Source organism: Ruditapes philippinarum, unplaced genomic scaffold (assembly GCF_026571515.1).
Source record: "Ruditapes philippinarum isolate M1 unplaced genomic scaffold, ASM2657151v2 ctg2668_1_1_1_1, whole genome shotgun sequence".
In the NCBI taxonomy this organism is placed as follows: Eukaryota; Metazoa; Mollusca; class Bivalvia; order Venerida; family Veneridae; genus Ruditapes; species Ruditapes philippinarum.
Window position 1 is genome coordinate 1 of NW_026862639.1, and position 59,647 is coordinate 59,647.

The 59,647-nt window shown below is 30.9% G+C and overlaps 2 protein-coding genes across 5 annotated transcripts; one reads left to right on the forward strand and one right to left on the reverse strand.

The window, feature by feature from the left end:
• The first annotated feature begins 14,902 nt into the window (after nt 1–14,902).
• Nucleotides 14,903–41,969, forward strand: LOC132719682 (sodium- and chloride-dependent transporter XTRP3-like). Of its 3 annotated transcripts, none has more exons than XR_009624257.1 (10): nt 14,903–15,338; nt 20,396–20,868; nt 25,244–25,354; nt 27,323–27,564; nt 28,873–29,062; nt 30,577–30,787; nt 32,654–32,813; nt 34,830–34,992; nt 35,770–38,828; nt 38,947–41,969. XR_009624257.1 is itself a non-coding variant. In XM_060703496.1 (9 exons), the coding sequence occupies exons 1-9, from the start codon at nt 15,140–15,142 to the stop codon at nt 36,091–36,093; spliced, it is 2,073 nt and encodes a 690-aa protein (XP_060559479.1). In that variant the 5' UTR covers nt 14,903–15,139; the 3' UTR covers nt 36,094–41,969. The 3 variants fall into 3 exon arrangements, 1 of the variants encoding a protein (XP_060559479.1); XR_009624258.1 differs by having other exon boundaries at nt 35,770–38,797; XM_060703496.1 differs by having other exon boundaries at nt 35,770–41,969.
• A 2,039-nt stretch (nt 41,970–44,008) lies between these two features.
• LOC132719683 (coiled-coil domain-containing protein 113-like) lies at nt 44,009–50,827 on the reverse strand. Of its 2 annotated transcripts, XM_060703497.1 has the most exons (9): nt 50,673–50,827; nt 48,648–48,948; nt 48,183–48,338; nt 47,849–47,929; nt 47,268–47,423; nt 46,763–46,870; nt 46,262–46,417; nt 45,526–45,664; nt 44,009–44,349 (listed from the first exon to the last, which is right to left on the reverse strand). In XM_060703497.1, the coding sequence occupies exons 1-9, from the start codon at nt 50,780–50,782 to the stop codon at nt 44,297–44,299; spliced, it is 1,260 nt and encodes a 419-aa protein (XP_060559480.1). In that variant the 5' UTR covers nt 50,783–50,827; the 3' UTR covers nt 44,009–44,296. The 2 variants fall into 2 exon arrangements, with proteins under 2 accessions (XP_060559480.1, XP_060559481.1); XM_060703498.1 differs by lacking the exon at nt 45,526–45,664.
• Between the last annotated feature and the right edge of the window lie 8,820 nt (nt 50,828–59,647).

Sequence of the window (59,647 nt, forward strand, 5' to 3'; positions counted from 1 at the left end):
ATTTTTTAACCTTTTAAATGTGATCTTATTTTAAAGAGAAATTTAACTTACATTAATATGTGTCTCATTATATTTACTTACATATAACCTTTATCAAAAAATGTATTTACTACATGATGTTATGTTGACGTACCTGTGTTAATTAAGAAGTTCATATTGTATAGTTACAAAGATGGACCTGTGTTGAGTTGTTTATATTGTAAAGTTACAAAGATGGACCTGTGTTGAGTTGTTTATATTGTAAAGTTACAAAGATGGACCTGTGTTGAGGTGTTTATATTGTAAAGTTACAAAGATGGACCTGTGTTGAGGTGTTTATATTGTGTAGTTACAAAGATGGACCTGTGTTGAGTTGTTTATATTGTAAAGTTACAATGATGGACCTGTATTGAGGTGTTTATATTGTAAAGTTACAAAGATGGACCTGTGTTGAGTTGTTTATATTGTAAAGTTACAAAGATGGACCTGTGTTGAGGTGTTTATACATGTTTGTATTGTGTAGTTACAAAGATGGACCTGTGTTGAGTTGTTTATATTGTAAAGTTACAATGATGGACCTGTATTGAGGTGTTTATATTGTAAAGTTACAAAGATGGACCTGTGTTGAGTTGTTTATATTGTAAAGTTACAAAGATGGACCTGTGTTGACAACTCAATGTCTGTTTACAAAGATAGACATGTATTGTATATTCCATGGACAGTGGCAAATAATTATATGACATGTCAACCATGATATAGTTTTTCCCACACTTTTCTACATATTGTAAATTATTTGAACTATTTTAAGATAAATACATATCACAAATATAATTATTTATTACTCATTTGACTTGCAAAGATTTTTGTATTCTTTTTAAAGATCTTTTTACTGCTGTTTTCTTCCTTGTCTTACATAGATAAACCTCATCTGATTTTCCTTTTACTTTCACATAGAGTTGAAATAGACAAGAGATGTGAATTATTATTCCTAGAACAAACAATTCTCAGGTGTTTTATTCTGTATTTAAAGTGATGGTGGGTGATAGTATATTCATAGCTGGATTTGTTTTTGTCCCCCGCCTTTTTTCTTTCGCCTTTTCAAAGAAAAAAGGGGGATATAGAAATTGGCTCTGTCCGTCTGTCCGTCCATCACACTTTTGTGTCCGGTCTATAACTTTGTCATTTATTAAAGGAATCTGAAATAACTAGGGACAAATGTTTGTTATAATAAGACGATGTGTCATGCACAACAACCAGACCCTTACCTCCAGGGTCAAGGTCGCACTTGCTCATTCAAGGTCAACATTGTCTATTTGAGGGTAAATGTCGTGTCTGGTCCATAACTTTTTAGCTCTCCTGTAACAAAGTGACATGGTGAGCTTTTGTGATCGCTTTTCGTCCGGCGTCCGTCCGGCCAGCGTCTGTCCGTTCGTAAACTTTTACTTTAAATGACATGTCCTCATAAACCACAAAGCTAATTTCATCCAAACTTCACAGGAATTTCCTTTGGTGGTCACCTTTAAAAATTGTTCAAAGAATTTAATTCCACGCAGAACTCTGGTTGCCATGGCAACTGAAAGAAAAAACTTTAAATATCTTCTTTTAAAGAACCCAAAGAGCTAGAGCTAAAATATTTAGCATGAAACATCTTCTAGTGAGTGTCTACCAAGTTTGTTCAAATGAAAGCCCTGGGGTCAAAATTGGCCCCGCCCCAGGGGGTCATTGATTCTCCCTATATGCATATAGTAAAACTTAAAAAATCTTCTTTTAAAGAACCCAAAAAGCTAAATCTAAGATATTTAGCATGAGACATCTTCTAGTGAGTGTCTACCAAGTTTGTTCAAATAAAAGCCCTGGGGTCAAAATTGGCCCCGCCCAAGGGGGTCATTGATTTTCTCTATATGCATAGCGGTGGGGAGAAAAGGTCATTGTTTTTCATTATATGTGTGTAGTAAAAACTTAACATCATGAAACATCTAATGGGTGTCTTCCAAGTTTGTTCAAATAAAAGCCCTGTGGTTTAAACTGGTGCCGCTCCGAGGGCCTATATATAGGTGAGCGACCTCAGGGCCATCATGGCCCTCTTGTTTATTTTTGAAGGGATTCATTGATTTTCCCTATATGCATATAGTAAAAACTTAAAAATCTTCTTTTAAAGAACTCAAAGAGCTAGAGCTAAGATATTTAGCATGAGACATGTTCTAATGGATGTCTACCAAGTTTGTTCAAATAAGAGCCCTGGGGGTCAAAATTGGCCCCGCCCCGTCATTGATTCCTTATATGTGTATAGCAACAACTTAAAAAATCTTCTTGAAAAAAAACCAAATGGCTAGAGTTTAGATACTAAGCATGAAACATCTTCTAGTGAGTATCTACAAAGTTTGTTCAAATAAAAGCCCTGGCCCTGCCCCAGGGGTGTCAGTGTTTTTAACTATATGTGTAAAGAAAAAACTTTAAAAAATCTTCTTTTAAAAAACCCAACGAACTAGACCTCAGATGTTTAGCATGAAACATCTTCTTATGGGTGTCTACCAAGTTTGTTCAAATAAAAGCCCTGGGGTTTAAACTGGCCCCGCTTTTGGGGCCTATATACAGGTGAGCGACTTCAGGGCCATCATGGCCCTCTTGTTGTACTTCTTACTTTGATTTTTTTTCATATAAATAAAAGTAAAAATAAGTAGAGATTTACAAGATTAAATTATTTGTCATGTTGTTTCAGTTACTAGGGCGGTCAATGAATATGTTCAGTTAAGGTTTGTTATATTATACTAATAATTGTTTTGTTACAACATATGTTATATGTTGTAATTTGGTATAATTATATAGAGGATATTGAATGAGTGTAGGTTTAATACTAAATTTATTGAACGAGTTGAATAAAATAATATTGTTTTATTCAACGATTTAGTATTGAATCTACACAAATATAATATTCTATTTATCACATATATAAAATAATAATGGTAAACTGTTAAAAGGAGTAGTTTTTCATAGACGCGCCTTTAGTCTTACGCTAACATTAGCGCGCTTTAATGCTATCTTTATATATAGAGCAAATGATGTCACGTCAAAGTGTTATTACACTAGTGTAATATCGTTTTTATTAAATGGCTTTATTACACTCCTGTGCTGTGGTTTATGTGATAAATTTTGATATTGGTATGTTGTAACAATGATTAAACAAGTGTCTTTTTGTGTGTTGTAACAATATAAAAATGTCTTATTCTTCTCATCTTAATACAAGATGACAGGTGCTTCACCTATTACATACTAATCAAACTTAAATGCTTCACAAGATGATGTTAGAATATTATAAAAATTGCTTATGTTTGATGTCTTTATATTGTAACAACCTTTTTATGTTTGTACTGTAAAATCAGTTTTATTAATTGGGCATAATATTTTGTGGATAGGTCAATCCACAAATTTGGGTTCCAACAAAATTCTATTTTGTCTGTTGTAGAATTATTTATATTACATTATATGCAGTGTCCTTTTTTTTTTCAAAAACAGACATTTTCAAATTTAAAAACCTGTGAAAAATGTCCTTTTGACAAAAGCACAAAATTTTATGACCATGAAATTGAGTGAATTTACAGTAGTTTTAGTTTATTTTAGATTGTTTAGGTTGATTGTCAAGTTTCTGGCACTAGTCTTGATTTAAATGAATCCCGAGTCAACTTCCTGTAACTAGCCATTATTTGTGTTATACAGGAACACATGTATATGTTTCCAGTAAGGTTGAAGTCCATGATTCCATGGCAGATACAGTACTTGTTAGGCTTGTGTTCCTCTCGTCTTATGTATATATTATATATATAATATATATATATATATTTATATAGATGTATATATATATATATATATAATTCTGTGCTTTTCTAAACCATTTAAGTTTATTTATCTTTTGTTTAATATTAAATAATTACATATGACATAGGTGCTATGTTTTCTATGATAAGATTTTATTGTTATAATATTATTATAATAAATCTGGTCTGTTCCTTATTTTCATGCTCCACCAATTCATCAAAGATGTAGCTCTTGTAATGGGACATAACTATGTTTATATTGCTTGAATGTTAATTATTGTATATGAGACCATTTGTCTTGCCAATAATGTTAAAATTATCATTCAATAATCTCTTGGAAAATCAAGAACAGACTAACTATCCAGCACTCATTTATTATATACATGTATAACAACTGTGTCAAATAAATACATTCCCAGTCTGCTGAATTAATGTTGCTAAGATTGGGAACAAAACATTGTTAAATAAAACTTTAAAAAAGGGATTATAAGAACTAAGACCTAATTGTAATAATATATATCGTGTTATGTTTCCCTTTTGTTTAGATTTCTAGTTATGTAACTGTCAACTTAAGTAACTGTTAACCTTACACCTTAATAGTAATATTTTGTTTGTATTTTTTAGATTTAGAAAATTTACTTTTATTCTGCTAACACAAAAAGTTGCATGACTCTGATGTAACTGTTATTTATACAAGTTCATAAATATAAATAAGTTTAAGTTGTAGACATATCAGGTTAGTTCGTTATTTGTATTTTGTTATTGTTAGAAAATTGAAGACATGTAGAAGCTTAATGTAGTCTTGATATTTATGCCCCCACAAAGTGGGGGCATATAGCATTGCACTTGTTTGTCCGTCGGTCGGTCCGTCTGTCCGTCCGTACGTCCCGAAATCTTGTGAACGCAACTCCTGTTAAACCGGATGGCAGATTTTGCTTAAACTTTCAGGGATGAACAAACTTAATGTGTAGATGGTAAGGAAGGAATTTTTGCTGCGACCAAATTTAACAGAATTATGGCCCTTTGTTGATTTTTAGTTTTCAACTTGTGGCACATGTAGTCCAAAAAATATTTGACCTAGAGTCATACGATTGACAGAAAAGTGGCGTGTGGGGGCATCCGTGTCCTATGGACACATTTCTAGTTTTTTCTTGATTTAGAACTGACAATTTATACCTGTGTCTAGTGTTTTATTTTTGTATTTTAATGTTTTACTTGATAATGTGATTCAGAATACATGTGTTTTATAAGACATATTTTATGCTTGAATTTTAAAATAATGCCTTTTCCTTAACTTGCTGTATTTGGAAATATGTTATTGATATAATTAAAATATGTGTTGTTATAAAATACATGTATACAGTTTTGTTATCATTCTAATCATGGAAATGTTTATGCCCATTGTTCCATTGAGCAAGAAACTTTACACTCATTGTTTAGTATTGTCTGGTTCCAGTTTTGTTGAGTAAGAAACTTTACTCTCATTGCTAAGTACTGTTGGTTCCAGTTTTGTTGAGTAAGAAACTTTACTCTCATTGCTTAGTGCTGTCTGGTTCCAGTTTTGTTGAGTAAGAAACTTTACACTGATTGCTTAGTGCTGTCTGGTTCCAGTTTTGTTGAGTAAGAAACTTTACTCTCATTGCTTAGTGCTGTCTGGTTCCAGTTTTGTTGAGTAAGAAACTTTACTCTCATTGCTAAGTACTGTTGGTTCCAGTTTTGTTGAGTAGAAACTTTACTCTCATTGCTTTAGTGCTGTCTGGTTCCAGTTTTGTTGAGTAAGAAACTTTACACTGATTGCTTAGTGCTGTCTGGTTCCAGTTTTGTTGAGTAAGAAACTTTACTCTCATTGCTTAGTGCTGTCTGGTTCCAGTTTTGTTGAGTAAGAAACTTTACTCTCATTGCTTAGTACTGACTGGTTCCAGTTTTGTTGAGTAAGAAACTTTACTCTCATTGCTAAGTACTGTTGGTTCCAGTTTTATTGAGTAAGAAAATTTACTCTCATTGTTTAGTACTGACTGGTTCCAGTTTTGTTGAGTAAGAAACTTTACACTGATTGCTTAGTACTGGTTGGTTCCAGTTTTGTTGAGTAAGAAACTTTACTCTCATTGCTTAGTGCTGTCTGGTTCCAGTTTTGTTGAGTAAGAAACTTTACTCTCATTGCTTAGTGCTGACTGGTTCCAGTTTTGTTGAGTAAGAATCTTTACTCTCATTGTTTAGTACTGACTGGTTCCAGTTTTGTTGAGTTAGAAACTTTACTCTCATTGCTTAGTACTGTCTGGTTCCAGTTTTGTTGAGTAAGAAACTTTACTCTCATTGCTTAGTGCTGACTGGTTCCAGTTTTGTTGAGTAAGAATCTTTACTCTCATTGTTTAGTACTGACTGGTTCCAGTTTTGTTGAGTAAGAATCTTTACTCTCATTGTTTAGTACTGACTGGTTCCAGTTTTGTTGAGTTAGAAACTTTACTCTCATTGCTTAGTGCTGACTGGTTCCAGTTTTGTTGAGTAAGAAACTTCACACTAATTGCTTAGTACTGTTTGGTACCAGTTTTGTTGAGTAAGAAACTTTACTCTCATTGCCTAGTACTGACTGGTTCCAGTTTTGTTGAGTAAGAAACTTTACACTGATTGCTTAGTACTGGTTGGTTCCAGTTTTGTTGAGTAAGAAACTTTACTCTTATTGCTTAGTGCTGTCTGGTTCCAGTTTTGTTGAGTAAGAAACTTTATTCTCATTGCTTAGTACTGACTGGTACCAGTTTGTTGAGTAAGAAACTTTATTCTCATTGCTTAGTACTGACTGTGTACCAGTTTTGTTGAGTAAGAAAACTTTACTCTCATTGCTTAGTGCTGACTGGTTCCAGTTTTGTTGAGTAAGAAACTTTACTCTCATCGTTTAGTACTGACTGGTTCCAGTTTTGTTGAGTAAGAAACTTTACTCTCATTGCTTAGTACTGTCTGGTTCCAGTTTTTGTTGAGTAAGAAACTTTATTCTCATTGCTTAGTACTGACTGGTACCAGTTTTGTTGAGTAAGAAACTTTACTCTCATTGCTTAGTGCTGACTGGTTCCAGTTTTGTTGAGTAAGAAACTTTACTCTCATCGTTTAGTACTGACAGGTTCCAGTTTTGTTGAGTAAGAAACTTTACTCTCATTGCTTAGTACTGTCTGGTTCCAGTTTTTGTTGAGTAAGAAACTTTATTCTCATTGCTTAGTACTGACTGGTACCAGTTTTGTTCAGTAAGAAACTTTACTCTCATTGCTTAGTGCTGACTGGTTCCAGTTTTGTTGAGTAAGAAACTTTACTCTCATCGTTTAGTACTGACTGGTTCCAGTTTTGTTGAGTAAGAAAACTTTACTCTCATTGCTTAGTACTGTCTGGTTCCAGTTTTGTTGAGTAAGAAACTTTACACTGATTGCTTAGTACTGACTGGTTCCAGTTTTGTTGAGTAAGAATCTTTACTCCTCATTGCTTAGTACTAACTGGTTCCAGTTTTGTTGAGTACTAAAGCCAAATCTCTCTACTCTACATTGTGCTGTAGCTATACTGCTCTACGCGCTATACCAGTACTTTGTGTGAGTAGAGTACCAGCCTTTACCACTACGATATTAGCAATGAAGTAAACTGATGTTAACCTGCGAACCATTAGGATCTCCTCAGGGTGGATATTCCATAAGCCTCCTGAATAACTTTACACCGTCTAATATGCGTTCCGCGAAGAGTACTTACGTCCTAAGGAATATCCACAGTAATATTGCTTGAAGAAGATGGTCAGAACCAAAAAGAATATATACTTGTAAAGCGGGATAATACATTTCGTCTATCTAGATAAAAACTCGAGACTGGTTCCAAGTATCTAGTTTTGATTGACTAAGCGTTAGAGAAGGATCGTTTCATCAATCATTGCGATTCTTAGCTATCAACAAGACATGGGAACTCCAGTCACACGCTTTTGTTGAGTAAGCTAAGAGAACTACTTTACTGTAGACAATGTTTATTATACTGTCTGGTTCCAGTTTTGATTTGAGTAAGAAACTTTACTCTCATTGCTTAGTACTGTCTGTTCCAGTTTTGTTGAGTAAGAAACTTTACACTGATTGCTTAGTACGCGGTTGGTTCCAGTTTTGTTGAATAACTTCAGTCATTGCTTAGTACTGTCTGGTTCCAGTTTTGTTGAGTATGAAAAACTTTGCACTCATTGCTTAGTACTAACTGATTCCAGTTTTGTTGAGTTATAAACTTTACTCTCATTGCTCAGTACTGACTGGTTCCAGTTTTGTTGAGTAAGAATCTTTACTCTCCCATTGTTTAGTACTGTCTGGTTCCAGTTTTTGTTGAGTAAGAAAACTTTACTCTCATTGCTTAGTACTGTCTGGTTCCAGTTTTGTTGAAGTAAGAAACTTTACACTGATTGCTTAGTACTGGTTTGGTTCCAGTTTTGTTGAATAACTTTCAGTCATTGCTTAGTACTGTCTGGTTCCAGTTTTGTTGAGTAAGAAACTTTACTCTCATTGCTTAGTACTAACTGATTCCAGTTTTGTTGAGTTAGAAACTTTATTCTCATTGCTTAGTACTGTCTGGTTCCAGTTTTGTTGAGTAAAATCTTTGCACTCATTGCTTAGTACTAACTGATTCCAGTTTTGTTGAGTAAGAAACTTTACTCTCATCGTTTAGTACTGACTGGTTCCAGTTTTGTTGAGTAAGAAACTTTACACTGATTGCTTAGTACTGGTTGGTTCCAGTTTTGTTGAGTAAGAAACTTTACTCTCATTGCTTAGTACTGTCTGGTTCCAGTTTTGTTGAGTAAGAAACTTTACACTGATTGCTTAGTACTGGTTGGTTCCAGTTTTGTTGAATAACTTTCAGTCATTGCTTAGTACTGTCTGGTTCCAGTTTTGTTGAGTAAAAAACTTTGCACTCATTGCTTAGTACTAACTGATTCCAGTTTTGTTGAGTTAGAAACTTTACTCTCATTGCTTAGTACTGACTGGTTCCAGTTTTGTTGAGTAAGAAACTTTGCACTGATTGCTTAGTACTAACTAGTTCCAGTTTTGTTGAGTAAGAAACTTTACTCTCATTGCTTAGTACTGACTGGTTCCAGTTTTGTTGAGTAAGAAACTTTACTCTCATTGCTTAGTACTGACTGGTTCCAGTTTTGTTGAGTAAGAAAACTTTACTCTCATTGCTTAGTACTGACTGGTTCCAGTTTTGTTGAGTAAGAAACTTTGCACTCATTGTTTAGTACTGACTGGTTCCAGTTTTGTTGAGTAAGAAACTTTGCACTCATTGTTTAGTACTGACTGGTTCCAGTTTTGTTGAGTAAGAAACTTTACTCTCATTGCTTAGTACTGACTGGTTCCAGTTTTGTTGAGTAAGAAACTTTACTCTCATTGCTCAGTACTGACTGGTTCCAGTTTTGTTGAGTAAGAATCTTTACTCTCATTGCTTAGTACTGACTGGTTCCAGTTTTGTTGAGTAAGAAACTTTACTCTCATTGCTTAGTACTGACTGGTTCCAGTTTTGTTGAGTAAGAAACTTTACTCTCATTGCTAAGTACTGATTAGTTGCAGGAACGGATATAAACTTGTGATAGATTTCTACAAGTGGAAAACAATTTAAAAGTCTTAAAAACATTAACAATAAAAACACCAACAATATTACACAAACATTTAAAGGGAGACTCTGGCAAAATTTTCATTTTTTCGTTTTGAATTTTTCATTCATTACTCTGTACATGGCCTCAAAATGAATATACTAGGCAGTCGCAGGAACTATAAAGTATTAAATGATAGTTTTCTAACCTGACCCACAGCGTTAAGAATTTTTAATAGTTGTCAAAACGTTAAAGAACATGTCAAATGAATGACTTAGACTCGTTTCAATCATACAATATCCACCAGTACGTGTATCTGTTATTGTAACTTCCTGAGTTTGTTCAAGTCACAAAAAAACCTACTCCTCCTAAATTTTGTTCATTATAATTATATTAGATATTTTTACGATTCAAACCAAAAAAAAAATATTTAGAATTTAATACAGAAATTCATGCTGTGCTTTTAAAAATTCCATTTTAGCGTGATTTGAGTTCATAATATCATTTTAATATTTTTTGCCATTAATTTGTATGAGTATCCCTTTAATGTTGTAGTTTAATACATTGCTAAAATACTCAATTCCATTAGCATTTTATATTTCTATAAAAATGAAAACATAATACCAAATTGTACAACCATACGTCCAGAACTGACCCTTTTTTTTACAAAAGAAATGTTTTGAAATAAAACCATGTTGGAAACAAATGATATAAAAGCAATAAACTTATCCATGCACATGGAATATGCTCTAAACACAACACCCTTAAATATATAAATGTACATATATAAGTGTTTGTTGAATACAAGTAGCGCCTGCAACTATTCTAGCTGCTTGATTAAGAACGGACTCTATTGCCTTATTTAGTTCTTCAGTTAAGTTATCCTAAACTACATCAGCATATTCAAGAAGTTGGCGGACGAAAGAATAATACATGCGTTCTAAACTTATTCGTGATAAAAGAAGTTTAAAACTTCTGAGTAACACAGTTCTTTTCCAAGCCTTAGAAATAGATGAATGTGGTTTTTCCTAACGGGTATCATGAGATATGTTTATGTGAAGGTTAGTGAAGATATAAGTCACTTATGATGTCATTGATATAGACAGGAAACAAAAGAGGACCAAGAGTTGAACCTTGAGGGACACCTGCGGAGATAGAAACCCATGCTGAGGATACATTTCGGTACTGGACTCTTTGTCGCCTGGAAGACAAATAGGGGGAGAACCATCGAAGAAGCGATCCATTTACATCCAATGAAGTTTGTAGTGAAGACCTTGTACCATACTCGATGAACAGCCTTCGAGATGTCACAAAATACAGCCCTAATCTCTTTACCCTGATCGAGAGCTTGACAAATATCATTGTATAGGTAAACTAGTTGATTCAATGTTGAGTCACCTCTTATAAAATCTGATTGGTGAGGAGTCAGCAAATTATTAGTGACAAGATGATTGTACAGATACTTAAGGACAGATCTTTCCATACAGCTTACCAATGAAATAGAGCGGCAAATTTGGGAATTGATGGATCAGATTTCATTAGCAAGTTTCCAGGGTGTATAGCAAAGGTAGAAGAGCATAAAAGTTTGTTAAAATAGGCGGTGAGTAGACCGGCTAAAACATGTGCAAGTTTTCGAAGTAATTTAGGGCTAACAAAGTCTTGGCCACATGCTTTTGAGGGATTTATTTAAGATAGCGAGTCAGTCACATCATGTTGCTTAATGCAGATGTTCGATAGAACCGGTGTGATTGTCACTCACGCCCGTTTAACTCACAACGAGTGAAAAATGTCCATCGGTAAAAATGTTGTGAGCAACTTCCGTTCCTCGTTGTGAGCACCCATCTTTGACGTGTGACACGATAAACAAGGTGACTTTTTCATAATTTTTGAAGATTACAGACGTTTATGTAAAAATATCGGAATGCAGTTAGCTAGCGATGTGTTTTCCGAGTATGCACATGTAAAGATATTGTCTGTTGGTGGACAATTTGATGGAAATACCGTGCGACGCAGTCACTCGGGGTAGCTGGAAAAACTGGAGACAATTTCTCTTTGGACCTAATTTAACATTGAAAACGTCGATTCTGGTGACGTTTTGTGCATTCTTACCTAAAACAGATGCCCACAAGTCTTCAGCGTAAATTATTATCTGAAAGTCTTCATAGAAACGAAGATATACCCTTTTTGCTTTAATCCTCGTTGTGAGCACCATAACCTCGTTGTGAGCAAGACAAGCGCAGTGCGTGTATGGTTTTAATATGTAATTCAGATGGTGAAAATATAATTTTCAATCTACCACAGCAATTAAAACGTTTTTGCACAGCAGCATTTCTTTGCAAGACGTCGTGCATACCCCAAAGGGAGGCATATTAGTTTTGAACTGTCCGTCTGTCAGTCCGAGCAAATATTTGATATTTATGAGCTTCATTCCGTAGTTAAATAAAGAACAAAAACTCATAAGATTCAAATTAAGAGCTATTTTTTGAGCTAATTTTGCTAATTGACGTTGGTCCAGGTGGTGTTTATGAGCTGATTTGCCTCATAAATATCAAAAGTTGGTACGTCCGTCAATCTGTCCGAAAACTTTTACATTGGCCTTAACTTCCTTATTAGTAAACGGATTTGATTCATATTTGAACACAACATCCCTTAGCACCTTCCTACGGACCTGTATTTTTTTTACCTTGACCCCTGAATGGCCTTTACCTTGAAGGTCAAATTGTCCAAAAACATTTAAGATTGGCCATAATGTCCTGGCATAATGTTTTGGCACAACACATCTTTGGACAAGGCCTTTCAACTATCCTATATTATTTTGACATTGACCCCTGAATGACCTTCACCTTGAAGGTCAAATTGTCCAAAAACTTAAAAAATTGGTCATAACTTCCTTATTAGTAAACGGATTCTACTCATATTTTGAAAAAAAACACCCCTAGGCAAGATCTTCAAACTGATCAGTATTTTTTTTTATCTTGTACCGTGAATGACCTTCTAGAACATCCAAAAACTTTAACATTGGTCATCACTTCTTTATAAGTAAGTTGATTTAATTCATATTAGGACACAATGCCCCTTTGGACAAGACCTTCCAACTGACCTATATTTATTTCACCTTGACATTGAATTACCTTCACATTGAAGATCTACTTGTCCAAAAACAAATAATCTATCTGGTCCATAAATCAAAGGACAAATCACCACTTCAGGGGCATTGTCAACTTACCGTGATAGTTCTTGTTTTACATAACTTGGTCAGTCTTCAGCTCAGGATAAACACGTGTATGTGTGTATCACACAGACTGTGAAATTGTTGAAATATTCATAAACTCCCGTGATGTTCACTCGAGCCTAACTAGAGTATACGAAATAAAATACCTGATTTACCTACACTGATTAGTTCTTCTGTTAATCTGATGACTTGTGAATATGAAGAATAATTTTCAAAAAAAATTTTAAAAAGAAAAAGAAGAACTATTGCAAAGAAAAACTATTGTACAAAAACATTTGATTGCTTTTGGTAGATTGAAAATTGTATTCTTGCCATTTGAATTACATATTAAAACCAGACAAGCACTGCGCTTGTCTTGCTCACAACGAGGTTATGGTGCTCACAACGAGGATTAAAGCAAAAAGGGTATACATATCTACGTTTCTATGAAGACTTTCAGATAATAATTTACGCTGAAGACTTGTGGGCATCTGTTTTAGGTTAGAATGCACAAAACGTCACCAGAATCGACGTTTTCGATGTTAAATAAGGTCCAAAGAGAAGTTGTCTCCAGTTTTCCAGCTACCCCGAGTGACTGCGTCGCACGGTATTTCCATCAAATTGTCCACCAACAGACAATATCTTTACATGTGCATACTCGGAAAACACATCGCTAGCTAACTGCATTCCGATATTTTTACATAAATGTCTGTAATCTTCAAAAATTATGAAAAAGTCACCTTGTTTATCGTGTCACTCGTCATAGATGGGTGCTCACAACGAGGAACGGAAGTTGCTCACAACATTTTTACCGGTGGACATTTTTCACTCGTTGTGAGTTAAACGGGCGTGGTCACTGTAGGGGGAGGAAGTGATGAATCTTTATCGTCTGCTTATAAAATCGTTCAGAATTTCTACCTTATCTTGATTGGTTGTTGCGATAACATTATTGTAATTTAATGAAGGTATTGATTTTGACGACTGCTTCTTTGTCAGTTTGACTTCCTGTAAAATTTACATTAAAGAAGAATATTCATTGGTAATTTTTAAAAAATTACAAAATGAAATCTAGGAATCTCATTGGTCATTCTGATTTAAAATGTAAAACATTTTAAGATATTTCTATACAAAAATGTTAAAGGATAGTTCTTGCCATTACAAAATAAAAGTAAAGGATAGTTCTAAAATAAAATGTACAGGATAGTTCTTTAACTTTCTAGTTAAATTGTTCAGATATTTAAGTCCTGTTTAACAATATTTCCTCCCACAAAAGATTTTACACAGCATTCAGATCTCTATTTTCTAGTGAACAATTTATTTTAGGGAAGAACTTACTGAGTTTTTTTTTTTACGCAAGATTTGAGTTTTAAATTTTGTCCAAATGAACGAGAAATATATCAAAACTTATCAGGTACCCTGTTCAAAAGTGTCTAGACGTTAGAATATATGATTATTGATGTATTCTAGTGATGTAATGTTTATAATTTTCATATATTTTTGCATGTTAATCTAGTATCTAAAAAAATAATGATTGATGTTAGAAAATATATAAGTTCACTTACCGAAACACGACAAGTTCTGTTAGAAACATATTCATCTTAAAGTGTTCCATTTTTAAGAAGAAATTATAATGCCATTGTTCAAGCTATTCTTACATTTCTTTGCATGGAAAACTAAGAACTAATATATTCAAGTTAGCCGGTTTTACTTCGGACGAGTATTTTTTTAAAGACACTTTTTTGTGTTTTGCTACATTTTTATCATTCTTTATTACTTATATTATATGAGTTTATTTTTTCATTTAGTTTATTTTGACAAACATTAATCTGGATTTTCTAATTAGTGCAGTGACATCGTTTCTAGTTTTTCTAAATCGGTATTGTTTTGTTTGGCTTTTTTGTGAAGTTTGGCTCGTTTTCTGATTAATTTACAAATACAAATGTATCGTTATTCATCCAATTGAATACTTTTTCCTTTATATAGAAACTAAATATATTACAAAATTTACTTTAAAGAAAACAACAACAACAACAGCAAAAACGAAAACAAAAAAAAAACATTTTATTAGCGCCACTTGCAGGGGTTTTGGTATGAGTACGCATTTTTCTATCCGATAACAGATAACGTACGTTACATACCGGTTTACTTTTGACTCTAAATTAAGACCTTTTTAATAAGTCATCGATACCTTCCAATTGTTTTAGCAGCAATCATTTAGATACGTTTGGCATTTAAAAAAACCATTCGACGCCAATAAGATAAACAGACTTTAGTGTAACTAACTTAACATTAAATTTGTATAGCCTGAAATACAACTATTCTCTACAGCGAATATGTTTTATTTGCTAATACAACCGGCCACGTGGAGTATACCTCTATATTCTGTGAGAGTTTAAACACATGAAATAAACCAGTACAGTGCTTTAATCGGATAAAAAATATTTGTAGAACTTATTTAAAAAAGGTCTGTTTTACGTTTTATAAGTGAAAAGTCAAGACAGAGTAAATTAACAACATTAGCTGTTAAATATCGATTATAAAGAAAACATTATGACGAAGGAAAAGTTACACAATGTCGATACTGAGGAACAATTAGAGCCTTTAAACACAGAAACTGGATCTAAAAAACCCTTAAAGAAGCGACAAGCATGGGATTCTAAATGGCAGTATATATTTATGGTGATCAGTTATGCTGTGGGATTAGGAAATGTTTGGAGATTTCCGTATTTAGTCCAGCAACACGGCGGCGGTATGTCTATTTTAATCTACGCTGCTAATTGCAATATGCATGCGTTTCCTTGGAAACGCTTCTAAATAATTATTCACTAGAAATGCTATTGCAAATGGACTGATTTCGTTCTACAGCAACATCAATTTATATTATATTTGTAGTTTGCGCCATCTTTACAAACCTCGCCGTAATACTCTGTTAAAATCGATGGATACTTGTGTGTATGGTGACCGATTTTATAAAATATGCAGAGCTTTTGTGTTTATAAACACGTGTTAAATTACACGTTTTCTCCTTCAAGATTTATAAAATGTTGATTATATCTGTAAAAATGGCGCGTAAATATTGTGTGTTTTTATACATATACGTTAATAAGTCATTGAAGACAAGATAGTGAAATCTAAACATTCTAATAATAATAATAATCAAGTTTAAACGTACGAAGTATAATATTACATTAATTGACACTTAATATTACAACGAGAAATAAGTGCATTTCGTCATATATTTGGCTTCATTTCAAGTTTAATTAAAACCAGATATGCAAAATGTTAACATTTTACGGATTTTGTGTTACTTTAATGTACCGTTTAATGAATGATGTTAATAACATACCTATAACAATAACCATATATCATTAAACATTCTTGGGTGACACTAATTGTGCCTGTTTGTTTTTTTACATTAGGTTAACAAACTTAAAATCAACAACAACAACAAAACACCCACAAAAGTCAAATCAACTATATTTATTAAACATGTACACATGTAAGTAAGCTAATGACTCCAGTTCATGAAAGCAACGTGCATACAATGATACCATTGAATTATTAAACCAATAAAAACTCGTGCAGAACATCACCTTTCTGTAAATAAAACGAGCAATTTATATCTGTACTTAAACGTGATCTTCGCCAATGTCATAGTTGTTATTATTTCCATGCGCATGTATAAATGATCTTTATATTTAGATTGTGTATCATTTTCTACACAGACAACAAAAAGCAGAATATATATTTCCTAGAACTGTGGTACAGCATAGATTGATAAGCCACCGAGATTTTACACCACACCAACACGTGGAATTATTTTCCTAGAGAAAAGTCACAATATATCACGGCTGAAGCATCAGTGTTCCTATCTAAACACGTGCACGCATGTTTGACCTTGATACTGAAATATTGAACATTGGTACAATAAACAACAACTATTAATAAAACTTTGTAATTAATGTTCATACTTTAAAATAAGATTGATTAAAAAAAAGAACAGCATTTTTCACATTTTTCTCTAAATCGGTTTTTTATGTATATAGGTTTGTGTTTATTAGTAAACATTTACAAAATTAAATTCAATTTTATAAACACTAAACAATTTAGTGTTTGAAATTACTTTTATAAAAGACTGATTGAATTTAGCTGATTTACCAAAGTAAATGTGTTATAAGTCATTTGATATACTGCCATTATTTTGGACAAAAATGATTTCAAACACTATAATTATATCAAAAGTGTTAGTGAGCATTTACAAAAAATATTGTTCTGGAATTATTTTGTTCTCTAGAATTTAGCGTATTTTAAATGAATCGTACACATTACTGTTGAGCTAAAAATCAGCTAAATAAGTCTAGTCAATCGAACATTGAGAAAAAATAATTTCAAACACTACATCGGTTAGTGTTTAAAGTAACATTAACCGAATGGCTGTGCTTATAAACAATAATCTCTACAATTATATCAAGAATGGCACAGCCTTTGATTCTATTTTATTTAGTGTTTGAAATTTCTTCTTCTTCTAAATTGTCGATTTATTAAACAGACTAATAGGTAGCTGATTTACTAAACTAAACGTGTTACCATTCCTTTAAAATACTGCAATTCTATTGGACAAAAATGATTTCAAACATAGATTACCGACAAAGGTTAGTTCAAATTGTCACCCAATACCGTTTTTTTTTTGTTCATTTTATTCAATGTGTAAGGTTTAGCATTAAAATAATTATGATACGGTACACGGGGTAGTTAGAGATAATGTCGTTAAAATAGTACATTCATTTGTATGTCTTATATATGGCGGGTATCCCGAGTGAGAAGGGGGAAGGGGGTCATGACCCCTCCTCGGATTTGGCTATTATATTGAAATCTTAGAAAATATGAAATCGAACTTACATTTTTTTTAATAACTTACTCATAACCCCTCTGAAAAACAACAACAACATTAAAATTCATAACGCCCTCTGAAATATGGAATGCCTCTTGTCCCGGATCCGCACATGCTAATATGATTTTAAATCATTGTCCAAAACCTTGTTAAACCCAGACCTATGGTTTCTTCAATCAAAAGAATCCCTGTTATTTTAATAGAAAATAAAAACCGCTCGTAAATTGACACTTGTAAAGGGCAATTATACTTCAGATGAACTACACACGAGTTCTGCTTCCTTTCTTCACGAGGACAATGTCCGCTGATGACAATAAACCAAGCCATGATCAAGTTGATAAAATCTAAACAACCCAGTATCTTCAGTGAATGATGAATGAATGATAAAATAATGTAATTTTCATTATATGTTTTTTGCGCAAATAAAATATTTAAAGAAAGAAATTGAATTATGTTTCTTATACAATGCTAAAGTTTAACCTCATGGCTTTCAGTTCGAACAGCAATGTTGTGTAGTCTTTTTCATAGTACAGTAATGTCGTGCAATTCAGTTAATGTTGTGCAACCTTTTGGCATTGAAGCGGTGTTGTTTAGCCTTTGGACATTTAAGTAATGTTGTGAAGCCCTATTGGTATTAAGTAGTGTTGTGTAGCCTTTTGACATAAACGTGGTGTTGTGTAGCATTTCTTTCAGCGAACACGTGTATTAAACATTTGCATGAACTATGTCAGTTTATAATTTAATGTTAACTTCTTTAAAGTAGTAAACATGTGTTATACTAATATATACTCAAAAAAGTTGTATGTTTGCGGAAATCATCTGAAGTAAATTACCGGTCTAATTGACAAATCGTTTACAATGTTGAACCTTTACTGTAATAAAATTGACATTGTATATGTATGCCAGTGGAACGTTTCTATATGAACGTTATCTCCTACAGGAAATATGTCAGTGCCGAAATGACATGCAAATACGAAATAAAATTATTGTTCTTCTGCACGTGCACAATACATGCACGAATATCGAGAATGGTGGTATTTTAAGGAGTCAAGGATATTCTGAGAACTTACAGTTATTTATGTTTATATTTGTTCACCAGTCAATACAGGCGTTGCATTACTTATTACTGTCATTCAACCGATAAATGAAATAACTTTACTGCATCTGACATCTGCATATATCATCTTTATTACATATAACATTATATCAGCTAGTCTACATATTACATTTACTTATTTTCCAGATATTCCCCCATGTTGATAAATGACACAGCACAAAATTTCATTATATGTCCAGTAAATTATACAAATATTTAAGTCTTAATGGGTTTTTTAAATATCATTATACACCATTTTTATAGAGTAATAAATTCTTAGTATCAACCGTAGTAATTGTCTGTACAAAAAACTTTAAACTGTTATCGAAATCGTTGATTTTTTGTTAATGCTGATTTTAAGTTAAATTATGTCTGAATCTTCACACTGTGCGAATGTGATAAACTGATTAAACGAGATAGCATTTAATGAACAATTTAGTGTCAGTTAAATGAATTAAATATACGGAAGAATTTGAAAATGACACGATCTCATTCAAACACTAAATTTTGTTGTGATACATCAAAAGATATATTCGCATAATTATGCCGCATTGTAAACAAAAATGTAGTCCGGCTTTTATTCGCTCTGTAAACGAAAATGTAGTCCGGCTTTTTATTTGCATTGTAAACAAAATGTAGTCCGGATTTTTATTCGCATGGTAAACGAAAATGTAGTCCGGCTTTTTGTTCGCATTGTTAACGAAAATATAGTCCGTCTTTTTATTTGCATTGTAAACGATATGTAGTCCGGCTTTCACTCGCATTTTAAACGAAAATGTAGTCCGGCTTTTATTCGCTCTGTAATCGAAAATGTTGCCCGGCTTTTTATTTGCATTGTAAACGAAAATGCAGTCCGGGGTTTTTATTCGCATTGTAAACGAAAATATAGTCCGGCTTTTTATTCGCATTGTATTCGGCAATTATAAGCAATATGTCATCATATTACAAAAACTTATCATTTATTGACGTTATTTAGATGTTATCTGATGACTGGGCGAGAAACATGTAATATAGGCCTTATAGGAACAATAGATTTGATGCAATATGTAGGAGTTTAATGCTGTATTTGCATGTAAAAAAAAGAAAAAGATAATAATAAAGTTGGACTGTGCCCAAAAGTTTGTTTTAATGTCAGATCTTTTGTTTTTATTTAATCTGATTGAGTTTGTGAATTGTAACGTAAAATATAGAACACTATTATAGTTATATTGCACGTACAAAGTTGGCAGAAACTGACTATATCTGTCAATATTTACAATAAATAAAAGCGCCTTTATACATTGTATAATGTTTGATACGAACGCATTAATTAATTACACATAATCAGCAAAAATTTTCAAATATGGAAAAGTTAAAACTTTAAAAGCGGAAAAATACAAATAATTTTAGACACTGTTTAAACAACAATGTTTGCATTGTCTTCAATATAAATGGTTTATACGCGACGATAGTTAAAATCCCACCAATTAAATCTCCGCTGAATTTAGTTTCATCATATGTCAATATATATGCCGTCGTTCTGTAAGAACTTTGCATATTTTAATGTTCAGATGTCATTTAACGCTAGCGCCTTATTGCCGTAAAAGATGCTACCAATATTTATACAATGAAGGTACATATACATTGACAACTCCCCCTCCCCAAAAAAGTATTTACTTCTCTCACTCTATATACAATTTGATCATGGTCAGATCTTATATTAATACTAAATCAGCGCAATCAGAGTTTCTTTGTATTCTATAATTATTTATATCGAGATGAACGTTAGAGTTTTTAAAAAAAAAAAAGCAATTTAAAATTATTTTTTTTCTCGTTTCAGGAGCGTTTTTAATACCATACCTGATCATGTTGTTCGCAGAAGGAATGCCTATACTGTATTTAGAGTTTGCTATTGGACAAAAAATGCAGAAAGGGACTGTTATAGTATGGAACGAGATAAACCCGCTGTTAGGCGGAATCGGACTAGCAAGCGCCGTGACGTCATTTAACGTTGCTATATATTATAACGCCATTATCATGTGGTGTTTCTTTTATCTTTTCCACTCATTCCAAAGTCCACTTCCATGGGCTTCCTGTCCAACAGAATTTAACGAGGCTGAAAATAAAACCATTGAGGTGGAAGAATGCGTTAAAGGAGGATCTACGTCATATTTCTGGTACAGGAACGCGCTTGACGTCTCGCCGAGCTTGTCGTCACCTGACGGTATTAAATGGAAGATGTTGCTCTGTCTCATATTTGCCTGGTGTATTGTCTATGCTTGCATATGGAAGGGAATTAAGTCCTCTGGGAAGGTAATTTATGTATTCCTCTAACAGTAACTAAATACATAATACCTTATTTAATGAATTCTAATTAGTATTTGATCTTATAAAGAGGTCAGTTGTTTAGACAAAACGACAGTCTATACTAGAGTTCGTTACTCCGTGTTTTATAAATGTTTGAACATACACAAATGTATTACGTTTCTGTGACTGTTGATACTATAGCTTGCCAGTCCCGCATTGTGCACGTACTTTTCATGTATATATTTGCATAAAGAAATTTATGAAGGTCATCAGTGACGCGCAACTCTTGCATCATTTACCTATGAATGTTTATTTATTCAACAAACACATAAATGCGACAAAACATTTTATCAAGGGCATTCATGAATAGAAGTATAGGATATGACTTGATGTATTATGTTTTTTTTTGTTAAATTACCCGTGTTGAAATCGGATATTTTATAAACCAGTACAACGATCTTAAACATAAAATCAAGTAAAGATTTAAATATTTCATGTCCGTTTTGAAGCCAGGTATAGAATAATTAAAGAATAATGTATCGTATTATTTAGACAATATATCGAATGCCACAGAAAAGAACATTATAGGAGTGCTGTTTCTTAAATAACGATGGTGGTGTCTAATTTAGTATATATTAATCATATACTTATTGCAGAGAAATCTACGTATTAGAACATCTCTTTGATGCCCTACTCTTGAATGTTTACCATTGTACTACTCCTCATTTTATGGTTTCGAACTGCAATCATATTATATCATGATATCTTTATATAAAGGTGGGCTATATATATATTTTTATAAATTATAACAACTTGCGTGTTTGTTAATAAAATCCAGCAAAAACTATAAAAAAAACAAACAACATAATAATGTCTAGCGTTGTCAACTCGGAAGAATGCGGAAGGAAAACTTCTTAAAACTAGAGATTAGATCATTATTTATGGTGCAGAAATACAATTTCCTGCCTATACTCTTTCACCGACTTAACTTTTATGCAAATATAAAATAAAGACTTGTGTTCGTATTGCAAATACTAGAAAATTATCAGAAAATATTAGCAGACATTTCTTTTTGAAGGGTTAAAGACCCATTACGACTTAAACAATATGCTCTTATTTATTCTTCTCAAAACCTTCATTTTTGTGTCCTGTAACAGTTTTCACCAAAAGTTATTCATTGGACATCTTTTGCTTCTTTTGCGTTTTTGGCAAAAAGTACTGAATTTGGAAGTCAATGTGCAACTGTGTTTATAATTTGTTACCTTAATCAGAAAAATGTCTACTTTCTTCACGTTATAAGTCTCTCACAGCTCATCACATCTTTATACTTCGTAATTCTATTTAACCCAAATGTTAAAGTAATTTAATAACAATGTAGAACAATTTGTTCATGTCCAGCCAACATACATGTATCATATAAACATGTATATTAATACATGTATATTTCTTGTTTGTTACCCCTACCACCCCGTACTGAATAAACGGGTAAATAAACACAAGAACATTGTAGGTATGCGTACAGAATGCAATCAAGGTACATGAATAAAAATAAAAAATGTACTATATAAATAGTAAAAAATGTAGGTATATGAATGGAACTACAATGTAGGTATTGTTTAGGTACGTGCATATAAACAGAAAAACAATGTCAGATCATAAACAAAAATACATGTTGGAGACATAAACAGACAAACAGTGAAGGTACATGAAAAATAATATAATGTAGGAACATAAACAGACAAACAGTGAAGGTATATGAAAAATAATATAATGTAGGAACATAAACAGACAAACAGTGAAGGTACATGAAAAATAATATAATGTAGGAACATAAACAGACAAACAGTGAAGGTATATGAAAAATAATATAATGTAGGAACATAAACAGACAAACAGTGAAGGTATATGAAAAATAATATAATGTAGGAACATAAACAGACAAACAGTGAAGGTATATGAAAAATAATATAATGTAGGAACATAAACAGATATACAACGTTCCTGATTTAATGTTAGTTTAACGAGATGATTCAAAACAAATTCAATTGAAAACTATCCCGGATGTAATAATTCAAGTAGATAAATTACAGTTAATTAAACTTCCGTCTAGATTTTAAGATGACTTTCTAGTGCAATATGTAGATTATTAAGTAAAGAATTCCAAGAAAGATAATGTAATGTTAAGAATAAAGTCTTAATAGGATTATTTTAGCTCAACTTTGATTGTTAAGTCATGGCGGCGTTGCCATAGCCGTCCGCAAACTTTAAACTTGACCATAACTATTTAAGTTTTTGTTGTATTGTCTTCATACTTGGCCACAACAATCCTCCGCACAAGACCTTCAAGTAGACGAGACTAACCTTAATTGACATTGACTGTCAATGTCAAATTAATGAAATTCTTTTTTTTCTGTTAGTAGCTATAACTTTGTTGTTTATGAATGGATAAACTTCATATTCAGACACAACATCTTTTAGGTCAGACCCTTCATATATATCAAACTTAAGTAGTTGACTTTGACTACTGTATGACCTTGACTGGTGATCAAATGATTTCATTTTCACTGATTATTGCTATAACTGGCTGTAACTTGGTAATTAATCAATGGATTATTACTTGGACAAAACAACCTTTTGGAAAAGTTTAACTGACCTTACCCTTGAACTATAAATGACCTTGACCGACAAGACCAAAGTATTAAATTTCGGTTAAGTTGTCATAATTTTGTTAATTATGTAAAGATTTGATTCATACGTGGACAAAACAAGACTTGTGACAAAACAGTCATGTGAAATAATTTAGATGTGATCTTGATCTTTAAAAGACATTGACCGTCAAATGATTTAGATATGACCTTGACCTTTAAATGACATTGACCGTAAAATGATTCAAGTTTGGTTATTTTTTTTTTTAATTTGTCATTTATGTATGGAAAGGATTCATACTTGGACAAAACAAAAAAGTTCGACTAGAAAGACCTATTAAAATTAAAAAAGGAAAAGCTTATCTTTTTTTCTTTAATTTTCTTTTTAAGTATTTCTTTAAACCGTTTATTTGTTTGCTTTTGTTTTTTGCTTTTTTGTTTTTGTTTTTTGTTGTTTTTTTTTATGTCACACCGTAGCATAAAAACATCAAATTATTTGCGTATAAGCAATTTTGATATTTTGATATATAAAGTAGGTTAGATCTAAAATCACTTAATATCTCGAGTTAATTTTTTTATTTTGAAATGGATTAAATATTTATACACACAAAAAAAAATGTTTCGTTATATCAAATCTTGGATCAGTGGTTCAGTTAAACAACGTAGCGTGACCTTCAATCAGCTTTGATCTGTAGTTTTAATCTCTGATCAACACGATTTTAACAATCTTATTACAATAGAAACTGTCAGGTCATATTATTATTTTGAAATTAAATCTATTTGTTAAGATACAGTCTCTAATTCTCTTCTTGGAAGGCTTAATTTAATTCCTCGAGACCTGGTTAGTAAATACGAGATTATGTCATGTAATAATTTTTAATCAAAATTCTTAAATGGTTGATTAAATCTAAGCTCTAGTTGAAAACATTTTGAACACAAAAACATTTTTTATCTGAAGACATTATATAATAACAATTATGTGATTAGTAAAATCAAAAACCTATATATACCGTCTTGATATATCTCATATACTTTATTATAAGTGTACAATCAATACAGAAATTATTAACTACGGCGGTATATTATACCATTTACGTAATAAAGTATAATAACATCAATAAACAAGACAACAAACATGAATTATTTTAACACACACACATACACACAAACATATACACATCTTGTCTTTTCATGAATATTGTGTGTAGTGATAGTACACGTCAGTCTTCGAGCATGTCTGCTCTCTGAACAATAATGTATGATTATATTGGGACAAGCTCTGTATGTCTCATTACATCGACGTGGACATTAACAGCAGAAATAGTTCCCATTATCTAGAATATCTCGTTTGTTTATAAATATATTTATGTTATTTATGTGCCTATTTTGTCCTGTAGGGTGGGTGGAAGAGGGCTAACACCGTCATTTTATTCGCAAAACCTGTAAACTTGAACGTTTTGCTATATGACGTTGACCTCTAAATAAAATATAAAGTAAGCATTTAAAGAAATGCATGTATATTTAATATTCAGTCAAGGAAGTTTCACAATAATTGTATTATTTACAACCAAAGAAGTTTAGGTCGTGCATATGTACAAACAAGTTCCTTTTCCCACGTGACCTTAATTGCTAAATAATCTCCAATTTCAAGGTCATATATTTAAACTGATTATCCAAATCGTAGTTTTTGAGAATATCGGTGTCATTATAATCACATTTTTTATATTTATTTGCAGGTTGTGTATTTTACAGCAACATTTCCATACATTGTGTTACTTATATTCTTTGTTCGAGGTATCACACTTCGGGGAGCAGTAGATGGTCTCCTGCACATGTATACACCAAAAGTGAGTGCATTAGTCTTGATTATTGATTCATATCAATATTATTATTATTACTTATTTTCTGGTCACACTATTTTTGTATAAAATTACTTTTACACTGCCATGTTGGCTATATAACACTCAAAGATGTTGATTCTTTGGGTTAGACTATGGTTACAGACTGCTACAGAACTTATAACCTGGTTGTAAGATCAATATTGATGTCATACGTGTCTTATTCACGGTTTTAGTATAAATATATCTACTTCGCAAATGTATTAGGTGAAAGAACGACTAATTGATTGTTTTCATATACTAATATTGTTATATATAATATACAATTATTTACAAACATATATTGAAATACAATATATATTGTGGTTCTTTACAATATCAAAATGTCATTGTAAAAATAATTTGTATTTAGTTACTACATACTTTTCTCATATACTACTAGTATTTGTAACCGTCATTCTGTTTGTGGCGACGGACATTGTAAAATGTTTATGCCTTTTGAAATAAAATCTTGAAATCTTTAGTTAAAGATGTCAGAGACTCTGAGTATTAGAACAACGTCTCATCAACATCGTCCACTCCAGTATCGTCCACTCTAACAATGTAGATCTATGTCCAGTTTTTATGGCCACCCACCTTAGATATGAGTCCGACACTCTTTTAGATACAGACAATATCGTGCTGTACGAGCAAATATTACATTTATATTATAATTGTTAACGATGTCTGAAAGTAGTTCATACAAGATTTATAATGCCTGAAAATAGAGGATTATAAATGTTTGGGTGTATGTTTATGTTATGTTATTTAACACAATGTCACCAAATATGACAGTTCACATAAATAAATGTTTTGTGATAAATTGCTTCACCCCGAGAGGTTTTCATGCAAAAAAACGAGGAAAATTAAGGAAGATGAAATGTATACTGCTTTAATAACTAACAAAGAAATAAGTCGTCACCATTCACTGTGATCTAGAAAAATATTCAAGTTTCGTGGTAAAAGACATTGATTCTGTCTTGTATACAACATACAACTTTTGTCCATGTTATAAGATAAACGATGAAGGATAAGTACATTAGCACGTTCATTTTGTCAAGACATCCGAACGCTTAATTTGAATAAGTATTTGTGACGTCATTCTCGTCTGCGTAAATTGATAGCGTGGCATTGTGTGTCATTAATAAATTACCTTAAAACTTAGTTTTCCTGCTTATATAGAATTTCCTTTATAGTTACTTGATAAGGCTGAAATAATAATAATGATAATAATTAAATAATAATGATAATAATAAAATGATAATAATAATAACAATTTGTGATATTTCACAACTTTTAACTTTCAACGTTTCATTGACTTCAGTTTCTATTATTTACTTATTTGCTCAGGGTTTGTTTGTTTCGCTTGTTTACTCAAGGTTATATCTAAAAGAATAATTTGTCAATGATGTCGACAGATTTTAGTTACTTTTTTATCAAGTATAAACATCAAAGCAAAGCAAATATTTACAATAAGTTGAAGACGTAGTTTTAGATCACAGAAAACCTAATTTAAATTGTCTTACCTAAAGGTATTTCTAAATAAAATATCTGCAACAGAACGAGGAACTATTTTTGTTCAGCTGCATATCTATACGCGTGCGTCATTATATAAGTTTGTGTTACATCAATGTTGTCAGGTGGAAGCATTCCTAGAGTTCCTAAGTTTTTTGTTTTGTTGTATGTATTGTAGATCAATCCGGCAGACGTTTCATATATATTGTTGACCGATATATTGTTATAAAAATTTACTTATACATGTATATATTTTATAAATTTTTCTAGCACAATTTCATACGATAAATTGTACCGGTAGTTAATGCGAATGTTCGGGGAAGTCTGGTACATGCTATGTTTGTGATTATATGCGCATATATTGATGAGCGGGTTTTGTATGTACCCGTTATGTATATCTATTTCCTTGTTTTCTTGTTCCAGCTTGACCGGCTTGGTGATCCGCAAGTATGGTTAGACGCGGCAACTCAAATATTCTATTCGTTTGGTTTAGGGTTCGGAGGTCTGATAGCGTTCTCTAGTTATAACAATGTACACAACAATGTACAAAGGGACGCTATTATGATATCAATGTGTAACTGGTTTACGGCACTCTTTGCTTCAACTGTCATCTTTGCCGTCCTTGGTTTCAAGGCCACACTCATGTATGAGAACTGTCTGAAACAGTAAGTAATCTATACTGTACTTTAACCATGAGTCCTCTGTCTGAAACATAGAGTACAGTAATAATGTAATTTAGTTTTTTTTCCATGAGACAGACATGCATGCAGACTGTAAATGCAAACTGACGAAGGTTGAAAGTATTATATATACATGTACCATATATCGTGTTTAAATGACGTAATAAATCAGCAGAATTACCTAATTTTAAACATTCGATCACTACTTTATTCAGCTACACAAATTGATATACTTTGCATTTATATTTTCAATTTACGCATGTATTAATGATTCTTCTTTACTAAATGATATACTGCCAAATAAAATGGCATTGAAATAACAAAAAATCACCTCTAACATATTAATATAATATACACAGTGCCAAAGAAATGACGCAATGTTATAAATGAACTTCAAGTACAACATTGGTTATGTTTGACATTCATCTGAATATTGCTGGCGATATATCAGAATATTTTAGTTATTACAATGTGGGCTGGATGTGACATGCAGATTATATTTACAATCTCTTTAACTTTTAATCTTTATACATAGATGTTCTAATCTTTATACATCCATGTTTTAATCTTTTGTTCATATAAATCGTAGATTATTTTTTATTCTTAGTTATATTCGACTTTATATTTCCATAGTTTACAATTACATATCCCATTACATGTAAAAACAGTCATAAAGACCACCTCCGAAAAATAAAGGTCACCCCAGACATTCCTTTATTGATTAAAAACAATCTCAGTAATGCCGTAAATAAAGTCCATTTGTATATAAAGACCATGTTTGGTCTCTCGCTTGTATGACCGTTTTCTCAGGTACGCGTTATTAATCTTTGAAAATAAGGACTTCTTCACCGTTATGATGCTTAAATGTTTGAAGATGCCATTCTATACGGTGATTCTTGGCACTGTAAAATTTTAGTAATGCATTTAACACAATATCGCTGAAATTTCCAATTTCATGGGTATGGGTCATATTCCCAAAATCCTGGAACAAAATACCCTGAAATTAGTATTTAATCTTATGTTGTTATATATAATCAATTAAAGTCATGTATAAAATATTAGTAAAAAACGGTAAACAGCAATAGAAATGTTGTTGTAACACTGGAAGCAACTGTAAAATATAGCCCTCAGTTTATACTCTGTCCAACCGTAAAATTCTGTAATAGTAATGATGAGAAATTAAAAATGAAATTGTTCAGTTTTATGAAAATGTTGTATCACATTAAAGAAATCTGCTAACATTAAGATGTTTAACTCATTGCACTTGGCGAACTAAAGTTGAATTATTTACAGTAATTTTGAGATGTTTGGACTTGCGAACCCAGAACTTGCTATCAATCTTACCGAGGAGGCATGGCAGACAACCTATATGATAACCGGAAACGAAACTGTTGTTTCTGTAGCTAACGCCACGTCATATGCCACGTCATACGTGATACCAAATAATACATGGACATGCAGTTTAGAAGATGATCTTAACAATGTAAGCTTTTGTCGTTTATGTTTAACGACTACCTTATTTCCCTACCCCGTTGTTAATGTACACAGTTCTCGAATTATGTTAGTCATGTAATAGAATTATGTTAAAGACATATGCAGTCTAATCTGTTGTCATACAAATTCACACAGGGGCGTCTGTGGTCGAGTGGTTAAGGTTGTTGACTTCAAACCACGTGCCCCTCATCGCTGTGGGTTCGAATCCCGACAGGGACTTTGGATTCTTTCATGTTAGGAAGCTATCCAGCTAGCTTACGGAACGTCGGTCGTTCTACTCAGTTGCCCGTTCGTGTCTGAAATAATGCAGAGGTCTTCCTCCGCCAGTTAAACAGGAACGTCGCCGTATGACATATAATGTGTCGGTGTGACCTGAAACCCAAATAAATAAACAAACAAACAAACAAATTCACACTGGCTTAGTACAGTGAATATTTTTAATGTTTAAATAAACTAATTTTTTTTATGTAAATACATTTGTACATAAGCTCGTAGTTTATTTGTATCTGGATAAGCTTTCTGCATCAAGATTCATGAAAAATTAAAATTTGTTCTAGTTTATAACGATTCTATATGTTTTACAAATATACACTTTTCTTAACTAATTTTATTTATTTATTTATTTACAACAAAATGTATTTATTTATTTATTTATTTATTTTCGTATGTTTATTTTTTTTAAAAGTTGCTTTTTTGTTGACGTGTCGCTTTAAGTAGGTCATTTACTTGTATATGTCAGTTTAAATGTAGTACAAAAAAGTGCAGATCGTAAATCTGGGGGTGGGGATATCTACATTCCAAACTAGTTCTTTAATGTCATGTAACAACGTCGCAAAAAGCAATTTTCAAAAAAATACAAACTAGTAGATACTAGTATCGTATTATGGTTGTGTGGTCAACCGTCACAATAACAACTAGGTTAAGGTCGTTATTTACAACAACAAGTTATACATTGTATTGATATAGAGTAGTTAATATTTGCTAGGAGGATCTTTCATCTTTTCTTAATTATTATTATTTTTGTTCGTTATCTTTTAAAAGCTATAATAAAACGTCTGACATATGTTAGCTGTCAGACGTGTTTCATTGTCTCGTGTCCACTATAACATGAATGAACTGCCTTCCCAGGGATGATAAAATATAAATTGTACAAATGGTGATGAATATTTAACTGTTAAACGGCAGCAGCCAATGTCTCAAACTTTAGCTTACGTAATAAGATCTCTAGCGTACTAATGTAAATGTGAACTCGAGGGAGATGTGCTCTACTTATGTCGTAATGATAGAATAGCCGATCTCCTGCTGACAATGATAGAATAGCCGATCTCCTGCTGACAATGATAGAATAGCCATCTCCTGCTGACAAAAAAACATAAATCATTATGTTACTGTTTCATTTATTTTATACATGTTATTAATATCATGTTCCTAAAATTAAATCTTATTTATACATGTATAACATATGTTTAAACTGGTTTATTCATGTTATTATGTGTCTTACAGGCAGCCTCCGGTACTGGCCTCGCTTTCATAATCTTCACTCAGGCTATTGTTGAGTTTGGACCCTCAGCTCCGTTCTGGTCAATTATTTTCTTTATGATGTTGTTATCCCTTGGCATGGGTAGTGAGTTCGGGACTATCGAGGGATTCACAGCGTCCATTTACGATCTGGAACCATTTCCGGCGATTACACGGAAAAAATGGCTAGTCTCAGGTAAAGTTTCTGATGTGAAATAATTTAGGTAAAAGAAAATAAATTCTTGCAGTTAAATGTAAATCAGTAAAAATAATTCATGTACAATCTTTATGGCTGACGTTAATTTTTATAAGAATCTAAGAAAAAAGTCTTCTTACATAAAAATGATTGTTACGAATAACATATTTTAGTGTTGAGTTTACCATATTATACAGTTTTTTTTTAAATTTGTGAATAACTTACCGCTCAGTGCAAGCTCTTGGTAACAGGAAACCTACTTAATGTCGTGTCATGATCTGTATAAAAAACTAAAAAAGTAATTGCTGTAATCCATGTGGAATAGTCATCATTTAGAAATGTAAGCGGCAGTGACAATCTATTCTTATTAAAGTAGAATATGATATGTGAATGACGTCATTAATGTAAGACGAATCAACCTTGTTACAGAACAAAACTGACGCTTCAATATTTGTTTAAACCAACAGCTGTTACACACATTGTCAATATCTAGCTATACTACAGGTGATTACTGCATGACATTTAATATACATATAATATACACATAAAGTACACATAATATACACATAATATACACATATAGTACACATAATATACACATATAGTACACATAATACATGTATAATACACACATATTATACACATAAAATATATACATAATATACACATAATACACACATAATGTACACATATAGTACACATAATACATGTATAATACACACATATTATACACATAAAATATATACATAATATACACATAATATACACATAATGTACACATACTATATACATAATATACAAATAATGTACACATGATATATACATAATGAACTATGTACATAATACATGTTTAATACACACATAATATATATACATAATATACACATACTACATACATAATATACACATAATACACACATAATACACACATAATATATAATGTACACATAATATATACATAATGTACACATAATATATACATAATGTAAACATAATATACACATAATACACACATAATATACACATAATAAACACATAATATACATACATGTATAATATACACATATTATATGTATAATACACACATAATATACACATAATATTCAAATAATGTACACAAAACATACACATAATATATACATAATATAAACACATGACCATCACATACATGTACTTCCTTCTGGCAAAATATCTTATGTATTTCACTATTTAACATTGATATCAACGGACACAGAGGTACAGACGGTGACATTTTAAATATGATAACAAAAATTCAAGTAATACTATATTAACTGAAGGCCACTCACTCCTTGCATTAGTAAGTAAAGTTAAAATTTGCAATGTTTTTAGCACCAGGTTATTACTTGACTACAACATTTCCCTATTCTTCAACAAAGTTACCTTTCTAGAATGAACAAATTACAAAAAATTTTATTGTAAGTTTTTTTCTGTATTGAATAACATTATAATAGATTCTTTCTTGTAATTTTAGGACTTATCACATAAACTGCGGCGCAGGAGTGTAATAAAGCCATGTAATAAAAACGATATTACACTAGTGTAATAAAACTTTGATGTGACGTCATTTGCGCTATATAGAAACATAGCGTTAAAGCGCGCTAATGTTAGCGTTACACTATAGACGCGTCATTGAAAAAATACTCATTTTAACAGTTTACTGTTCTTATTTTATATATGTGATAAATAGAATATTATATTCGTGTAGATTCAATACTAAATTTATTGAACTCGAGGCTCGCATAATATGTTTTAATTCAACTCGTTCAATAAATTTAGTATTAAACTACACTCATTCAATATCCTCTATTTATTAATAACATTATAAAATCTTTCTTGTAATTTTAGGACTTATTTGTGGCTTCAGCTGTCTTGTTGGTATGTTATTTGTACTGGGAAGTGGATCATACTGGGTCGCCTTATTTGACAGTTTTGCTGGCTCTTTCCCTCTTATCACCGTAGCAATGTCCGAATGTTTCACAATAGGATATGTGTATGGTGTTAACAAGTAAGTAGTGTCCCAAAGTTTCACAATAGGATATGTGTATGGTGTTAACAAGTAAGTAATGTCTGAATGTTTCACAACAGGATATGCGTATGGTGTAAACAAGTAAGTAATGTCCGCATGTTTCACAATAGGATTAGTGTATGGGGTTAACAATTAAGTAATGTCTGAATGTTTCACAACAGGATATGTGTATGGTGTTAACAATTAAGTAATGTCCGAATGTTTCACAATAGGATATGTGTATGGGGTTAACAATTAAGTAATGTCTGAATGTTTCACAATAGGATATGTGTATGGTGTAAACAAGTAAGTAATGTCTGAATGTTTCACAATAGGATATGTGTATGGTGTTAACAAGTAAGTAATGTCCCAATGTTTCACAATAGGATATGTGTATGGTGTTAAAAAGTAAGTAATGTCTGAATGTTTCACAATAGGATATGTGTATGGGGTTAACAAGAAAGTAATGTCTGAATGTTTCACAATAGGATATGTGTATGGGGTTAACAAGTAAGTAATGTCTGAATGTTTCACAATAGGATATGTGTATGGTGATAAACAAGTAAGTAATGTCTGAATGTTTCACAATAGGATATGTGTATGGTGTTAACAAGTAAGTAATGTCTGAATGTTTCACAACAGGATATGTGTATGGTGTTAACAATTAAGTAATGTCTGAATGTTTCACAACAGGATATGTGTATGGTGTTAACAATTAAGTAATGTCTGAATGTTTCACAATAGGATATGTGTATGGTGTTAAAAAGTAAGTAATGTCTGAATGTTTCACAATAGGATATGTGTATGGTGTTAACAATTAAGTAATGTCTGATTGTTTCACAATAGGATATGTGTATGGTGTTAACAAGTAAGTAATGTCTGAATGTTTCACAAAAGGATATGTGTATGGTGTTAACAAGTAAGTAATGTCCGAATGTTTCACAATAGGATATGTGTATAGTGTTAACAAGTAAGTAATGTCCGCATGTTTCACAATAGGATTAGTGTATGGTGTAAACAAGTAAGTAATGTCTGAATGTTTCACAATAGGATATGTGTATTGTGTTAACAAGTAAGTAATGTCCGAATGTTTCACAACAGGATATGTGTATGGGGTTAACAAGTAAGTAATGTCTGAATGTTTCACAACAGGATATGTGTATGGTGTTAAAAAGTAAGTAATGTCCGAATGTTTCACAACAGGATATGTGTATGGTGTAAACAAGTAAGTAATGTCCGTGTTTCACAATAGGATATGTGTATGGGGTAAACAAGTAAGTAATGTCTGAATGTTTCACAATAGGATATGTGTATAGTGTTAACAAGTAAGTAATGTCTGAATGTTTCACAATAGGATATGTGTATGGGGTAAACAAGTAAGTAATGTCTGAATGTTTCACAATAGGATATGTGTATGGGGTAAACAAGTAAGTACATTTGTAATGTCTGAATGTTTCACAATACGATATGTGTATGGAGTTAACAAGTAAGTAATGTCTGAATGTTTCACAATAGAAAATGTATATGGGGTTAACAAGTAAGTGATGTCCGAATGTTTCTCAAAAGGATATGTGTATGGTGTAAACAAGTAAGTAATAAATGTCTGAATGTTTCACAATAGGATATGTGCATGAGGTAAACAAGTAAGTAATGTCTGAATGTTTCACAATAGGATATGTGAATGTGGTTAACAAATGTCTAAATGTATCACACTAGAAAATGTGTATGGGGTTAACAAGTAAGACATTGCTAAATGTTTCACAATAAGGTATGTGTTTGAGGTTTTTTTTATAACTAAAAAATAATGATTCCAGTCAATTTCTACCAACAAACATCTTGTTATTTATGTGTTTTAGTTAAAAATAAAGTAAATTTATAACTTAATCATCATTTACATGTATAAACATATCCTTTAACTCTTTTCTTTTATAAATAATGTTATATTACTTGTATGTTTGTCATATATTGATTTGAAATTACTAATTCAGGAGGTACACATATATTTCGGACTTTCAGGTTTGCAGATGACATTGAGTTTATGATTGGAAGTAGGCCTAATATTTACTGGAAGGTAGTGTGGAAATTTATTGCTCCATTCCTGGTTCTTGGACTTCTACTAGCTACAATTGTCAAATATTTCCTCAGCCCAATCACATACAAGGCCTATAATGCTGAAACTGTAAGTTTGTTAATGATTTTATACCATGATGTAAGTTATAGATAAAAGTTATTGTTATAAATATTAGTTAAAGTTTTAGATAATTGTTACAAATAATACATTGTGTATATATATATATTAGTTGTAGTTTTAGTTTGTAGATAATAGTTATAGTTTATACTAGGTATTAGTTTATAGTTATAGATAAAAGATATAGACAAAAGATATATAAAATAGTTCACATACATGTAATAGATAATAGTTAAAGATAATAGTTTTGATTTATAGATAATAGTTTTGATTTACATATAATAGTTCAGATTTGTGAATACTAGTTAAAGATAGAAGTTATAATTATATTTTTTAAAGTTATTATATGTATATAGACAATAAATGTATAATTTATATGTAAAATGATTCACTATTTTCGATATATGAATAACATGTTTAGTCATAATAAAATTCTGTATAGATGTTTTGAAAGTTTTCATTTTGAACAGAATTGTGTTTTTTAGATAAAAGGGTGTAGAACTATTTCAACATAAATATATTTATATAAAAACAAGTATTTGGTACAACAATTATGATCAAAAATTAAATTCTACAAGAACAAAATTTTAATTGAACATATAAAACAAGTTAAAATGATTATAATCTTACGCCACCATTGACATGTCATAAATGATTATAAATCAGGACTACCTTAAACATTTGGAGTGTTTACATGTCATATTTTGTCTGCTTTAGGTTATTATGATATTAAGATAATAATAGTAATGATATAATGTTATTTTTCAGGCATCAATGGTTGATATGGGATATCCCTGGTATGGTGCTCTCGTCGCTGCTATCTTAGTCTTCTCGGCTGTTGGTTGTATACCAGTCATAGCTTTACTTAGAAAATTTAGAATCCTCAACTGGAACTATTCTAAACAAATACAAGCAGAGATGCACGGTCACACCCAGAGTACAGCTAGATTTATACGTTCAGTGAGCAGTGTTGATGAAACGGACTCCGGACTTGAATTACCAAATGGAAATCCACCATACAGAGATAACGATGACATGCCAGTACAATCTTCTATAGATGACGGAGCTGTTAAATTTACAGTTTTAAGCTAGGCTATATTTCCCACAGCAGATCTGAGTACACAAAGAAGTCATGTTAAGTAAATGTGTGTATTAAAACAAAAGTGACCTGCTTCACAATCATATTACATAGTTACACACAGTATTACATGCAATTGTTAAAGATTAACATTGTAAAAACCTACAAGGAATTTTTGAAAAATGAAATTTTGAAAAATGAAATTCCTTATATGTGGAGTTTATTGATAAAAACTTAATGGTAATAATAACAATAAGTACAAAGACATACAGGTCTATTAAAATCAAATAGATTTTTCAAAATTTGTTCAACAACAAAATAAAAAGATTAAGACAATGGTTATTAAGAATGACCAAAGTTAAAGATTAACCTTACATTACACAGAGAGGACACATGTTGGGTATTTATATATACTGACAACATTGAGCAAGTCCTGAATGCTTGGTTATGCCAAGGTGTTTGATGTAACATTCCAGGTTAGAGAATTGATATGACGAGAAATAACCGGTTCTAGAAGTGTTTTGTATTTAATAAAGATTAAATTAATGTGCAAGTCAAGTAATCTTTGCAATAAATGTTGTTAGCATGGCAGCTACTTGATAACCATGACAGTAAATGAGTATATTAGTTTTAAAAAATATAGGAGTTTTTTAGACATGGTAAGCTCCAACTAAGAACATAAGTTAGCTCTAATTCCTGACCTCCTGTCACTGTCAAAATGATTTTCTTTTTGTGATGATATTGACTTATCCTACTTACTTCTTTCTCTTCTGGACAAAGCAAATGTCACTGTGTAATGACATTGACTTTCACAACTTACTTCCCCGCTGGACAAAGCAAATGTCACTGTGTAATGACATTGACTTTCACAACTTACTTCCCCACTGGACAAAGCAAATGTTTTTAGATATGATTTACATCATTTTTGCTCACCACTTGACAATGCTGTGTAATGACATTGACTCACACCACTTGTTCACAATTTGACGATTTAGTGTAATGACATTCACTTGTTCTCCACTGATAAAATATCTAATTGTGTGAAAGGCTTGTAGCTGCATTACATTTTAATTTCTATTGATAATTATCACATATTTCATTTTCTTGCATATCAGACAGGACTATCTTATCTTTTACCCGGTGCTAGAAAAATCTGTCTTACACCCCCTATGTAAGACATTAGTCTCGTGTTTTAAATGATGTCATTCCCACTCGCCTTTAATGAATGAATTGCCTTCTTAAGATGACATAATTTTGCAGTTATGAATGAATGAAGACAGAAATATGTAACTCCTTGGTAACTGTTTAGTAATATGAAAGTTAAAAAAACCAAGCTATTGTCAAAGATGGTATATGTAGCTCTTGGGTAACTGTTTAGTGGAAATTCCACAGAGCCTCATTACTGCATTAAACAATTATCCTCTAGCTAGATTTTCCGGTCTGAACCGGCTCCATGTAAGATTCTTATAATCTATAGTGCCCCCCCAACTGACAATAACAAATCTCTCATTCAAAATGGATTAAAAGTGTTTGATGTATTTTAGGAACAGTTTGTTAAATAGATTTTAAAGGAATTAAGCTACATAAAAAATGTGATCAAGTATTTCATTGGTCAATATTCATCTAAATCTTTAAGTTCACTTATGGAGATCTCCATTTGAAAGCACATTTTGTTTTGTTTAAAAGTTTGCAGATGTAGCAAGGGAGGCAACTGTATTATAATTATATACTGACAAATTTCTTTCAAAATATGTTTGTAAATACTTGAAGTAGCATGAATATTAAGGAAGAATAAAATGCTTGAGTGCTTTATTATTATCCTTGTTATGCCTTATGTGTAACGTTGTACATTTATAAAAATAGTAAAACATTTGTAAACTATGGTGGGAAATATGGGTCAGTGTATACATATCATTGACTAGCTTACACTGATATGTTACATGCTAGAACAACTGTGTTTGCTTCAAAGTGAATGTTAAAATAACAAAATCTAGGTTCTATGTTGTTCATACAAACAATAAATTCTGTGCTGTTCTTAGAATAAACTAACTATCTTTTTCCTTATTGCTTAGAATTCAAGTACATGAGAATATTATAATACAAGTTTTTGGGTACTCTTGAACTCTTGAGTGTTCTCCGTTGAATGTAAGCCACTTTTGTTGTTAAAATAATCATTTGTGTTTTTAGTGTTCAAACAGTTAATTGGTGTACAACATTATCAGTACATTCATATCTTATAAAGCAAAAATATTGTATATAATGATATTGTTTTTTATAACTTTGTTCAGCTTTTCAGCATTAAAATTGTCTGTGATGTAAAATAAAATAAGTATTTGCAGTAGACACCTTTCCTTAGCATTTTATCCCATTCATTAGTGGTTAGGGTTAGTTTAATCCCTTTGTTTTTTTTTTCTTATTTTGTAAATAAATCTTGAATGTGAAGTGTAAAATATTTACATTGCTGATGTTAAATCTGAGGTATTACATACTAATTGTTCTGTACATCTTATCATATTTTGATGTACATATATGCACATACATAATTATATACATGGTCTTCAAAACAACATTTATGTTATGTGATACTGCTTATAAAACTAATTTAGGGCAATTATCTTTACTTTCATTATTAGTTCATTTTGACATTATTTCATTAGACTTTGTGCATGAAAAAATGTCATATAAGGATCAAGGACATCTGAATAATAGTCCTGAAAGGTCAACAACATGTAAATATTAGTCATGTTAGGTCAAGAACGAGTAAGTATTGGTCATGTAAGGACATGTAAATATTGGTCATGTAAGGTCAAGGACATGTAAATATTAGTAATGAAAGGTCAATGTCATGTAAATATTAGTCATGTAAGGTCAAGAACATGTAAATATTAGTCATGAAAGGCCAATGCCATGTGAATATTAGCCATGTAAGGTCAAGAACAAGTAATTATTGGTCATGTAAGAACATGTAAATATTAGTCATGTGAGGTCAAGGACATGTAAATATTAGTCATGTAAGGTTAAGGACATGTAAATATTAGTAATGTAAGGTCAAGATCATGTAAAGGTCAAGTAAGTTTAAATACAAAAATAAGCTATGTAATATGCCAGCTACCTGTATATTATTAATGAATGGTAATTACCTATATGACCTTTATGACCTTTTAACACGTAACCTGCCAAATCTGTGAAATAGAAATTGCCAAGCTTTCAATTTGGAACAGTCCATTCTAATTTCAAAGTAATTGAATAAATAAATACAAAAAATGAGCTACCAGCAGTATAGAGCCAGGTCAGACTGCACAATTGTGAAGGCTGGCCTTGCGGTTGCATTACTAAGGTCAAGGGTAAACAACTATACCATTAGTTACAGTATGTTCTTCACATTCATGTTTTATAATTACTCATGTAATTGATTGTTAATATCATATATAAGATTATCATCAATATTTTGTTAAAACTTTTATTATAAATTTTTATGACATTATTATTCATGTTGAATCATGTTTTAATTTCTTTGATGCCTCACAGAAGAAAATTGTTATGCTCAATTTGACAGCATTTCAATATTAATATGCTGCAGAAAATAATAAAAAAAGTGCTCTTTTACTACTGGCATTACATTACACCTTTAAATGTTTTATGTGACTTATATAATGTTAACTTTCAAATTTTGATACAACATACATGCACAATTATATACCAGCATTTGAGAAAAATGGCTTCTAATGTTTGGAGGATAAAGGAAAAATCAACATTAAATTTTCTTGCACATTATGTGATACTTCATTCAGATTTGTTTACAATATTTCATCATTTAAATAATTATATACAAATTTGTGTAGACATTGTATTGTGTTAAATGAGAGGTTTCTATTATTTAGTCTTAATGTCTGACTTTTTCATCCAACGAGAAGGCCTAAATTTTTGACACAGTCTATTTTCAATAAACTGTCTCCAGCAGCATTGATTTAATCTATCATTTAAATGTTATGTCTAACTGGGTAAAGATCATGACAAAATGTAGGTCAGTTAGTTAGATGCTAATAAAAAAAATGAAACGATTTAAACAGCTACAGTTGATCCTACGTTCTTCCTGTTATTTTTTTTAAATCTGTTTTTTTATTATTAGCATCTAACTTATACATAGACCGCACACATTTATATAAAAATTAACATGCATGTAACTAAACATGGAGTACACTGACTGGATAATGTAATAAACTAATATAGAAAATATAATATGTTTATATAATATGTAGATAACAATTTAGGATTCTCTCAGGGATTGTAGATTTATTTGTTGCATTTATAAAAATAGAGATGTTGTTATAAACAATACTGAGAAAATATTTAAAGTTACGACAGTACATGTCTCTTAGCAAACAGACATTTTATTAATTAATTATTTAACTGTATTATACAAATCATAAAAAAAACATTCATTTATCATTAAATATATATAAGTTGAGATTTCACCAATTGTTAAAATGATTTTATGAATTTGTTATATGGTAAAGGTTTTCAGCTAACAGCTAAAGTGGTTATATAAATTTGTTGTTGTTATAATCAAACTATATGTTACATGTGAGATTTCAGAAATTTGTTTTTATGATTCTATGACTCTATGTTATATGGTTAAAATTGAAATTCATGGGCTAAAGTGGTTATATATAAATTGGATGTAATCATAGTAAATGATAAAAGTTGAGATTTCCACAACTGGCTAAAGTTGTTATATGAATTTGTTATTAATCATACTATATGGTAAGAATTGATATTTCAGCAATTAAATAATGGTAATATAAGCATGGTCATAATTTATGGTACAATCTGTGGATTTTTCTTTTTTTATTTGCCTATGTGTAATTAAGCATTCATAAGAAAACATGTAAATGTGCTATCATAATTATATTGTTGTGTAAATATAAACCATATAATCATCTTCAACAGAATAAAACATAGCATAACAGTTTTCATTTCGTGATGCAACACCATATATGTTTGGAAAAGGAAGTTTTGATCACCTCATGTTTTTTTTTATTATATCAGAATCTCAAGTTTTGTTGCCTTTAATTTTAGATTGAGATTGAGTTGAGTATAATGTAAATATTGTATATTGTATATACATGTGTGTATGTGTGTGTGTGAAATATTCTACTTCTTTGTTTTCAACAATTTTATTGACATTTATGATTTATTGACATAAATACTTTTCCAAGGGCATGTTATAAATATATAACTATATATATTGCACAGGGTTTATCAATATTAAATCTTAGATTAATAAACTTTGTGCAATAGATTGTTATTTATTTATTGTTTCTAAAGTTGTTTCTAATGTGAATATTTCTGCTTTATAAAGATTATTCTACAAAACATAGAATTAAAAAAAGAAACCATTTTAAATGTTTAAAAGAGCATTGCTAAATCTTATCAAAGCTCTACGCTTCGTAGTGAGATATACTTAATATTCTATTTGAGCACAAATTGTTTTATACACTGTTCTTATTTATTTGATATACATGTATATTATAATAGAATGATCTACAGTTACATTTGAATGGAACTCGTTTTTACTTATCAACATTTAGACATATGCCTCTATCACAATAAATATTAATAAAGAAATAATTGAACTGATGTTATGAAATCAGTTCATGAATAATATCATATATTAATAGTTTACTCCAAAATTGTTACAAGAAATTTAATCTGTAAACTCTTGACTTCTGTAGTTAGGGTTCAAACTATGTCAGCTGGTTTGTTAATTTGTTAGAATTACATGAATGTTATAAACAATGTACTATATAATAAATAGAGAACTTATAGAACAATTTTATACTGAACAAATGTATGCTAAATGGAAATTAAAAATGTCAATATAATGATTTATCTTTTCTTATCAAATTATTTTGTACACACACCAATAATGAAAATCTTTCTTCTTATCATATAACATACCTTTGTCCTTTGAAAAAAAACCAATGCCTTTCTACATAGAGCATTATACTTTGGCCTATGAAAACAACCAATACCTTTCAGGCTTTCTACTTGACATGAAGGGCAAAACACCTTGCCAATGAAATAACCAATACCTTTTTACTTGTCACATAAGGCAAAAGACTTTTGCCTGTGTATTTTTCCACTTTATTGCATGCTTTTTGATAGTTTATAAAAATATATAAGTGAAATATAAAACTGTTACTTCACTGTTTGAATCAGTAAAATTATCAATTTGATAATTTTCACTGTTTTGAATTTAAGCCCATTGTTTCAATTAAATACCAGAATGCACAGTACAGGAAACAAACTTACTGACGTGACGTCGTAAATGACAGCACGTTGTATCATTATTTGGCAAACTTTTCATTTAGTATTTGGTAAAAACGTCTTTTTAAACATTATTTTAAATATAATAAAAAGAAAACTTGTTTAGTGTAAGATCGATATATATTTTACCTTGTGAACACCAAAAGTACATATTTCACTCTTGGCTGCGCCACTCGTGAAATATACCTTTTGGGCTCACTTGTTGAAATATATTCCAATCTTACACTAATCTAAACAAATATCCTCTATGCCTTTCTACTTTTCTTACAGGGTACAACATGATTGACTGTGAAAATAGCCATTGCTTTTGTATAGAGTAAAATAATTTAACCTGTGCCCGTTCCTAAATGTAGGACATTATAAAAGATGTGATTGAACATAAAGAAACTGGGGTTTCACCAACATTTATATAAATATAACATGTTAACAGACAAGAAACAGGAAAATCAATTATAAGTGTTCTTTATTCATAATCAAACATCTCTATATGACTTGAAACAATTTATAAAACATCTCATGGGAACAAATGAATTGTTCAAACAATATGATATAATTTGTAAATGCATTTATTCTCTCCAAACATCAAATTCATTCAACTTGTTTATGTTTTATTTGTGATGATACAAAACAGGCAAGCTTACTGATTAAGTTTGTGTATATTAGTTTCCTACATGGTACACAGACAACAAGTATAAACTTCTCATACAGTATTTTTATTTTGTCCTGAATCAATCTGTTCCAGATTTAAAGTGAAAATACTTGTGTGGAAAATGAAACATTGACATTCACTGTATATAATACTGATAATTGATAATAAGATTTATTATACAGTTTCTGACAAACTTTAATAACCATATCATACTTCATACTAACTGTTAAATAGATAAACCCTTTCATAAACTATATTCTTATGAAGAACAATACACATTCAAATATAAATAGAAAATATAAATGTTATAGTTACCAACTAAAATAATACCCAATATAAACATGAAGTTCAATGTCAGATAGTAACATCTGTTTACAGCAGAATAATTGTCACTGTTGTCATTGTTGGTAATTGTTGCAATAAAGGCATAAGTTTTCTTGTAATTTTATAAATCAAGTAGATATGTTATGTTTTAAATTCAACTCACTGTTGATGGTCACAAGATGTATATACAAATGTCATTGGAAAAAAACTGGCAGTTTTTTTTAAAGAAAAGATCAACATTAAATGATCTGTAATTGTAAAGGCTGTTTCCAATACAAACTTTATTCATTCTTTTATTCATATTATACATTTTCAATACGAAATTTCATAGAATTCAATAAATTTTGTGATTAAAATATTTTTCTCAAAGATGAGTATAGTGTACATATGATACAGAAGATATAAATGGACATTATGATATAATTTAAAACATTATTTGGACTAATCACAACAAAAATCTACAATTAAAGTTTTTGCACTGCAACCAAAATCAGTTGTGTTTTCTTTTATTACTGTAATGTATTATAAACTGCACTTATTATTGACTGTCCTCTCTTTGATTGTGAGAAATATCTTTGATTAGAAGATATCAGAAAAGATCACAGCGTGAAAGTAACTTTATCAGAGTTTGTTGTTATATTTATGACTAAATAATAACATGAAGTTGATGAATAAAACCTGATGATGATATAAATGTAAATGATATCAAATGGGAAATAAAGGAAAAATGCCAACATATCAAACAAAAAAATCACAGACTTTATTATCAACAGAAACATAATTATATACAAAGGATAATCATTATATTGTGATGCGGTATTAAAGTTATGTACATTATAATCATATATATTTTGTAAATGTAATAAGGTAAAATAAATCAATGAGCTTCCATCATGTGGAACTGATTTGCCATTTCATGGCTGATCTTCATTTGCTGCCAGGTCTTTCTGTGTGTCTTTAAAGCCATCTGAAATATCACATGTACACCAAATTAATGCCACATAAATTGAGTAGATAATAAATGCTAATTTATACAATTAATGTTAACCCATCACCTGTTGAAATCAGGCCTTAACCTGCTAGAATCAGGCCATAACCTGCTAGAATGGGGCCTAAACCCACTAGAATTGGGCCTTAACCTGCTAGAATCAGACCTAAACCTGCTAGAATGGGGCCTAAACCCACTAGAATTGGGCCTTAACCTGCTAGAATCAGGCCTTAACCTGCTAGAATGGGGCCTAAATCCCCTAGAATTGGGCCTTAACCTGCAAGAATCAGGCCTAAACCTACTAGAATGGGGCCTAAACCCACTAGAATTGGGCCTTAACCTGCAAGAATCAGGCCTAAACCTACTAGAATGGGGCCTAAACCCACTAGAATTGGGCCTTAACCTGCAAGAATCAGGCCTAAACCTACTAGAATGGGGCCTAAACCCACTAGAATTGGGCCTTAACCTGCAAGAATCAGGCCTAAACCTACTAGAATGGGGCCTAAATCCCCTAGAATTGGGCCTTAACCTGCAAGAATCAGGCCTAAACCTGCTAGAATGGGGCTAGGGCCTAAACCCACTAGAACTGGGCCTTAACCTGCTAGAATCAGGCCTTAACCTGCTAGAATGGGGCCTAAATCCCCTAGAATTGGGCCTTAACCTGCAAGAATCAGGCCTAAACCTACTAGAATGGGGCCTAAACCCACTAGAATTGGGCCTTAACCTGCTAGCATTGGGCCCTAAGCTACTAGAAACTCGCTTTAACCTGTTGGGCTTGAATCAGGTCATTACCTGATAGATTCGGGCCTTTCGGGCCTTTACCCACTAGAACCGAACCTTAAACTGCTAGAATGGGACCTTTACTGGCTAAAATGTGAGGTAAACTTGCTAGAAACCCCACTTCAACCTACTGGAATCAGGCCTTAAACTGTGCATCTGTGCAGTCTGACCAGACTCTATACTGTAGGCAAACTAACTTGAAATTTTCATCTAGATAAATCCAAAAATGAGACTTGACAATTCTCAAGATGGAAGCTGGAAAAGTCCATTTAAGAAATTCCGCAGGTAAAGGATAAAATTGAATCCATCTACACAATCATGTCGTTCTCCAACTTTGTATAAATCATATTTTAGATACAGAAAGTTTTAACCAACCTCTCCTTTCCTCATGATTTATCTTGATTATTTGCTGTTGCCTAAAATTCCACCTCCCACTCCATGGTTGGAATACCATTTTCCTACTTTCTTCCACCCTTATACCTCCCCACAACTTCCTACACTGTTTTAGTGTAAGCTTTAACCCCAAAACATGCAAAAGTAGGAATATTGTAATTAATTATATATGTTATGTGACTTTAAACAAGTAAGTATAACCTGTTAGTCAGACAAGGACCATGCTGTATTGTTCTTACTTCATTAAGAGGAATGATGAAATAAAAAACTATGTTGAAGTGACCATAAAGAAGCAAATGACCTTCAAGACTTGAGAAATATTAACTTTTGAATATCTGTAGCTGACTAACATCTTATCCAGAAAATTTCCAAATTAAACATTAATTTATAATTTAGTCATAATCCATGTTAAGTTATGGGTCATTGATAGAAAACCTTTAAAATATGATTGTGAATTAAGTTTCAGTTGAATATCTTTAATGGATATAAGAGATATAAAAGTGCATACAACAACAGAAGTTAACACCTGATAGAGTAGGATAGCCTGCTACAAACCAAACACTATTCTTGAAATAATTATGGCAAATATACCAGAGTACTTAAACTCAAAATATGACAATTGTTTATATCTATGACAATTCTATATCAAATATTTTTCTGCAATTTTCAATTTCAAGATTAATTTGACATAAATCATCTAGTATGGAAATTTACTTACGTCAGCTATTTCAACTTTCCTTTCCCAACTTTTTACTTTTTTCTGTATTTCGTACAAATCTGCTTTCTCAGAGACATACTCCATCACTTCAGGTACACGATAATCCGCTAACTGTTGACGTAATTTACGATTTCTCTTTTCAGCTTTTGACCGCTCCTGCAAATAAGGATGACTTGAATTTCAAATTTCACACTTTCATAGCTTTTATATTTGCTGAAGAATTTTTTTCTAAATTGCATGTAAATTTTATATACATGTTAGTATTAATCATTTCAAGTTAGTCCAAATACTAGTTTTCAATCTGAATATTGAAAGATATGATAACTTTGTATAACTTCAGACAAAACTTACATGTACATTATATTTAAAATTCTAATAACGTATAATCAATTCTGAAGACATTTTATAAACTTTTAAAATAAATAACATAATACAATACTTTTTAAAATCTAACAATCTTATTATTGTATTAAAACAGAAAGTTATGAGAATTTTACTTACAGCTTCAACAACTGTAGTTTCGGCATCAATTCTAGTCAATAAATCAGCCCTCGATGTAATCTCAGACTTTAACCTCTCAGACTCTAGTGTCAATGTTGATAATTTTTTCTGTAATATTTGAAGTTCTTATAAAATATACAGGTACATAGAAATTTAAAGGCTATAAGTTCAAATATACAAAGGTAAGAAATAGTATTTATTTATCTATTTATTTATTTACTGGTATCAAAGACTTCGTAAAGATTACAAATTATATATCAAACAGATAAAAAGGAGAAAAAAGAAAAAAAGACACAAAATGAAAAATAAAACCAAAACAGAGCCTTTAATTTCACGATGGAAATCTTGTCAAATGTGTATTGGATATCATTATATTCATGTATATATTTTCTACATTTAATGCGTGTATTACATGCACAAATACAGCCAGACAGAAATAAAATGTGTATCAGACTAGAGTGTGATCTGGAACAAGGTATATATATGTATATAGTCATATAATTACCTTGTATGAGTTGAGTACTTGTATTGTGGTACCAGCCATCTGTTTTAGTCTCAACAAGTCCTGGTTCCTCTCGTCTATTTTCTCTAAATACTGCTGGTTCTCAATTCTCAGCTGATTAAAATCGACTTCATGTAACACTTCACCCATCTCCTCTTTCTGTAAAATTATGTTTCATCAATTTATGACATGTTTCATCAATGAAATTATTATAGATTAAGTTTACTTCCTAAAATATGATGTGTCTCAAGTTATTTTTTGACAGTTGTATTCAGCACATCATTGGCAAATGACATCACTTATAAAACATGGTAAATGTAAACACTCTGTTTCTTAATATTTCTAAATTACTGTATAAATCTACTCAATCATGTTTATTAAATCTACTAAATACATTTGTATCATGTTCTATAAATGTACTTGGTCATGTTCTATAGGGTTAATCACATTCTACAAATCTACTCAAATCACTTAAAACATGGTAACACATACATATAACTTTTCAAACATTGTTGTAAGCAAGATTTAACTTGAAATCAACTGAATTGTAAAGAAATACGAAAAATATATCAAATATCACAAACCTGTTTTAGTTGAAGGTGTAGCTTTTTCTTCTGAACTTTCAAAGTAGAATTTTTCAATCTTAACTTTTCAATCAAAGTATCCTGAAAGAAATTGTTGAACAAACTGTAACATTTGTTTTTAATCATCATAATTACAAATATGAACACAAATAAGTAACTTACAAATTTACATAGTGATATTACATGAAAAAAAGTGAATAAACATGATATAGTATGCATAAATTAATTTTAAGCCATTAATTTATGATATCTTAGTTACAAAAATAATATAATGTATGGTTAAAGAGAAATAATTTAATCACAGGAGTAAACTATAGTGTAAACAATATCATACCCTGGATCGTATTTTATCATCAAAGTATCTAACAATCTTTTCAGCTACAACTTTTCCAGACGACTGGTTGACTGCACCTTTCATTATATCTCTGTCAAACTCATAAGACTCCTTCTTAGTTTCTGCTAGTCTAAGATCAGCTTCCTCCATTATTGCCTGTAGAATTGATTAAAACTTTGTTAACTTAATAACATTCAAAATATATAGATATCTTAAAATTCTAGTATGTTAACTTACTCAGTCACAATTTAATAAACTATTAAAAACTTTACATCTGACTTTAAAAAGAAAAGTAAACATTGCATGCACTGTTTTAATTTATCTCTTACTTTTTGAAATGTTTATTGTAATGCTACAATATATTGAAAATCAAAGCAGTGAAAGATTTACTAGTTAATATAATATGTCAAATTAGTAACTGTCTGTCATACAATTATTTTCTAAACAACTCAAAGAAAGATATACCTTGTATAGATCAAGGACTTTTTCAGACTCTTCCTTCAGTTTATCAATCTCTTCTCTCAGTTCATCAATTTCTCTTTGGGCAATGTCACATTTTTGTTCTGCTGTGAGCCGCAGGGATTTATCAATGTTACTACTGCGTGACTTGGACCTTTTTCTATCAACTCTACGAACAAGATCTTGTGAAGACTGTGATGGTGTGGCACCAGGGCCAGCTGCTGCTCCAGCTCCATCCTTTGGTTCAACACGTTTGAGGTATTTCTCAAACATTTGCGTTTCTGTAAGAAGGACTTCATTGGCACGCCTGTAATTTTAGATGGCACATTTGTTTTTCCTCAAACACAAATTGATAATTATTAAACACCAACACTGCTTAAATTTATACATTAGTACTGCTGAAGCTATATAGGCTCACTATTAACTAAATATTACTAACTAAAACACTTGTGATACAAACATTATACAAGATAAGCCCAAGTCCTCAGACTGCAGGTCAAACACACTAAAATATAAAACTTACTGATGGCCAGACAGTTGGGGTTCAATTCTCTTGTGAATTTGGAAGTGAAGATTTGAAAATGAGGAAGTATTGCATTTCACAATAGCAGAATTTCAAGTTAAATATTTATTATCATAATTATTTAATTATAATTATATAAATAAAGTAGATACACAAAACAGTGAAAAAAGCAACAAACATTATGTTAGCTGGCTTAAATTAAGCCATTTAAGATATAAAGTTATAAATCATCAACAAGGTAGAGTTTGTTCAATAACTTTTAATAAAATTATGCCATTGACAGCAGGTAAAACATACAAGTTAATCATAGATATTAAAATAGGAGAACATTTTTACAATAAACAACATTTATATTTTTTTAAATTTTACATCCAATCCTTGCTGCTTATACAAAAAAAGAAGAAAAGAAATACATGAAATATTGGTTTTTTATTTCATTTTCATTTTGCTACACCCGTCTCCCTAACATCACACCATGGCCATCCCTTGTGTTACAAGAAATACAGGTTATTCACAACAACTTCAGACTATCATAAATTCTCCTTCTTATCTAGGACAGTATACCACTGGAACCACCTACCCTCTGCAGTTGCCCTACTCCTTACTCAGAGCAGTTTAGTGCAGCCATAGCTTGCAATGAACATGTAGTTTTCCAGCCCCGTTTTTTACATTTTTAATATTCTTCTTACATTTTTAATATTCTTCTTTTATCCTCATTTTAAACAACTACTTTTAACTTTCTTGCGATTTTGATGGGCAGTCATGTACTCGAGAGGGGTTTCACAGTTATGGAAGATAGATTATGTGACTGTTACCATACATGTAGGCCTATGTTTGATGCTGGGTAGGCCATGATAAATATACATAGGCAAGGATCAATCTAGCCCAATAAATTGTGAGCCAAGGCTTTTAATCATATCTACATCTACAGGATACTGCTTAACAATCAATTCTGATTATGACTAGCAGGCGCATTGTCAGGAAACTGTTAATTAATTAAAGACATTATTTATATGCAAATTTAAAAGGATAAAGAGTAAAAGTCATATCTACGCCATAATATGACAGTCAACATTTGCGACAAATGCCTCATAATAATATTCAGTATTGGAAAAAAAAGTTAAATAGACATTTATAGTTGATCTACCGCTACCTTGTAAATATCAACATCTATGTAGATCTAATATCAGTTTGTAAAATCGGTAGGTCTTGCAGTCGAAATATTAATACTACATGTAGGAGTGTTTTACCGCTTCCTAGTCCTGCTTTTTGGCAAAGCAACTTTAGCAAGCCCCTAACGTGTAATATATTGCCTTTATTGGACTACCCGCTTCCTTGCTCATTTCTCTTCAATTTTCACTTGCTACTATTTTGTACTAAACTAATTTCTAAATGTCTGAAATTTATGATGTCAAACTGTCTCACTGATAAAAAATGTTCCGACTGAACAGCTGTTCAATCAATATTAAAGTAACAATCAAACACAAATATATACAGGAATAACTTACTGCGTGTCTTCAACAAGTTGATATAATTGTTCGTCTGTTAAATCCTGTAACGGATCGTCTCCAGCCTCATTACTTGTGTCGTGAGTATCAACACTTTCCGTGTCCGCCATCTTGCTTGTTGTGTTGCTATTGACAACATCCGGGTTCTTCAGTATACGATTCGTACTAATAATATGTCGTGCTTTTGTATATTCGTACCATTATTCAATAGAAAAGTATTTAAATCGAAATATCGTATTTTTTCAGAAGTTTTGTAAACAAAAAATACCATGGTCTTATTAAATTTTTCTAAAGTTTTACGTATTGGTTTTTGAAAATAATATTTTATGTACGTTGACATTGTTGTTAAATTGGATTAGGGTCTAAGACCAATCGCAACGGTAATGTAACGATTCGCCACACTAACGATTCGCCACATAACGATTCGACACAGAGTAATAACGATTCGCCACAGTTAAATAACGATTCGCCACGTGCTCAAGTACAAACTTGTTCACACCTGTTTTCAAATTGTTGATGGAACACTTTTTTATATTATATATTTCATTTGTAAATAAATAAATTACACTGAATAAAGCTTTTATTGAATAAAAAAACACACGAAAACCAGATACTTTATTAACAAAATTACATAACACATTTTATAACTTCGTTATTGATATAAACTGGAAAAATATACTAACAACTTTTATAGAATAAAAACACATGAAAATAAATATTTTATTACCAAAATTACATCACACATTGTAGATGAGAAAAACTTCGTTATTCCAGGTACGTATATTAACACACGTACCTGGTTATTCATATAAACTGGAAAATTATACGAAAACAGCTTTTATTGAATAAAGACACATGAATATTTTATTACCAAAATTACATTACACATTGTAGATAAGTTAAACTTCGTTATTTATATATACATTGTACTGGAAAATTAAAAGAAAACAGCTTTAATTGAATAAATGACAAAAAATATATTTTATTACCAAAATTACATTACACGTTTTAGATAAGTTATTTATATAACTAACATATTTTATTACTTAATTGTCGCATTGTTTTGAAATCTGCTCACATTGTCAGATAATTAAATGATTATTTCGTCGTCAATTCAATATTTCTACAATTTAAGGTGATTGGCTTGTTAAAATAAAAGGTGTGACAAATATTTTAGATATGCGTTCTTTAATCAATTATCGTAAATCAATTTTCGTAATGATCACATGTTTTTGCAATATCTTTTTTTTAATATTTGACATATATATAAATGAATGATAATGATATTGTGATGTTCTTTGTTCCTTTATTTGCAGCTGTCTGTTCTCCGTAAGAATGTCATCAGTTAAAACTTTTTATGTTCTTCTTATTATTTTTTTTCTTTGCTTTTGTCATGTCACCACAGAATTATTATATTTGTAATTATTGTATGTAACGAGATATTGTAAATTTATAAGTTACCGAAATAAACTATTTCTTCTCTTCTTCTTATATAAATTGACATTTATGTTTATGATTAATCAACATATAATTACATTCTTGTAAATGTACTCCTGTAATAATGTTACTTTAATAAACTAAAAATCCGCGATGGGGGCTTTAAGTTCATGTTACTTGTATTAAGAAACATTATCAAATTATTGTCATTGTCAAATTATTAAATCAAAAGGGTATAGATGGATACCGAAAATAAGCTATTTTCGCGAAAATAAGATCGCGGCTACGAAAATAAGATTTATTTTTAAAACAGTGCATTTATCTGTTTGAATAATTATGTAAGTAATATATTTATGCATTCATTGAATGATTTTACAGCAAATTAAAATTTCAGAACAAAATTTTTTTTTTAAAAAGTGAAGTTTGAGCCGAAAATACTCTCACGAACATAACTCAAATTGCCGTGTAAAGCGAAAATAAGATCGGGTCTACGAAAATAGATTTGAATTTGATATAATGTATTTAAAACGTATTTTTGCTGTTAATAATTGATTTGTATGAATGAAATAATAAATTTCAGAACCAAAAAAAAAAAATAAATGTGAAGTTTGAGCCCAAAATACCATCGTATGAAATAGCTCAAATTGCCGTGTAAGGCGAAAATAAGATCGGGTCTACGAAAATAAGATTTATTTTTGATATAATGTATTTAAACGTATTTTTTGGTGTTGTCAAATGATTTGTATGAATGAAATAATAAAGATTGAAATGTTTTTTAATGAAATATTAGACGTCTGTGCGGCAAATATGGTACATATAAATCCGTGGGTAAATATTCCAAATTTAGTATAGAAAGAACGCATTCATGAACATATAACCAAAATTGCGTCTACGAAAATATAGGCTATATAAGATTTACATGGTTCATAAATTATATTAAAAATAGTATTAATTTTATTTTTAATGATTTTGCAAATAAATTTTAAGAATTAAATGTTCTCTTATAAGATAAGAAATGTTTGTGGTGAAAAAGTATCAAAATAAAAGAAAGAACAAGTGCAAAAATAACCTGAAACAACAACTACGAAAATAAGATCTAAATCTATATAAGAATATGTACCGTACGAAAATAACATCTAAACAGTACTCTACGAAAATAAGATCTATAAGGAAATAAAAGCTGTATGAAAATAATGTTAATTAATACGAAAATAAGGTTACGAAAATAAGATCTATTAGTGTAGAAAATAAGATCTGTATGAAAATAATGTCTGTATTCGACTAAGATTTTTACAAATGTAAGATCTGTGAAATGAAAATAATATCCTTACAAAAATAGGATACATATAAAAATAAGATATGTAAAAAATATTACCTGTATGGGAATACTATATATACGAAAACAAGATCCTATAGGAAATGTGATCTATACGAAAAAAATAAGATCTGTAAGAAAATAATACCACGAAAATAAGATATGTATGAACATAATGTCTGTTTTCGAATAAGATTTATACGAAAATAACATTTGTACGAAAATAATGTGTGTATAGGAATAAGATTTACTTGAAAATAATATTCATATGATAATAATATCTGGATCAGAATGATGTGAAAAACGACTCTTTATGAAAATGACTGTCTTTATAAAATAAAATCTTTAACGACAATAAGATCTGTGTATAAATATATCTGTATGATAACAAAAATCTTTTTAAAAAAAAATAAGATATCTATATTTTGATATGGTGACTGTGATAAATCGCCAATAAACACCTTTAATGATGGGCTTTTATAAGTGTGTTTCAATTACGATAAGTGCGAAAATCCAATAATCCAATCATCGTATTAGAGCATTGATTGCTGCCGATAGCCATGTGCACGTGTCATACGTTGTATAATTTTCTCCTTCTCTCAAATAAAAAGATCTTGTCCGTGCATTATCTGATTAAAGCACTAAAGCAATAAAGTAATATACTGATCTTTTACTAAATGTAGATATTATTTTTATATTACACGTATTTTAAATTATCTTTTATTTTGGTATAAATCATTTCCATATTGATATTTTATTTTCATATAGCTAGATATCTTATTGTTGATCTTTTTTTCGTATCATTCTAACACAGATATTATGTTCTTACAAATACATTTGTTTTATTTTCGTATTTCATATTCACAGGCCTTATAAAAATATTTGTAAAAATCTTAGTTGAAAAAATTATTTTCATACAGATTTTATGTTTGCAGAGATCTTATTTTCGTGCAGATATATCAATTCATACAGTAATTTTTTTACAGATCATATTTTCGTATAGATCACATTTTCAGTAGGATCTTATTTTCGTACATATAGTATTTTCATGCAGGCATTTTTTTTAACGTATCTCATTTTCGTATATATATCTTATTTTGACAAAAATCATATTTTCAATTAGATCTTGTTTTCGTACATATATCAATTCATACAGGTTTTAATTTCTTACAGATCTTATTTTCGTATAGAGCATCATGATTTTCCATTGGATCTTATTTTCGTGCAAGTATAAGTATTTTCATACATATATTATTTTCATACAGGTATTATTTACTAAGAGGTCTTATTTTCGTATAACCTTTTTTTCGTATGTACATAAAATGTAAAAATGGTAAAGCATATAGTAGATCCGATTCCATATCAAACGAATATATTAAAAGCACTAAGAATATTATGCTACCAATCTATGCAAAACTTTTCAACAAGATATTGGATACTGGTATTATCCCTAGTACTTGGTCAGAGGGTTACATTATTCCAATCTATAAAGGAAAAGGTTCGAAACTTTCCCCGGAAAACTATAGACCCATTACGATTTTATCCTGTCTCTCAAAAATATTCACTAGTGTCCTAAATGATAGACTGACAAGGTTTGTCGAAACAAATAACCTGATCCATGGAAATCAAACTGCCTTTAGAAAAAATATGTCAACTCTTGATCATGTGTTTACATTGAATTTTCTCATAGAATTTTTAAAAAAACAAAAACAAAAACTATATGTCGGATTCATTGATTTCTCTCGTGCATTTGATAATTTACCACGTGCGCAACTTTTCCAAAAATTAATCGATACTGAAATAAACGGAAAATTCCTGAGACTTATCCGCAATATGTATAAAGGGGTTAAATCTTGTATCCAGTTAAATGGCAATACTTCAGCAATGTTCTCGTGCGATATTGGGGTCCGTCAAGGGGAAAATTTGTCCCCACTTTTATTTTCCCTGTATCTTAATGACCTTTTAGCTTACTTGACATCAAAAGGCAATTCTGGGATTACATTAGACTACGCATCCGACGAGAACATAGAAACTCTAACTATCCTAGCTCTTCTCTTCGCGGACGATACTATTATTCTGGCGCGAAACCCTCAAGATTTTCAGAAATGCTTAAATGATTTCTACTCGTACTGCAACGAATGGAAACTGCAAATAAATACAGAAAAAACGAAAGTTATTGTTTTCGGCTCGAATAAACGCGGTACTCGTAACCTAACATTTTACATAAATAATCATCCTATTGAGATAACAGAAAAATATAAGTATCTGGGAGTTGTTTTTAGCCAGACTGGCAAATTTAACAAAGCACGTGACCATATTATAACCCAAGCAAAAAAGGCGATGCATTTGTTATACAAACGTATTTTTAACCTAAATCTACCTTTAGATCTTCAGCTTAAATTATTTGATAACACAATCTTACCCATACTCACATTTTCAAGCGAAATATGGGGTATAGAAAATAACAACGACATAGAAAAGGTTCATTTAGATTTTCTAAGAAAAATTACAAATACAAGGAAAAGTACCCCCGCTTATATGTTATATGGGGAATTGGGGCGTTATCCGTTGCAAATAAATATCAATACGAAAATAATTCGGTTTTGGAATATTTTAAAAACAAATGATTCGAATAAATATTCAAATATTATTTACAAAATAATGATTCAAAGTGATAATTCCTACAGATGGCTAAATTCAGTAAAAGATATTTTAAACAATACAGGTTTCCCCTATCTATTCTTGAATCAAGAAGATATCACTATAAAAAATATCCATTTACTAATAAAGCAAGTGCTAGTAGATCAATTTATAACAGATTGGAATGGAAAATTACAAGCCTCAAACAAAGGAAAATTATATTATTTGTATAAACAAGAACATAAAAGAGAAGACTATTTAACAATATTACCGAAAAACTTGTACATACCGCTTCTTAAATTTCGTACCAGCTAATCACCGTCTTCCGATAGAAATTCTAAGATATAACAATACTCCATACAACGAGCGTATCTGCGAAGAGTGCCGAACACTTGGAGACGAATTTCACGCAATTATGTCCTGTAAACGTTTTACTGTCATACGGAAAAAATATATCCCAGAATATTATTATAAACATCCAAATGTAATCAAGTATAATGAATTGTTAAATAGTACCGACTATGCTACCTTGAAATCTTTAAGTATGTTTGTTTCATATATTTTGAAACAATAAGTTGCTTTCTTCTTATAAATAAAATTAAACAACTCGCCAGGTAAAATTTACTCTGATTGGTCAACGCTACCGACTAAATCCACTTTATGAATGAAATTCCTAGACTGACATGATTACTACAAAATAATCGTGCAACACAATGGTAAATCGTGTCTTTGTATTTATACAGTTATTTGAGATTATTACGAACGTATAGATACTGTTAGTTTTATTCTAATGTCTCCAATTTTTTTATAGTATGAAAACTGCTAGATATAAAGTACTAGTTGGGAGAAATTGACTTGTATAATTATTCTAAATAGAACTTATTTGTGTACATGCAAAAATGCCCGGTTTTTACACTGTTCCCCTGGTAAAGGCTATTTAATCAAAACTTTCATAACATTAGACACGTTATTCTTATAAACTGTTGTTTTCGAAATATTTTTTGCATGTCTCGTTCTATATAAATTGTTAACCCACATATGTTATAATACTGATATTATTTGTAAATTGTCTGTTGTTACATTATATGTAATCTTGACAAAATAAAGAAATATTGTATTGTTGTATTGTTCATACTTACAGATCTTATTTTCGTAGAGTATTGTATAGATTTTCTTTTTGTATATATTCTATATACAGTAGATCTTATTCTTGTAGTAGTTGTTTCTGGGGTTTTTTTTTCGCACTAGTTAATTCTTGCTTTTATTTTGATGCTTTCTCACTCCACTACCTTTTCTTGTTTTATAAGAGAAAATTTACTTTTGCAATTAATACAATTTTATAAGTTATGATCTTATATTCGTAGTCGCCATCTTGGGTTATTTTCGCATGCCTTCTTTCTATACTATTTGGGATATTTACCATATTTACCGAACAAACGTTTAATATTTCATTACAAAATATTTCATTTTTTATAATTTCATTCATACAAATCATTTAATAACAACAAAATTGCATTTTAATGCATTATATTAAAAAATAAATCTTATTTTCGTAGACCCGATCTTATTTTCGCTCACACGGCGATTTGAGCTATATTCGTACGTATGTATTTTCGGCTCAAACTGTACTTTTTTAGATATTTTTTTTTGGTTCTGAAATTTTAATTTGCTGTAAAATCACCCAAAGAATGCATAAATATATAACTTACATAATTATTTAAACAGATAAATGCACTATTTCAAAAATAAATCTTATTTTCGTAGCGATATCTTATTTTCGCGAAAATAGCTTATTTTCGGTATCCATCTATACCGAATCAAAAGGAAAAAAATGTTGATAACTAAATAAATCATTGTTAGATCAATAATCATACTGTGGCGAATCGTTATTTAACTGTGGCGAATCGTTATTACTCTGTGGCGAATCGTTATGTGGCGAATCGTTAGTGTGGCGAATCGTTACTAATTCGTCGCAACTACTCGGCCCTTTCCGTCAGTCTTCGGATAAGGACCTCGAACACAATAGTATGAATACACAGAACGGATGTGTATTTCGGCCTAACCTACGCTAAGAAACTAAACATGTAAACAAATAGTTATTTAATGCTGGGAGTTGTTGACAAGTTTATTTCCAATATATGTAGTAAAAGTTCACCTAAAAAAAGTGAATTCATAGGTACAAAAGCAAACAATACATTATTTATATATTTATTATTATGGTTGTAGAAACGAAAGTACAAAAACCCAACCTGTTGACATTTAGTCGGATTTGTTTAAAATTGAACATCAGTGGGCATATTTAAATTATAAATTGTTGTCAGACATATTTTCAAGCATAAGAGTACCGGAACAGACATTAGATGTCAAATATATACATTCGTTTTACATTATCTCTGTTTCTGTTTACATCTGAAACCACGTGGTATAACTACTTTCAATCCGTTTTGTTTCCGAGGTTACTATAGATAATAGCCGAGGCAATTCCGAATGGGTCTAAGACCCTTATAGAATACCAGTAATCGGTAGTTAATTGATAACAACCAAACACAAATTGGAAGCAAATATTTTACATAGCATTTGATTTGTTGAACATACAATTCTTTCTGTTTTACCCGCACAATATTCAGTGTATGTAGGCCTACTTAGGTCTGTCAGTTTGAAAGATGGTGACGTACTCAATTGAATATAAATGTGCGTGATGTTAAAATAAGACTAAATTAAGGGTTATTCTTAATCAACATCGAGTTGAAAAATTTGATAAACAACAATTTTTCTCGTGCAATATATGTGAAACAAGGGTATGGGCCTAGTTCAAACTGGCTGAAATTAAAACCAACTGCATTCCAGCATAATTCTAGAGAAATGAGCTTTCAAGAGCAAACCTATTGCCTGCTCAAGACAAGAATTCTTCCTAATTTTTAATCTGTCATCTGTGTTTTAAGTGTGCTCTGAAACTGTTTTTTTTTCGTGCGAGTGTAAATGTCTTGTTCACTGCAATCTTATAGCATCTGACAGCATCGATCATAATGCTGAAACAAACCCATTACTACTAAAATAGGACTATTTCTATTACTGGAAACCGCCACTAGTCAAATTATACTACACACAAGTGATTCTAGCCGTGGTGTTGGTAGTTTCTCTGGATCACGACAGGAATTAAGCCACATTTAATTTACCAGAGCACAGTTCAGTCACCGCATAGCTGTCAAGCTGTTTACCAGTACAAGTTGCCTTCACTTCGCAAGGAACTAATAACTTCTGTACATGCCAGGGCAAATGTACAGTGCGAATGATCGCAGAAAGGATTTCATGATCGTTTTCAACAAATGACCTGCGTCGTCCGAAAATCGAACCCGGGTCACCCGATTCACAGTGAAACGCTCTACCAGTAGTACGTACGGCTTACAAGTGATTCTATGTGCAGTTGATACCTTTTATAGCTAATTACTACATTTACCTGTGTTTATTGCATCTTCAGATTTACCTTCTAATTTGGTAATTCCAGATTGGAGAGGGATTTAATTTAAAGCTACCTTTAAAAATGAAAAACAGTTTTTGTTATTATTTTATATTGCTTAAAGAG

What these genes read in the sequence shown, in the direction of transcription:
- LOC132719682 (XM_060703496.1), top strand. Translation starts at nt 15,140, where the DNA reads ATGACGAAGGAAAAGTTACACAATGTCGATACTGAGGAACAATTAGAG. An exon ending in TAGAAGATGATCTTAACAAT is followed by an intron (nt 29,063 to 30,576) that starts GTAAGCTTTTGT and finishes TGTGTCTTACAG; the next exon opens with GCAGCCTCCGGTACTGGCCT. An exon ending in AGGCCTATAATGCTGAAACT is followed by an intron (nt 34,993 to 35,769) that starts GTAAGTTTGTTA and finishes GTTATTTTTCAG; the next exon opens with GCATCAATGGTTGATATGGG.
- LOC132719683 (XM_060703497.1), bottom strand. Translation starts at nt 50,782, where the DNA reads ATGGCGGACACGGAAAGTGTTGATACTCACGACACAAGTAATGAGGCT. An exon ending in ATGATAAAATACGATCCAGG is followed by an intron (nt 47,930 to 48,182) that starts GTATGATATTGT and finishes AATTTCTTTCAG; the next exon opens with GATACTTTGATTGAAAAGTT. An exon ending in AAGTACTCAACTCATACAAG is followed by an intron (nt 46,871 to 47,267) that starts GTAATTATATGA and finishes CAAATATTACAG; the next exon opens with AAAAAATTATCAACATTGAC.